Source organism: Tamandua tetradactyla, chromosome 17 (assembly GCF_023851605.1).
Source record: "Tamandua tetradactyla isolate mTamTet1 chromosome 17, mTamTet1.pri, whole genome shotgun sequence".
Lineage (NCBI taxonomy): Eukaryota > Metazoa > Chordata > Mammalia > Pilosa > Myrmecophagidae > Tamandua > Tamandua tetradactyla.
The window spans coordinates 69,247,183-69,319,271 of NC_135343.1; the positions used below are offsets into that span (position 1 = coordinate 69,247,183).

General features: G+C 39.1%; 1 long non-coding RNA gene across 2 annotated transcripts; it reads right to left on the bottom strand.

Annotated features, from left to right (window-relative positions):
• Positions 1 to 8,368: 8,368 nt before the first annotated feature.
• On the bottom strand, positions 8,369 to 53,777 carry LOC143661738 (uncharacterized). 2 transcript variants are annotated; one of them, XR_013164790.1, is made up of 3 exons: positions 53,667 to 53,777; positions 39,661 to 39,752; positions 8,369 to 8,456 (listed from the first exon to the last, which is right to left on the bottom strand). It is a non-coding gene; the product is annotated as an uncharacterized LOC143661738 (long non-coding RNA). The 2 variants fall into 2 exon arrangements; XR_013164791.1 differs by lacking the exon at positions 8,369 to 8,456 and adding an exon at positions 20,375 to 20,674.
• Between the last annotated feature and the right edge of the window lie 18,312 nt (positions 53,778 to 72,089).

Genomic DNA, 72,089 nt, shown 5'->3' on the forward strand with positions numbered 1-72,089 from the left:
TTAACTTCTCTGCAAAAGTATACAACTGGAAGTGATATGTGTCACTTTTAGGCCTGGCCAATAGAAACCTTTCCCACACTCCTTCATGCTCTTCCTCTCTTTTGACTGAGTGGCATGGATGCAGTCAAAGTGAACTTGGAGCCATGCAGTCAGGGTGACAAAGTATCCATCAGCCTGTGACCCCAAACGTCAGAAGAGCTGTCCCACTAGACCAAATGTCTTAGACTATTATATGATTAAGAGGGAAACCTTTTATTCTCTTAATCAATAGAAACTTGATGTCTATTTCTTATGTTTTATTAATATATTTAATTATTGTTGAATTATAACAGATATTCATATTTTCCTAAGCTCACACAAAATATTTACAAAAAATTGACTATGAACTAGCCATGAAATGTCTCACACAAACACAAGAGAATCAGTATCAGGTAGGCCTTGTCCTCTGATCATCAATAAAATGAGAATTTGGTAATGAAGAAATGGCTAAAGGAAAATATTACATTTGCAGACTATAAGAAATAAGTTTAAATAATGCACAGATTAAAATACTTAATAAAGATTAGATGTAAAATTATTAGGCTAAATAATAAAAACACCAATTAGTAAATCCTGTGAAGTGCAACCAAAGCAGTAATTAAAGGGACATTTATAGCCTTGAATGCATATATTAGAAAAGAAAAAAGACCAAAAATTAATGAGATAAATGTTCACCTTGAGAGGTTAGAGAAGCACAAAGTCTAAATCCAAAGAAGACAGTAAGAAGAAAATAAAATGATAGCATAGTAAGGAACTAGAAAACAAAGAAATAATAAATAGAATAAGAAAACTTGAGACTCATCTTATATGGCTAGAGTACAAGAGAGATTAGGACAAGTTCCATTGCCCATCTAATTCAATGTCAGTGAAGCTATTCCAAACAGATACATATTATTTAGAGTTGCTCATGCTAATCTCTATGTAACTTCCTTAATAGCTTTGTTAGGTTACTATACTATTTTCAATACTGTGGGCATCATCATGTTAATTATTTTAATTGTACACATTCTATCCAGCCAAATTCATTATAATAACTTATTGTTGAGTTAGAAGTTTCCAAGTGATATCTCATACATCTCTGGTCTTCTGATTCATCTGGCATCTTGCATTGTATTAAACTCTAGAAAGTACTGTGGGAGATAAAAAAAAAAATGATGCCAACCATCAAAGAACAAGACATAAATGCAGGAGAGACAATAAAATGTACTGATGATGATGATAAAGATAGCTGACACTCAGTACTTACCATGATTAAATCATTTACTTTTTACAAATACCCTACAAAGTGAGTACCATAATCTTCCCAATTCACTGATGAGCAAATTGAGGCATGGAGATATTAAGTAACTTGCCCAGGTTGTGAGCCAGTGAGTGGCAGAGCTGGAATTCGTATCTAGACAGTCTGGCTCTAGAGCCTGAGCTCAGCAGTATATTGGGGCTTAAAGAAGGCTTTCTCAAGCTGGTAAAAACTGAGTTGATAAATCAAGAAGGATAATTAAGAGTTGGCCAGGGAAAGAACAGAGAATGAGCTTAGGGGTCAGTTGGCACCCTACACAAAAGGGACACCACATTTATAGATAAAGAAAACAAACATATAAATAATCAAACCAAAACCGGCAATCCACGTCCATTTCATCCTTTGATTTTTATATTTCTGAGACTTCAGCAAAAAATATATATAGCATGTATAAATCTGTGTCCACAAATTATGTTGTACAAGAGAAACTTCTTTTAAATATTCTTTAAATCTTCTACTTGTTGTTCCTGAGGTCCATTGTGCCCCACTGACAGGAAATTCCATCTTTGTTATTATTCGGATCTCCTCTGTGTCTTTAGAGTCACAGATCCCAGGAGGCGGACGTGGCACCCACAAAAGCAGGGAAAGAGCTCTCTTGTCACTAGCCTACATGCCTGAGCCTGCAAGAACCCCAGGATTCCAAGAATTCTCTATTTCTGGGGAAAGAACTTGTCCATGCCCTGCTGCTTTGACAGAGAAAAAATATGGAGAGGGTGGTAAGTCAACGTGGAATTCTGTCATTATTTATGCACTTTAGAAAAGTCAAGTGATTTGTCCACTATCACAGCTAATCAGGGGGGTCCCAGGAATTAAATGCTGATCTTCGGAGAGTCCCCGGATAGCAGGGATAAACACTCATTGATGCCTTGAGCAGAGGGACCCATATTTTGCCTCCAGAAAGCTCACCAGAGCCCACCAAAGATGTGGGAAAAGCCCAAAGGGAAAGGCTATTGGGAGTTGGGGTCCCAGGCGAGAGACTGCCAGCATCAACAAGATTCTACTCCCTCAGGCACCATTTGAAAGGAATCTTCTTCTCAATTTAATTGTAATGACACATATGTTTGATAATTAAGTAAAATTATACTCATTTCCACTAGATCCTAAGCTTCTAGAATGATGTGCCTACCTAAAGTTCTAAAACTGTTCTTTATAAATAAATTCCTGGCATTTAAGGAGAATTGGATAATTTTCACAAACAAGGCCTCTCAAATTGCTAGTTGCCAAAACATTAAGAAAAATGTGTTAAGCTTGAAATCCATGTAACTTGTTCTTCCCTCAAAGCATGCAAATGTTCAAATGCCCTTTGAGCTAACCAACTATAAAAGTCATTTATGCTTGTTTCCATTGGGTGATGCTTTCAGACCTCAGATCAGTCTAAAATCTTGAGGTTTGGGCAAACTTTTATCTTCTTGGCAGAACCGTGGATAGAATCTGTTACTTTGTAGAAAGAATTTGGTATCTGGCTAACAGAAGTCACAGACTGCTCCTGGTTTTATTCCCCACTCTCAGGACAGTGTCTCCCCTGTGCCCACAATAAATGCTTGATGGGTAAATAATTAATTCTTGATTAGAAAGAACAAGCTTCTCACACTGGCTAGTTTGTGCTTCTTTTATTTCTCCTTCATCTACTTTTTCTCTTTATCAATTTCTCTCTTATTGTGCTGGTCTGAAAGGATGTATGTCCCCTAGAAAAGCCATGTTTTAATCTAAATCCCATTTCATAAAGGCAGAATAATCCGTATTCAATACTGTATGTTTGAAACTGTAATCAGATCATCTCCCTGGAGATGTGATTGAATCAACAGTGGTTGCTAAACTGGATTAGGTGATGACATGTCTCCACTCATTTGGGTGGGTCTTGAGGAGTTTCTGGAGTCGGATAAAAGAAGAAACATTTTGGAGAATGGAAGATTCGGAGAGAGCAGAGAATGCTGCAGCACCACGAAGCAGAGAGTCCCCGAGCCAGTGACCTTTGGAGATGAAGAAGGAAACACCTCCCTGGGAGCTTCATGAAACCGGAAGCCAGGAGAGAAAGCTAGCAGATGATGCCGTGTTCACCATGTGCCCTTCCAACTGAGAGAGAAGCCCTGACTGTGTTCGCCATGTGCCTTCTCACTTGAGAGAGAAACCCTGAACTTCATCGGCCTTCTTGAACCAAGGTATCTTTCCCTGGATGGACGCCTTTGATTGGACATTTCTATAGACTTGTTTTAATTGGGACATTTTCTCAGCCTTACAACTATAAACTAGCAACTTATTAAATTCCCCTTTTTAAAAGCCATTCTGTTTCTGGTATATTGCATTCCAGCAGCTAGAAAACTAAAACACTTGATTTTAAGCAGGTAGATGGATATCCATAAATATATTCATACTGAATTGAATGACTCAGTTTGCTTCCAAGTGACCTCTAAAATGTCCTTGCGGTGCTTCTAGCTAGCCCAGTTCTAAAGTGCACCAGACTCTGGTATGTTCCTCGCTGAACCCTGCCAGAGAGGCATTTCTCCAAAAAGAAGCTCCGTTTGCTCCCCCCATCCTACCACTCAGAGACAGCCACCCTGGGACCTCAGGCAAGAGCTGGTGGCTTCCTTCAGCCAGTGTCCGTTGCACATTGAGAAAACCCCCAAAATGCAAATGCTACAAAAATAATGTTCATCATCAGAAAAAAAAGGAAGGGGTAAAGAAATGACTCTTCCCCTTTCGGCCTCTTACTGTCAGCTAGAGATGGGAAGGAGTCTTCCATTACACAGGTAACTCCTGTCAGGATACGGACAGCCTCTGGGCTGTGCAAGGCAGCAAGTCTCCTCCACTGGGCGGACTTGCTGCTCGGCAGGTGAATGTGGCCTGAAATAAAGGTGTAAATTATCAGCACAGCACCGGGACTTGCCTTCAAACGCCCCTCCATTAACCTTATACCCTGCCCATGTCTACAGTCTCCATGTGGAAAAAAAAAAAAAGGTCTGGCAGCAGGTAACACAAATGTTTCACTGACTTTTGAATTAAGAAAGGAAAAAAAAATCCTCACTGTGGCACATAAAAGACATAGCAATTTAGGGTTTGGTTGTTTCTTGTGGAAGGTGAATGATTTTTTTTTCACCCCTCCACTATTTTTCCTTTTTAAAAAAATAATAATTGTTAAGTTTTTCAACATTGTGGCCTTAGGAGGTAATTTGCTAAATAAGACAAAATTAGCTGATTTTTTGGACCATTTAAAAGAACATTTCTTTTGAAAGCATATAAAATGTATTAAAGCAATCTTCGAAGTCTTTACCCCTGCTTGAGATTTTAATTTACTCCGAGCTAATAAATTATCCCCCCTCTCAGAAGCTATTGAAAAATTTCAGTTAAATCCTTTTTAAATTTTAATGTGTTCAATTGAATCTGAAGCAATTTAGACACACACACTCACAGCTTGGGGTGGTCAGCTCACCAAGGCAAGACTGAAAAGGGGTCAGATTAACGCGAACCCCTTTGCCCCCTGGGACTACCACGGGGCTTTCACGAATGCGATTTCCCCCCACACAAACAGGTCTGATTGTTGGATAATTACTTTTCCACAACAGCATTTAACAAATGTCCCTATTTGAAGGCCAAGACCATTTTCTCCCGGGCTGGAGGAAGCCGCAGTAAGGACCAGCGGCTACCTCAGCGCCAAGAGCAGGCAGCGCGGGGCTGGGAAGGGACGCGCGCAGGGGAGGGACGCGCGCAGGGGAGGCACGCGCGCTGGGGAGGCACGCGCGCGAGAAACCCGCGTGGCTCTAATACCAGACGGACCGCAGCGCCGCAGCGCTGGGTCACTTTGGTGGCAGCAAGCACAAAGGTTCACTTCATCTCAGGCAGGGTTCTGTGTTATCCCTGCACACTTATCAGAAATATTTTTTTCGGGCTATCAATTATTATATTTGAACATTGCATCCTGGCTCTGGGGAGCCCTTAGCAAGCTGTAGCAAAAATCAATCCAGTTTTACAACTTTTGCCTTGGCAGAGCTCCAGCTCTTTATCTGTGCTACCCGGTAATTTAAAGATGCCATATCTCTTTCAGTGGCACAGATCTATTCTCAAGTATGACATGTCCTTGATAATCACAATTTTTTTTTTTTGAGTTTTTTCTGGCTAGGCTGGGTAGGGTTAACTTCCATGGAGGTCGGGTGGCTACTACAGGAATTTACCATGGAAGTAACTCCAGCTTGTCAGTAATAGTAATTACAGCAGTGGTTAGTAATAGTCAATGTTCATAGTAATTCTCTTCGTTTCTTCTCCTTTCCATGCCTTCTGCCATACGCCACAGCAGCCACGCGAGTCCTTTTGTGTGACCAGGTAAGGAGAATCCATTGCATTTTAAAAAACACAAATTGGAAAGAGTCTGAGCCACGCTTGGACAGAGTTCCGGCCTGCAATATGGATGTGGGCGCGCGACCCTCTAGACGGCCCGTCTTTCGTTTCCACGGTGGGGAGATGGCACAGGGGACAAAAGCGTCACCGCTCTAGTTGGCTGGCTGCATACATGTGCCGATTAGGGCGCAGGCTATGTGGCAGGCACCATGAGACAAGGGTATGTATCAAAAACCAGGGTGGCATGATTTTGAGAGCATATGGTGTTGCTCAGGGGAAAGTTGAATACCTCTGGTAAGGTGGAAAGTTCGGGCAGCAGGGGCTGGCCTCGGAGATGCCTGAGTTGGTGTATGTGGTGAAGACGATTGGCAAACATCGAGCTTCAGAGCAGCTGTGAAGAAATAGGAATAGAAGAGGAAGACTTACTCAGAGTGGTATTTTGAATATACTTTTTGATGTGGGTGTACTTTAGAAGCCACCACCATCTCGATCTCTTTAGTGAATTCTCATGTTCAGATAAACTGGTGATCAGATAGGCCTGGTTTTCAGATTCTTTATTATGTATTTGTGGTTCAAAATGTGTTTTATCTGATTTCTCTTCATTTCTGGAAGTTCCCTCAGAGCACTTAGCCAGAGGCTGATAGGATCCTCTTCCTTTATTCGTACAAATCTCCGCAGAATGTTTAGGGAGCTACAGCTGCTGTGAAACCAAAATAGAACAGAAAGTTAAGTGAAAGATAAATGCTCAGAACCTGCAATTAAAAAAAACCCAGCAAATTAAAAACAGGACAATTCTTTCATCCATCCGTCATTCATTCATTCATCATTCATTTATTCCTCTTTTCTGGTTCTCAGTTATAATCTGTAGAGATAATGCCAGATATAAAACTAGAGTAAGCTCATATTTAGAACTTCCACTTTTCTTTGATCTACTAAGTTTTGGAGGGATTTAAGAAGATTTGGGGAAAGGTGCATTTCAAAGTGTTTTTTTGCATTTTCATTTTGAAATAGTTATAGATTCACAGGAATTTGCCCATATAGTACAGAGAGATCCCATGCAGCCTTTAGGCAGTTTCCCCCTCCCCTATGGTTTCACCTTATATAGTTATGTTAAATATCAAAACCAAGCCTTTTATATTGATAGATCATATGTGCATATTTCTGTCATTTTATTACCAGTGTATTCACGTAGCCACAACCACAATCCAACATACAGAGCTATCTCACCACTCAAAGATCTCTCTCCTGCTATTCTTTTATAGTCCTACTTTCCTCCCCAACCACTCCTAGACCCTAACAACCGTTAATCTGTTTTCTATCTCTGTAATTTTGTCATTGCAAAAATATAGCATAATGGAATCATACAGCATGTGACATTTTGACCTTGACTTTGTTCACTCAGCACAATGACCTTGAGATCTATGCAACCTGTTGTGTATATCAATAGAATGTCCCTTTTTATTGTTGAAAGTGTTTCATGGTATGGACTACCACACTTGGTTTAACCATCCACCTTTGGAAGGACATTTTGGTAATTTCCAATTCAGGGCTATTACTGATAAAACTGTATATGAGTAATCATATACAGGGTTTTGTATGAACATAAATTCTCATTCTTCTGGAATAAACACTTAGGAGTGCAATTGTTGGATCATATGGTATATATATATGTTTAGTTTTAAAATAGGCTGCCAATTTTCCAGAGTGACTATACTTTTAGATTCCCACCATCAATGTATGAGAGATCCAATTTCTCTGTTTCCTCACCAGCATTTGGTATTATTATTTTTTTATTTTATCTGTTTTAATAGGTATGTAGTGATATTACATCATGATCTTAATTTACATTTCTCTAATGGCTAATGATGTTGCACATCTTTTATGTGTTTGCCTTCTTTGCTAAAATGTCTCTTTATGATGTTATCCCATTTTCTGATTGGAATTTTTAATGTAGGATTTTAAGTTTACTTTATATATTCTAGATGCTAGTTCTTTGATGGATATTTAATTAACAAATATTTTCTCACAATCTGTAGTTTACTTTTTCATCCTCCTAGCCAGGTCTTTTTCAGAGTAAACATTTCTAGGTTGATGAATTCTAGTTTATCAATTTATCATTTTTTCTTTTATGGATTGTGACTTTGGAATCATGTCCAAGAACTCTTCACCAAGCCCTAGGTCCCAAAGATTTTTCTCCCATGTTTTATCCTAAAGCTTTTATAATTTTTAATTTACATTTAAATCTATATTGCACTTTGAGTTAATTTTCTGGGTTAGGTATAAGGTTTAAGTTAAGGTTCTCTTTTTTCTTCTCTTCTTGGCCTGTGGATACCTAGTTGCACCCCCAACTTCGCCATTTGTTGAAAATATTGTCATTCTTTAATTGAATTGTTTTTATACCTTTGAGACGATTTATTTTTGGTCTCTGTATTCTGTTCCATTGATATAACATCCATCTCTCCATCAATATCACCCAGCCTTGATCACTACAACTATTTAGATACTTAAAATCAAGTAGGCTCATTCCTCACACTTTATTTTCTCATTCCTCAGAATTATTTAGATATTCAAGTTCATTTGCCTTTCATATAAATTTTAGAATAATCTCCTCTGCATCTTCTCTATATCTATCATGCTGAGAATTGAATAAGAATTGCCAGAAATCTGTTTATCAATTTGGGAACAATTAATATCTTTACTTATTGAGTCATCCAATCCATGAACACAGAGTGCCTCTCCATTTATTTAGATCATCTGTGATTTCCTTTAATCAGTGTTTGTCATTTTCAGCCTACAAGACACACACATTTTGTTAGATGTACACCTGAGTATATCTCCTTCTATGTAAGTGATCATTAATCATATTGTATTTTTAATTTCAGTTTCCACGTGTCCATTTCTAGTCATTACCTAATAGTGCTGCCTAGAGCTTCCAGTACTATGTTGAATAGCAGTAGTAAAAGCAGCTACCCTTGTTTTCTTCCCACTCTCAGCAGGAAAGCATTCAACCTTTCATCATTAAGTGTGATGTATGCTGTATAATTGTTATAAATGTCACTTATCAAGATGAGTAAGTCTTTCTATTCCTATCTTGTTAGCAGTTTTTCTCTTACATATTACTGGATTTGTCAACGGCCTTTGAATTTTCTAAAATAATTGATATGATCATGTGATTTTCCTTCCGTTTATATATTGTTGAATTCTATTTGTTATTATTTTGCCACAGAATTCTGCAACTGGAGCCTCCTTTTTTTGTACAAACTGGGCATGTAGGTTTCTTTTGGAGAATGTTTCCAATTAGAAATTAAATCTCCTTAATTGGGCAATTCAGATGACCTTTTTCATATTGGGAAAGTTGTGGTCGTTTGTGATTTTGAGGAATTGATTATCTAAGTTGACAAATATATGTGTGTAGAGTTGTCTATTGTATTCCCTTCTTATCCTTTTGATGTCTGCATTTTCTGTGGTTGTTTCCCCTGTTTCATTCCTGGTGTTTGTCATTTATGTCTTCTCTCTTTATTTTTTGTCAGTCTTACTAAAGGTTTGTCAATTGTATTGATCTTTTTAAAGAACCAGCTTTGTTTAATTGATATTTTCTATTATTTTTGTTTTCGATTTCTACTTTTATCTTTATCATTTTTATAATTCTGCTTACTTTGGGCTTATTCTGCTCTTCTTCTTCTAGATTCTTGAGGTGAGAGCTTAGTCTATTGATTTGTTATTTTTCCAGTTTTCTAATGTAGTCTTCTTTCAATGCTATAAATTCCCTTCTCAACACTGCTTTAGTTATGTCCCACAAAATTTGAGTGTTGTGTTTTAATTTTCATTCAGTCCAATGTTTTTTGTTTGGTTTTTTTTTTTCACTTTTCTTGAGACTTTCTTGCAGTCAGAGGAGAATCTGCATGATTTAAATTCTTTAAATTTTTAAGTATTGTTTTATTGCTAAGAATATGGTATATATTGTGTATGTTCTGTGTGCATTTGAAAAGAATGTGTATTCTGCTTCTGTTGTGTGGAGTGTTCTTTAAATGTCAGTTAGGTTCTGTTGGTTGATGGTGTTGAGGTTTTCTACGTCCTTACTGATTTTGTATCTAAAGGTACTATGAATTATTGAGAGCAGATGTGGAAGCCCCCAACTCTAATGATTTCTACCAGTTTTTGCTTAATATATTTTGTAGCTCTGTTTTTTGATGCATATACATTTAATATTGCTATATCTTCCTGGTGGATTTTTCTTTAATGATTATATAACATCCCTCTCTCTTCTTGGTATATTTCTTTGCTCCTGCCTACCTTTGATTCAAGTTTACATGGCATATCTTTTTCCATCCTTTCAAAGCAACCTCCATATATCATTACATTTGATGTGAGTTTCTTATAAGCAGTGTGTAGTTGGCATGTTTTAGTCATCATGTCAACAGCTTTATCTTTTTGCATTTAGATCATATAAATTTAATGTATTTATTGATATATTAAAGCTAAGTCTGACATTTGATGGTCCGTTTTCTGTTTGTTCTCTCTGACTTTGTTTCTGCTTCTTGTGAATTCTGACCTTTTTTTAGAATTTAATTGTGATTTAACTACAGTTTTTTAGTATATCCCTTTGTATATATTTTTAGTAGTTATTTTAGGTATTACCACATATATATAATATAATTTAAATATGCATACATAATTTACACATATATATAAATTAAATATATGTATAAAAATTTTATAGATATGCATAATTTAACAAAGTCTAATAGTGTCAACATTTTACCCATTCAAGTTTGCAAATTTTATTTCCCTTTACTCTCCCCATTTAAAAGATAATTGTAACTTCCGGAGAAGATGGCGGCTTAGTAAGACGCGTGGATCTTAGTTTCTCCTCCATGACAGCTACTAGGGGAGTAGAAACGATACAGAACAGCTCCCAAAGCCACGACAAAGATAAAAAAGACAGCGTACCCCATCCTGGAACGGCTGGCTGCCTGAGAGAACCCGCTCTGGTGAGATTGCCGAGGGGCGCGGGCTTCACTGGGCGGGGCGACAAGCGGCCGGAGTCACTCCCTTCCCCCTTCCCAGGCCGGCTGGGAGAATTGGAGAGGCGGTTCCCTCAAACCGCGGCGGCTGGCGCCCACACCACACGTGGCCCCCCGGAAAACTGAGAGAATTGGATTGGAAATCCCCAGGCGGCAGAGAACGGTGACGGGGGGGTGCCCTTCCAAACCCGTGACTCCCCGGGAACGTGGACACTCCCGGGCGGGCCGCTGCGGCTGGCACCCTCCCGCTACCGGGCCGACTAGGAAATTCAGACGGGCGCTTTCCCGGGCTGCGGCGGCCAGCGACCCTCCCCGCGTTCGGAACCCGGGCCGGCTGGCACTCTTCCAAGCCGCTTCGGCTAGCGAACCTCCCAGATGGCGAGAGTTTTCCAAAGTTAAAGGACCCACAGCACCTTTTACTGGTGGGACCTGCAGACAAACGTGTGCCACGAGCGCCACCTACTGGGCAGGATAAGAAAAACAGAACCCAGAGATTTCACAGAAAAATCTTACAACCTTGTTGGGTCCGACACCCAGGGAAATCTGACTAAATGCCCAGACGCCAGCGGCAGAAGATAACTGTCCACGCTCAGAAGATTGAGAATATGGCCCAGTCAAAGGAACAAACCAATAGTTCAAATGAGATACGAGAGCTGAGACAACTAATGCTGAATATACGAACAGAAATGGAAAACCTCTTCAAAAATGAAATCGATAAATTGAGGGAGGACATGAAGAGGACATGGGCTGAACATAAAGAAGAAATAGAAAAACTGAAAAAACAAATCGCAGAACTTATGGAAGTGAAGGATAAAGTAGCAAACATAGAAAAAATAATGGATAGCTACAATGATAGATTTAAAGAGATAGAAGATAGAATTAGTGATTTGGAGGATGGAACATCTGAATTCCAAAAAGAAACAGAAACTATCGGGAAAAGAATGGAAAAATTTGAACAGGGTATCAGGGAACTCAAGGGCAATATGAAATGCACAAATATACGTGTTGTGGGTGTCCCAGAAGGAGAAGAGAAGGGAAAAGGAGGAGAAAAACTAATGGAAGAAATTATCACTGAAAATTTCCCAACTCTTATGAAAGACCTAAAATTACAGATCCAAGAAGTGCAGCGCACCCCAAAGAGATTAGACCCAAATAGGCGTTCTCCAAGACACTTACTAGTTAGAATGTCAGAGGTCAAAGAGAAAGAGAGGATCTTGAAAGCAGCAAGAGAAAAACAATCCATCACATACAAGGGAAACCCAATAAGACTATGTGTAGATTTCTCAGCAGAAACCATGGAAGGTAGAAGGCAGTGGGATGATATATTTAAATTACTAAAAGAGAAAAACTGCCAACCAAGACTTCTATATCTAGCAAAATTATCCTTCAAAAATGAGGGAGAAATTAAAACATTCTCAGACAAAAAGTCACTGAGAGAATTTGTGACCAAGAGACCAGCTCTGCAAGAAATACTAAAGGGAGCACTAGAGTCAGATACAAAAAGACAGAAGAGAGAGGTATGGAGAAGAGTGTAGAAAGAAGGAAAATCAGATATGATATATATAATACAAAAGGCAAAATGTTAGAGGAAAATATTATCCAAACAGTAATAACACTAAATGTCAATGAACTGAATTCCCCAATCAAAAGACATAGATTGGCAAAATGGATTAAAAAACAGGATCCTTCTATATGCGTCTACAGGAAACACATCTTAGACCCAAAGATAAACATAGGTTGAAAGTGAAAGGTTGGGAAAAGATATTTCATGCAAATAACAACCAGAAAAGAGCAGGAGTGGCTACACTAATATCCAACAAATTAGACTTCAAATGTAAAGCAGTTAAAAGAGACAAAGAAGGACACTATATACTAATAAAAGGAACAATTAAACAAGAAGACATAACAATCATAAATATTTACGCACCGAACCAGAATGCCCCAAAATACATGAGGAATACACTGCAAACACTGAAAAGGGAAATAGACTCATATACCATAACAGTTGGAGACTTCAATTCACCACTCTCATCAATGGACAGAACATCTAGACAGAGGATCAATAAAGAAATAGAGAATCTGAATATTACTATAAATGAGCTAGACTTAACAGACATTTATAGGACATTACATCCCACAACAGCAGGATACACCTTTTTCTCAAGTGCTCATGGATCATTCTCAAAGATAGACCATATGCTGAGTCACAAAGCAAGTCTTAACAAATTTTAAAAGATTGAAATCATACACAACACTTTCTCGGATCATAAAGGAATGAAGTTGGAAATCAATAAGAGGCGGAGTGCCAGAAAATTCACAAATACGTGGAGGCTCAACAACACACTCCTAAACAACGACTGGGTCAAAGAAGAAATTGCTAGAGAAATTAGCAAATACCTCAAGGCGAATGAAAATGAAAACACAACATACCAAAACTTATGGGACACAGCAAAGGCAGTACTAAGAGGGAAATTTATTGCCCTAAATGCCTATATCAGAAAAGAAGAAAAGGCAAAAATTCAGGAATTAACTATCCATTTGGAAGAACTGGAGAAAGAAGAGCAAACTAATCCCAAAGCAAGCAAAAGGAAAGAAATAACAAAGATTAGAGCAGAAATAAATGAAATTGAAAACATGAAAACAATAGAGAAAATCAATAAGGCCAGAAGTTGTTTCTATGACAAAATCAATAAGATTGATGGGCCCTTAGCAAGATTGACAAAAAGAAGAAGAGAGAGGATGCAAATAAATAAGATCAGAAATGGAAGAGGAGACATAACTACTGACCTCACAGAAATAAAGGAGGTAATAACAGGATACTATGAACAACTTTACGCTAATAAATACAACAATTTAGAGGAAATGGACGGGTTCCTGGAAAGACATGAACAACCAACTTTGACTCAAGAAGACATAGATGACCACAACAAACCAATCACAAGTAAAGAAATTGAATTAGTCATTCAAAAGCTTCCTAAAAAGAAAAGTCCAGGACCAGACGGCTTCACATCTGAATTCTATCAAACATTCCAGAAAGAATTAGTACCTACTCTCCTCAAACTCTTCATAAAAATCGAAGCGGAGGGAAAACTACCTAATTCATTCTACGAAGCCAACATCACCCTCATACCAAAACCAGGCAAAGATATTACCAAAAAAGAAAACTACAGGCCAATCTCTCTAATGAATATAGATGCAAAAATCCTCAATAAAATTCTAGCAAATCGTATCCAACAACACATTAAAAGAATTATACATCATGACCAAGTAGGATTCATCCCAGGTATGCAAGGATGGTTCAACATAAGAAAATCAATTAATGTAATACACCATATCAACAAATCAAATCAGAAAAATCACATGATCATCTCAATTGATGCAGAGAAGGCATTTGACAAGATTCAACATCCTTTCCTGTTGAAAACACTTCAAAGGATAGGAATACAAGGGAACTTCCTTAAAATGATAGAGGGAATATACGAAAAACCCACAGCTAATATCATCCTCAATGGGGAAAAATTGAAAACTTTCTTCCTAAGATCAAGAACAAGACAAGGATGTCCACTGTCACCACTATTATTCAACATTGTGTTGGAGGTTCTAGCCAGAGCAATTAGACAAGAAAAAGAAATACAAGGCATCAAAATAGGAAAGGAAGAAGTAAAACTATCACTGTTTGCAGATGATATGATACTATACGTCGAAAACCTGGAAAAATCCACAACAAAACTACTAGAGCTAATAAATGAGTACAGCAAAGTAGCAGGTTACAAGATCAACATTCAAAAATCTGTAGCATTTCTATACACAAGCAATGAACAAGCGGAGGGGGAAATCAAGAAACGAATCCCATTTACAATTGCAACTAAAAGAATAAAATACCTAGGAATAAATTTAACTAAAGAGACAAAAAACCTATATAAAGAAAACTACAAAAAACTGCTAAAAGAAATCACAGAAGACCTAAATAGATGGAAGGGCATACCGTGTTCATGGACTGGAAGACTAAATATAGTTAAGATGTCAATCCTACCTAAATTGATTTACAGATTCAATGCAATACCAATCAAAATCCCAACAACTTATTTTTCAGAAATAGAAAAACCAATAAGCAAATTTATCTGGAAGGGCAGGGTGCCCCGAATTGCTAAAAACATCTTGAGGAAAAAAAACGAAGCTGGAGGTCTTGCACTGCCTGACTTTAAGGCATATTATGAAGCCACAGTGGTCAAAACAGCATGGTATTGGCATAAAGATAGATATATCGACCAATGGAATCGAATAGAGTGCTCAGATATAGACCCTCTCATCTATGGACATTTGATCTTTGATAAGGCAGTCAAGCCAACTTACCTGGGACAGAACAGTCTCTTCAATAAATGGTGCCTAGAGAACTGGATATCCATATGCAAAAGAATGAAAGAAGACCCATATCTCACACCCTACACAAAAGTTAACTCAAAATGGATCAAAGATCTAAACATTAGGTCTAAGACCATAAAACAGTTAGAGGAAAATGTAGGGAGATATCTTATGAATCTTACAATTGGAGGCAGTTTTATGGACCTTAAACCTAAAGCAAGAGCACTGAAGAAGGAAATAAATAAATGGGAACTCCTCAAAATTAAACACTTTTGTGCATCAAAGAACTTCATCAAGAAAGTAGAAAGACAGCCTACACAATGGGAATCAATATTTGGAAACGACATATCAGATAAAGGTCTAGTATCCAGAATTTATAATGAGATTGTTCAACTCAACAACAAAAAGACAGCCAACCCAATTACAAAATGGGAAAAAGACTTGAATAGACACCTCTCAGAGGAGGAAATACAAATGGCCAAAAGGCACATGAAGAGATGCTCAATGTCCCTGGCCATTAGAGAAATGCAAATCAAAACCACAATGAGATATCATCTCACACCCACCAGAATGGCCATTATCAACAAAACAGAAAATGACAAGTGCTGGAGAGGATGCGGTGAAAGAGGCACACTTATCTACTGTTGGTGGGAATGTCAAATGGTGCAACCACTGTGGAAGGCAGTTTGGTGGTTCCTCAAAAAGCTGAATATAGAATTGCCATACGACCCAGCAATACCATTGCTGGGAATCTACTCAAAGGAATTAAGGGCAAAAACTCAAACGGACATTTGCACACCAATGTTTATAGCAGCATTATTTACAATTGCAAAGAGATGGAAACAGCCAAAATGTCCATCCACAGACGAGTGGCTAAACAAATTGTGGTATATACATACGATGGAATATTATGCAGCTTTAAGACAGGATAAAATTATGAAGCATGTAATAACATAGATGGACCTAGAGAACATTATGCTGAGTGAGTCTAGCCAAAAACTAAAAGACAAATACTGTATGGTCCCAATGATGTGAATCAACACTCGAGAATAAACTTGGAATATGTCATTGGTAACAGAGTTCAGCAGGAGTTAGAAACAGGGTAAGATGATGGGTAATTGGAGCTGATGGGATACAGACTGTGCAATAGGACTAGATACAAAAACTCAAAAATGGTCAGCACAATAATACCTAATTGTAAAGTAATCATGTTAAAACACTGAATGAAGCTGCATCCGAGCTATAGGTTTTTGTTTTGTTTTGTTTTGTTTTGTTTTGTTTTGTTCTTACTATTATTACTTTTTTTCTCTATATTAACATTCTATATCTTTTTCTGTTGTGTTGCTAGTTCTTCTAAACCGATGCAAATGTACTAAGAAACGATGATCATGCATCTATGTGATGATGTTAAGAATTACTGATTGCATATGTAGAATGGTATGATTTCTAAAAAAAAAAAAAAATGGACAGCACAATACTACCTAATTGTAATGTAATTATGTTAAAACACTGAATGAAGCTGCATCTGAGCTATAGTTTTTTTTTCTTATATATTTTTGTATTTTTTATTTTTATTTTATTTTTTCTCTATATTATCATTTTATTTCTTTTTCTGTTGTCTTGCTATTTCTTTTTCTAAATCGATGCATATGTACTAAGAAATGATGATCATACATCTATGTGATGATATTAAGAATTACTGATTGCATATGTAGAATGGAATGATTTCTAAATGTTGTGTTAGTTAATTTTTTTTAATTAATAATAAAAAAAGAGTTAAACAGAAAAAAAGGAATAAATAAATAAACAGTAGGGTCAGGAAACACGGAGCAGGAAGCAGTTTCCTCTCTCCATCCTGCCTTGGTCAAAAAAAAAAAAAAAAGATAATTGTATTAAGATGATTATATATAATAAATTATAATATTTTACATTATATATCATGTCATATTATATCATAACATATAAATTTCCGCTAAGAATTAACTTAAATTTTCCTTCACCTATCAAACATAATTGAGAAAACTTACAAGAAGAAGGACTTTTGTATTTGCCCATACTTCTGCTCTTTCCACATCTTTTCTTCCTTCTTGATGTTCCCCGATTCCTTCTCTCATCATTTTCTGATCTTCCTTTACGTATTCAATTACAATTCTCTTAGTTTTCCTTCATCCGTGAATGTCCTGAAGATATAGAATTCTGGGCTGATTATTCTCTCCTTTCAGCACTTGAAAAACAGCATGCCACTTCTTCTGGCCTCCATGGTTTCTGATGAGAAAGCCACATAGTTTAGAATTTCTGTTCTCTAAAGACAACACATCATCTATCTCTGGCTGCTTTTAAGATACTCTCTTTGATTTTAGTTTGCAGAAGTTTGGTTGTGATGGATTTCTTTGGGTTTATCCAGTTCGAGTTTCACACCACTTCTTGAATCTAAAGATTCATGTTCTTTTAATATCAAATTTGAGATATTTTCAACCAGTATTTCCTTGAACACTTTTTTAACATGGGCAGGCACCGGGAATCAAACCCAGATCCTCTGGCATGGCAGGCAAGCATTCTTGCCTGCTGAGCCACCGTGGCCTGCCCACCTTGAACACTTTTAGTCCATTATCTTTCTCTTCTTCTTCTGGGACTTGGCTGAAATGTGTGTTAGATCTTTCAGTAGAGTCCCACACATTCCTGAGTCTCATTTTGCAGATTCATTTTGCAATCTGTTTTCCCTCTGTTTTTCAACTTGGGTATATCTTTTGTTCTTTTTTCAGGATTACTGAGTCTTTCCTCTGTCCTCTTCATCTGCTGTTGAGTTCATCCATTGAGTTTCTATTTGTTATTATATATTTCAGTTTTAAAATGCCCTTTATTTCTTTATGTTTTCCATACATTTGCAGAGACTTTCTATTTTTCATTTGTTTCAAGCATGTTCGTACTTATTCATTGAAGCATTTTATGATGACTACTTTAAAACCCTTGTCAGTTTCTTCTAGTATCTATGTCATTTGTGTATTTGTGAATGTTGACTTTCTTTTCTTTTTCAGTCTGTGATCTTTTAGGTCTGGTTCTTGTTACAATGAATGATCTTAAATTGAAAACTGGGAATTTTGTATACTATAAAAATCTTCATCTTATTTAAAATTTGCATGTATCAGGGCTCCTCTGACACTGCCCTAGGGGATGAAGTGGGAGAGTGATCTCTTCACTGATTCCCCACTCTGCCTCCATTAGCACTGGAGGGGGAAGGACTCCCTTTTACTGTTGGTATGGGTGGGAATTGAGACTCCCCATTTGGCCCTGTTGATGACATCCAGGATGGGCAGGACAGGAGTGTCTCATTGCTACCTCTCACATGTCCTCCCCTGCCCTGCAAGTTGGGGGAGCTGGGGGAGAGGTGTTGGTCTCGTTACCACTGAGCAGTGGTGATATCCTGACTTTTCAGTAAGTCTCCTCGGGCAGCACTCCAGGGAGACAGGGAAGGGGAGTGCTCCTACTGCCATGTGGGGTATAAGCTGAAGGGTTCCCAAATGGGACGAAGGTGCCCTTGTTCCACTTGGCCTTGTCTGAGGCCACCCCGAGTGGTGAGGGGTGGAGCATCTCGTTGCAGCCTCGCAGGGGTGGAAGTCTGCATTCTCACTTGGCCTCTGCTGCCGGGACGGGGGTCCGGCCACCTTTGATTCGGTGGTGTTTATCTAGAGCAGAATACCTATTATCTAAAAGTTGTCTGTTTAGCAAAGAAGAACTGGTCCTTCTGCTGTTATTGGGGTTGGTATTTGGTCTGTACCCATTAGAGTTTCCAGACTGCAGGTTTCTCCAGCATCCAGTCTGGGATGATGAGGCCAAAAGAAAACCCAGGGGAATCACCGATACGTTGTCCTCAATTCCTGACGTCTCTAGCCCATCTGCTTCTCCACTTTGCAGAGTGCTGTGACATTTGGGCTTCACATGTAATGCCTAGGGTTTTTAGTTGCTCTTACCAGAAGGAGTAGGAAAAAGTAGGCCTATTCCATCCTCCTGAAAGTGGAAGCTTTTTAAATGCCTTTTAAAATTATTATTTAATAGAAACATGCATTTTTTTCTATGACAGTTCTAAGGCTGAATTTATTAATGGACAAATGAGTTATTTTTCAGGTATTGAACTTTACCACATAAGTAGCATTTGTGTTCATTAAAATTTGAAAGCAAATATAAACACCAAATAGTTCTGATGATAACTGCCTCATTTTAATATTTATGTGGAAGCTGCTACATCATAAATATTGAGTTATGTTATTATTGCTGTCTATCCTGGCATTTAATAAATGTAGAACTTGGCAAATATTACTACATCTATTCTTTATTTCTCTTTGAACTTAGGAATAAAAAATGTATTTCCTCATTAAAGTTTGAAAAATGTCTATTTTCTGAGTAGAAATTTTACAGATCCTATTTAACTCTCTCTCTCTACCACTACCAAAATATTCTCTCAAACTTGCGCTATATTCATCTTTTCACATGCCTTATAACTATGAAAAAAGCAATGAAATAAGGACTTGTTTCACACCTGCTCGTGGTTTTCTTTTTGATTATATGGAAAAGAGTAGCTAAAAGGAAAGGTTAGGGGGGAAATAAGGGTAAATCTGGGCAAAAGGGTTGATAAATGGTAAAAGAAGAAAAAGTAGGAGCCAAAAATAAAAATAAAAAGAGTGGAGAGAGAAGAGATCATCAAAAGTTTCCTGGAGGATTCAATTTAGTACTATGGCTGTGAGGCCATATTAGAACATCCCTTGATGTTGAGATCTAAAATTGCATGTATTAAGAATCCTCCAAATCTAAAGTTTCAAATGATGAATTCTTTCCTGCTAATAAAACTAGGTTAAACCCGGAGCACAGTTTGACTCAGTTTAGATGATCATCATAATATATTTGCAAATCCAAGATCTTAAATGCTCACAATTCTAACCCTCTCAAGTGCAGAGGGATCATGTCTCTCTTTGGACACTTGGCACATTCTCTGGTGCATGTCAAGCCATAAGTACATGCTGAAAGAACAAAATCTTCAGGAGGAACTCTATCCTTAATGACATCTTGGGATGAGCATTTTCTGAAAGGCTTAATCTTTTTGAGCTTTAGGGAGACAATACACACCTACGTAGGCATGTACACACATATGTGGAAAATATTATTGACCACGTATATATTCAAATGTAGTTTTTCTAACCAAGAATACTATGTCAATTGCTGATTGAATCAGGAGTAATATTTCAAACCTTCTTCACGTAAGTAGGTCAGAGCTTGGCAGTGGTAATTTCTGAGAAGTGGAGGGATAGTAAAACATTTCAAACACCACAACTGTTTAATAGAGGCCACCTGGAATACAATCTTGAGGAGAATTCAAGGCAAGAACCAAGAAAAGAGTATCAGGGGAAGGACAAGGGAAACCATGGGATGCTGTAACAGGGCGTAAATCTGAAGTCTTTGGAATAAGGAGAGCTGTGACTTGCAGAGCATGCTATCAGGCACAGCAGGCAGATTGTGAAGGCAGCAGAATGTGGTTGAAAAGTAGGGCTCTGAAGACTTAAATCTGGACTCTGCCATTAGCTGATTGTGTGGCTTTGGGCAATACCTAACCTCCTCGTGCTTCAGTCTCCTCCTGCATAAAGGAAAATGACGTCAATGAGAGCAGCTACCATTGTTGTGAGGATAAGATGATTTCACTTTATAAAACTCTGGGGCGGGCCACGGTGACTCAGTGGATAGAGTTCTCGCCTGGCATGCCAGAGACCCAGGTTCGATTCCCAGCGTCTGCCCATGAAAAACAAAACAAAACAACAAAACTCTGGAATATAAATCTTACATAAATAAATAATGATCAATAATTTGAGTCATTCCCTAAAATATTCATCATGTAGAAAATACTACTACTCCAGAAAGGAGAGAGAACAGTGAACAAAGCAGCGTGGCATAGCTTGCTCCCCCAGGACACGTGCCTCACCAAACCACACGCCACTACCATTCTCAAGAGCATCTGCTTATAAAGGGGCAAACCAAAAGAAGTTGGGGGATCAGACTATCAAGGACCACGTATGGCAGGCTGCTGAGTCTCTGGCAGTCTACAGATGGGTTCTGCCAGTGGGAGAAGAGGGATGCCCTGTACATCCCCATTCAGTGTTCCAGGGGAGCTTGTGAGGAGCACAGGACTAACTATACAGCACAAACTCCCCTCTGCCCTGATTCTTCTGGGCTCCCCTATATCAGGACTACCTGTCATCCCTGCAACTGTGAGGTAGAGGATGGTGAGGCCTCATCACCTCCCTGTGTTGAGAGCTATAGACAGTTTTCGGCTTTTGTTCCTTCCAGTGTTAAACACCAAAACTAACATCATAAATGCAAAAAAAAAAAACCTCATTAGACAGAGCATGGTGCCAACAAGTCCAAGACTGAGTCTTTGGTTCACAAATGTTTATAGAGACCCAGGCCCTGGGTCCTCCACTCTATATTCAGAATAAGTTTCCTCCTGGGGAGAGGGGATGTACAGATGATATCATAAAAAAGCATTAAAACTCCCCTCCACTCTCTCATGAGACCCTGCTGAAACTCTGTTTTTTGTCCTAAACCCTTATAGGCTGCCCCTTGTACTTCCCTCTCTTTTTGCAAAACACTGACTTCCATTTTCTGGATGGCCACCACTGGAGAAGATCTCCTGTTCGAAAGTCCCAATAAGAGCCATACCTAACTCTCTGGATAGCATATTGTTTGGTCTCAGGGCTGCGCCGACCTGAGTTCTTTAAGAGCTGAGTTGGAACAAGTGTTATGCTCACTTTACACGTAAGAAAATAAGAGACTAGGATAATGTCAAGTTTCAAAGAATGATGAACTTGCACACAACATTCAATGGCCCTTTTTCAGCCTTTTCGAAGTTGAGGCAGTGGTGGAAAGTGTGTTCAACTAGAATTGGGAGCCCCAGGTTCCAGGCAGCTCAGTGGGAGATGAATTGGGTGATTCTGCGCAAGACACAGACGCTCTCAGACCCTTAGTTCCTTGACCTATAAGTGGATAGGTTGGATTGCCAGGTGGTAGACAGCCTGCGGACCCTCCTCCGGGTGCTCAGCCACCATTACGTCTTAAATGAAATCTGACTGCTAAGGGAAGGATCTGCAATATTCAGTAAAGCACCCTCACCACTCGGACCACCACAACCTATCATCTCATCCCCTACCCCTTCCCACTTGGGTCACCTGCCCAGCCTCTGAAGACATATGAGTTTGCTACTTCTGCATGGGCTGAATTCCTCCAAATTTCACATTTCATCAGACTCACCCCAAATGGCATACTTTTTTCAAGCTTTGTATGAAGAATTCATTTGCAGTTTTCAGATCTTGAAATACTCACTTTATTCTGAATGGAGCACCTGAAATAATTTAATGTCCAGAGTCTTTTCAAACACTTAGCTCTCTGAGCTCATTCATCAAATGCTCAGCTCTTTTTAAGATCCATGTAAATTGTCCCAAGTCTTCTAACAGACATCAAGAAACTGGGTTAGATAAAAGTAGGCTTAAAAGGAGTGTGGACATTTGACCTTGAGTTATGAAACTGGCCCAAAACCACACACCCTCAGGTGTCAAGTACACTGCTGAGTTCTCTGTGGGTATGGGGGAAATGTTTTGGGGATGGTCATACTGTTGTGTTCAGTCAGATGAATTGGGTCTGTAGCATTCATAAATGAACCTAAAGAGTGTCCCCGTGTAGGTATTCTAGAAATCTCTTTGCAAGGTGACTATGTAAACGGGCAGAAATGGAGTCAGCTCTCAGATCACACTTCCCATTTCCTTTCCCCTTTCTCCTCCGTCCCTTCAATAAATGAGACAAACTTTGTTCACTGGGCAGAGAAAGTGTTCAGCCGGAGTCGAGCACCACGTCTGAAGGATATCATGTTCCTAGACCATCATCTCAGCGCCAGGCTCTCAGGCTCACTGAGCTCTCTCCCGGGAGTGGGCTGCACTCGAGGCGGAAGGTATGGCTGCAGGAAGCGGTCCGGTCGTCCCGTCTCGCCCCTGGCACCCGCCTGCCACATCTGGAATGCTCTCAGCGGGGTGGCACTCCATGTTTGTGTTTTGACTAGTTCTTGATGTGGTGTTCTATGTGCAGGAGATGCAGATGAGGGCACTTAGCACTTCAAAGTCCTCAAGGCCTTTTTCTTAAACTTGGGGCTCTAAGAGAAATGGTGGGAGAAAAATAAACAACCAGGGCCAGGCACGGGGAGGCTTGGCTGGAGCCCTGGGCATCCTAGAGGAGAAGGCAGCCGGCGAGCACGCCCGAGCAAGGGGCTAGTGCTGGACTGGGGCCAGGCATATCAGCTGTCGCCCTAAGAAAGGAAGTGTTTGAGAAGAAGAGAAAAGAGGTGATGGTGAGGGCGGCACTAAGGGGAAGAGGGGACCCGGGTCGAGGGGCCGAGGTGGTCTCGTCTCGTCCTTGGTGTTGGCGAGGTTCTTGAGCTCTGAACTACCGCGTGCCTCCTGCGCTCCATCTTTCACTCTGTTCCTCAGACAGCATCCCCTTTCTGCGTTTAGCTTTGTCCTTCAAAGGCAGGCACACAGCAGGCGCGCTCTGTGATCTACCTCTCGGGTAGCTTGATCCCCTTAAAGAGAAGGTAGCACGGTGACCTGATTTCAGGGGATAGGTGGCCTTTGAGAAAGAAAATATTTAAACAATAACCATGCTGGATTTGTGCTGCCAGTTAAAAGGCAAGGAGTCTTTTCAAAAAAACTCTTTGTAAAGAAACCCTTCGTATACATGGACCGAACTGTACAACACCAAATATATGTATCAAAACAAAAGAAAGCATAAAAATTCAAATATCTCCAGTGTCAGAGAGCTGTAGGTTTGGCCATCCAGAGAATTGACCAAGTTGCTTAATTTTTAATCTGAACATTTGATATCACGAATAAAAAGCATAAAGCAAACTATAGGAAATTCATATATTTGATTGCACAGTTCATTTTTCCCATTGATTTTTTTATATATACAAACTTAGGCAAAGAAAGGATATATTATTGTAGACGTTCTGGAAAATTTTGGTTATTTTTGTCTTCAGGAAAACAAAGCTCTAGGGAAATTTTCAATTTTTTTTTTTTTACTCAGGAAGATGTATATTAAGTTTCTATCTGAAAGTTAAAAGATCGGTCTGGAATACAAAAGATACATTACTTGTGTTCAAAAAAAAAATTCCAACCATAATAAAAATAATGAACAGGACAACTGATACTACCCTTTAACAAGCTTTAAGAACATCGTGGAGGATACTAGCAGTAAAAATTACCTATTTAACTTTCCAAAATATATATTAAAAGTAAGAAATCATTATCATTATCAAGTAATATTTTGTTTAATTCCCATGTTACCTTTTTCCTTAATAGTTAACTTACGTGTTAAACAAATGTATTATTGGCATTAAAAAAGACTTCAAAAGATTTCGATTATAACAAACACTAAATCCTACCTAAGACTTAGCAATGAAATATATGGGGGCATTTGTTAATGACAAGAATGTCATTCTTAACTGAATTTCCAGGATTCTGCTATCACAGTGTCACCGTCAAACTTTTAAGAAACTCATTCCATGCATTCAAATTTCTGCACTAAAGGGGAAAATTACTTAAAGGTACAGATCCAATTAAATGGAAGGAAAAGTGAAGTTTGGATGATCCATTATATTGCTGATCAAATTTTCCACCCAAAAAACCCACCTGTTTTAAAAATTTAACAAGTATGTAGACATTGAAAAATCACCCTGTCCTATTCCTCATATCCGGAGTTATAATTTTACATACTCCTTCCATATGGTGGGAGCCATAAGTTTTCTTCTCTCATTTTGCCCAATTTGTTTTACCATAAGAGAATGCCCATTTGCTTTACACAGAACAACCCATGGTAAGCAATTCATTGTAACCACAGACTTTTCTTTTATTAAGAAGCATTTTCCTGCCTACTCCCCACAACTAGACCTGCCCGTCAGCAATCCTTAAGGAAGAGAGAACCTAAGTGGATGGAGGTAGGGAGAGAAGAAATGGCAAACCCCAATACCGTGTGCCAGTCGCTATGCACCTGCTAATGAGGCTGACATGTTTGGACGAAGCAACCCAATTTGCATTTGTCACCAGAGTGAGACATTAGCAGTGTGAATATTGAGAGGGACAGATGTGCCCAGCAGGGCTGCCGTCTCAGACAGCCTGCTGCGCCACCAGCACCACAGCGGCTGCCAGCCCAAGGGACGCCACCTTCCTCCAAGCCCCACTGCTACCGACAGACACAGCCACAGAGCAGAGAGACATATGTCCTTCCACAAGACCCTCGGATCCTGGCTCATAGACGAGGACAAATTGGCTGCTGCTCCAGTGTATGTTGAATTCGCAATCCTTAAGGACTGTATGCTATCTTTTAAGTTCGATGCCCACTCATCTTTTCTAATTCCAAACCTCCCCCCTACCCCGGCCTTCCAGGGTGCTGCAGAGATGCAAAGATTTTGCCACACTTAACTCTTTTCTGAGTTGGTGTGTGCTGCTGCATCAGTGCCACCCAATTCTCATCTTCCTTCTCTTCCAAATCTCTGGGGGAAAAAAAGTAGCAACCTTATTGAGTACTAAAGCAGTTAAGGCTATTCCCTGATAGATGGAAATCACTTTGGTATTGTATCTTATTTTTTTTTTCCCACAGGTTTATTTTCATTTTAAGATGAGAATTTTACAGTAGCCTAAATTGGAATTCCTAACCTGCAGCATTTTTTATGCAACCTCATGTTTTAGCACAGGGCTCAGTAAACACTTTCCGTAAAGGGCCAAGCAGGCGTTGTTAGGCTTTGTGACTTTGCACCCCGCCACACAGGTCTCCAGGGCCCATGCAGATATGGCCACAGACAACACAAATAAAACTTTATCTACAAAAGCAACTGTGGGAGTGGTTCAACGGCGGCGGCTCAGTGGCAGAATCCTTGCCTGCCATGCCAGAGACCTGGGTTCATTTCTCAGAGCCTGCCCACATCAAAAAAAAAAATGAAAATTTAAATAAAATAAAATTTAAATTAAAAAAGGAAAAAAGCAAGTGTGGGCCGGATTTCTTCCCACAGACAGTGGTTGCTGATCCCAGGCTTAAGCCAGGCTCACCCGGAGACCAAATGCACTGTGTTCAGAATTTAGTCCTGCTTTGGAGACACAGCTGATGCACACCATAGTGTAGGAAGGAAGCGGCATGGAAACCAGAGACCCCGGGTCTGACCTCGCCTCCTTTCGCTCACAGCTTTACAAAGTCACTCGCCTTCTCTAAATGTACAATATGAGGACATGGCCTTCTCTCAGCTACTGGCTTGCTGTCAGGATTAAATGAGTTGACGTTTGCAAAGCTTGCTGCAGTGTAGCCATCAGTAAACACTCAGCAAATGTAAATTCCTCCAAATGATCTGCAGGATTTTTCAGTCTTCGTGCACCCTAAAACTTTCCATTCTCCACACCCTCCTGGTTCTTTACCTCCCACTCCATTCCAGTCGCTTCCTTTCTTCTTCTCTAGACAGCTCCAGGAGGGCTCTCAGAACCTTGGCTTCAGCTCTTCTCTCTCTCCTTGGTTGCTGGCAGTGACTCACTACCCCACTTTCAACCACTATTTCTGAACTGAAAATTCCCAAATGGCTTCTCTCTTGGCTCAAACCATTTTCAGAAAGCTGCCCCCATGGTCTACCTACTGCTGGGCAGCCCCATCGGAATATCCCCCAATAACTGGTCAACTTTACAGGTTCATGGCCCAGTTGATTATCCAGAACCCTGCTTCTTCATGTTTAATTTCTGTTATTAGCATCCCATCCCACCAAGGGCACGAGCGGCCGTATTTGCTATCTCCCGACACCCAAACCGTTGCCAAACTTGCAGATTCATCCTAAGAACCTTGTCCTAGGTTCACCTCGGACACCTCCTCATTATCACCTTAGCCTGGCATTCAAGGCCCTTCTCGTGAGACTTCAACCCACCCTTCCAGCTTTTTGTCCTGTTCCTCCTGCTGAAACCTATTCTCCTGCCAAAGAAGGCTGAATTTCATTCGAAAATACGTGCTCTGCTTCCTGGATCCTCCACAGCCTGTGCCCACCCCCCACCCCCATGCTATTCCCTCTACCTGGAATGCCAGTCCCAGGCGCATCTTTAAAAATCCCCAAAGATCATTCAGACTTTACCATCTTGCCAGATTCTTTCTGCAGTGATATAGCCCTCCTCTAAGTCCTGCTCCTTATGTATGCATCACTACTTGGGCACTTACCAAATCCTGTCTTTTGATTCCGTAATTTTTTTTTCCTTTTCACGCATGTGACTAGCTCCTTGGAGGCAAGGACTTAGCTCATTCATAACTGTGTCCCTGAATCTCCTGGAAGGTGCCTTGCAAACAGCAGAGCATGGAATGAGATGTGCTTTCTCAGTGGCTGTGGGTTCCCTGGACCCAGGGTTAATAGGGACGACATACTGAAGGAAACTTCTCGAGAAGAGAGGGCAGCTATGCCAGCAGTGGCACACCTGGGATCAAATCCCAGCTCTGTCATGTAAAGCTGGCAAATCCCTGGCAAGTTCATTTTCCCCTCTGCACCTTTCCTAGCTCCCCTATAAAATAGGGCAACAGGAGCATCTACTCTCAGCCCAAAGGCTGTACTTAAGGCCTGTCTCCCAGCACCCAGTTGTTCTCTGCCCCACTCACGCTTTCCACCACTGCTGGGCTTGTGACCCTCAAGAACTAGAAAGAAGAGGCAATCACGCACGAATGTTGATAAGCTTTGGATTCCCAGACCAGACTATACTGCCATGACATGTGTTTACTCCAGAGGGACAGATCAAGCCCGGAGCTGGATCTCCCTGACCCTCAAAAAAGGATTTAAAGGATTTTATTCCATTCTCTGAACAAGGTTTTGTAGAAACTACAGGTTCAGATTCCTGCCACTAAGGGACACAGAAGAGTGGAAACCACGAAAGGCCAAGTGCTCCCAAAGCAGCCAGACCCCTCTGATCTCTAGGCAACCGGAGGTCCTGGTACGTGCTGCCTCTAGAAGCCCCTGGCAGCTGCCTCGCGGGGACAGTGAGGACCATGCCACGGATGTGACTGGCCAGGCATAGAGCCTGGCACAGAGGAGCACAGTGCCCGGGGCACTGGTATGTCATCACATTCAAGAACCGGTCAGAAAATCCCAGAACTCAGCACTGTGGGTTTGACTCACATTCCCAGCAAAACGAGTGGGGAAAATGTCTGCCTTGAATCCCAGTCTTAGGACTGGTAGCCCCAGTTGGAAACCATCAGGGAAAAGAACTGTGTCCAAAGAAATCGGAAAGAAAGCTTTGTTCTATGTAGCTTTTCGCTAGGTGAAAATATTTGATGAACAAAAATAATTAGTTGTCTCCGGAGGAATTTCCTCAAGCGAGCAGAGCGGTGCTCTCGGACTGCAGTCCTGAGACGTGCCCTGGGCCACTGGACACATTACTTGCTTTGCTTAACCTCTTTACTGTGTAAGAAGAGTTGAAATTTGCCTTGTAAAAATTGAAAGGGAGGCAGAGAGGAGGAACCTGGGAGGTCGAAGTGAGCCCTCTGACATTATTTCTTCCACTGGAACACACTTTGCCTACAAATCTGGAAGGTTACAAATGAAAGAGCCACATTTTCAGAAGCAGAAAAAAATTTATTTGAGGGAATTAAATTTAAAAAAAGGAGATAATCAGGCTCCATCAAGTCATCTCTATGCAGCTAAAAGCTAGTTAACTCAAACAAGTGCTATTTTTTTGGTGACTGGTAAGCAATCATAAGGCAAGAAATTAAGCATTCACTGACCACCAATTCTGGCTGGAAACTATTTAGAATATGGATGAAATTAAACCCTTGTCCAAAAAGAAAAATTGATCTAATCAGAGAACCAGGACTACACAACAGATAAAGAGCAAAGCATAAATAAACCCCCTCCAAATACTCAGCAAATATCAGGAGGTGAATTAAATTTTTGAGTTTCTATGTAGGGAAGTCCCTGAAGATTTAAAAGGAGAGAGTGGAGAGATATTAGCCACCCGGGAGGGCGGAGGTGTGGACGTGACGTTTCTGGAGAGCTCTTCCAGCTTGATGGGTGGAGGGCTCGGGAGGCTGGGAGGGTCCCTGACAGCTGGACTCTGCTTAACTCCAATGTGTTAAAATTTAGCTTTAGTAAAATGAAAAACTAGTAAATGTTCATGCTCAACAGTGAGATTTTCATATTAAAAATCTGATACATAGAATACATAGAATTTAAAATCCGTTGAGTGCATTTAAAATGTGATCCAATTTACAAAAATTTGAGAACATATCCTTTAGGTAATGCCCTCTATTGGTGAGTATAAGTTACAGATACTAGTTCTGCTATTTTTAACAAAGATGTAAAAACCTACATAGGGCAAATAATTTTCCCTCTTGTGCTGTCTTGTTGTGTTTGTATTACGTGAAAGGACAACTGAATAAACTGGGCTTTCTTAAGCATAAATGCAAATGTTGGAGATTCTCACTTAACCGTATATTCATTTGTCATTGCTATTCTGCATAGCAATGACAAATGAGGGAAAAGAAAGCAGTGAAAGAAATCAATGTCTACTTCTTGCTGTAATTTCTTTCAGAGTAACTGGGGAAAGAAGCTGATGGTTTGCGTGGTCTTCCTTCTAACTCCTTTCTTTTCTTCCAAAACATCCAATGAAAAACTCTAAGCTAAAAATAATTGTAGATTGCTCACAAAAAAGGGATCATTCCTTTCCATTGGCTTCAGACGACAACCTGCCCAAGCTCCCGACAGCTCCCTGGAGAATAATTCAAGCAGGGGTGGCTGCCCGAGACATGCCTATGATTTTGTCCAAATAGAAATGGTGAGGTGCGTGATCATTTAACAACCTCCATTCCTGCAAGAATCCCATGTTTTCACCTCCAGATCACAGTCTTTGTTTGTCAACACCATTTCATGACTTAAAAAGATTAACTCGATAATGGTTCCATCACCTCTGTTTGTCTGCCTCCAATAGGCAAACTGCATATTCCAGGCTTTTTATCATATTCCAAAAAATTCTAGTTGGAATTAAGCAAAACTCATCTTTACTGAATGCATGTGGATCCCCAATGAAATGAGTACTTAGTCTCACAGTGGAAGTTTTCAGAAGGCCAAGAATTTTGCAAAATAATAATTCACGGGGTTTTTTTGTGCCAACACTGACCATTAAACCTGAAAAAAAGGAAATCTGGCTAGTTTGGAAGCTTGATCAAATATTGCTTGGAGATGTATAGTCTCTCCACGTGAGAATTTGAGTACGAACTGCGAAGGAGGTTAGGGACAAAGGTTCTAGGTAGGGAGCTAGACCCTAAGAGGTTGAATTCCAGGCATCCACGTTATCGGCATGCTCTCCATTCAGGGTCCAGTGCTGCAAATACAACCCCTATCTGATATTACCAGGCAGTGTGTGTGTGTGTGTGTGTGTGTGTGTGTGTGTGTGTATGATCTGTGTGTATTTACATATGTAAATTCACCTATTATTTTAGTGTTTTCCACTTAAGATTATATGACGTGTTTTAGCAACCTTGACTCCTTTTGGGAAGTGAGAAGCTGTGGCTCCAGCTGAGTCACACATAGCAGTGCCAGTAAAACAGAAGCACTGGCCCAGGGGCAGCCTCCTGCAAAAACGCCTGAGGGATGGAAGGTGGCATTTATTTTATTTGGCATATGCATTAGTACTCACAAGTAAACTTAAATGCTTTATTTGAAGATGTCAATTGATTTGGGGGCAATTTTCTCTTTGGCAATTGCTGGCTTATAGGTGAGTCACTGAAAGTCAGTGCTCTGAGAGGAAAACACCGCTGGCCTGAGATGCACATATGTTAAGGATGAAAAATGAATTCTGCCCCTTTCCGATGTTATCTAACATTCATACAGCGTTGGTCTCAAACCTGAATACCACCCTTTGGGTTTCAATTCCATAGTTTCTTGCTAAATTTTCTAATTTCCAGAGTGGGATGCATGTTAAACAGGATTCATCAGTGACGCTTTGTTGCGTTAAATATAAATGGGTTGGGAGCTCAGGGTTACATCGCTCTATAAATCACTACACATGGTAAAAAATAAATAAATAAAAATAATTTAAAAAAAGAAGAATGTTTTAAAAGTTTATGAGCAAAGCAGCTGGAAAAATAATGGAAGACATTTAATATTTACCTTTTCTCCTCATTAGCAGTGAGTTTTTAGGATTCAATAATGATTAAAGCGTATCTTTTTGCCAACTGAAAACAGTGACTTTATGAAAAGACATATTCAAAAATGTACATAAGATATTTCCACGGCATTTTGAAATACTCTTTAATTTTGGGTTTGTATTTGTTTAGAAAGCAAACAAAGCCCCAGTATCATTTCCACATTGAATGTATGAAAGTAACCTCTTGCACAGTATTGATTACATTTTGATCCTTGGCAGGTTTAGTGATTTTTCATAAACCAAGGAAGCAAAGATTTGGGCATACTAGTCCCCTCATTAAAACTGGGTTAGAATAGGGTGACACACATCATCAAAACACATTTTCAGTTAAGAGTCCACGTAGACCGTGGAGTGAAGCCAAGTCTTTCCTTTCCTGCATCAGAGTAAGCACATCGAGCAGAAGGAAATCTGGGAATGTGGAAAACCTAAGCCTTTTCACGGCCTATTTTTGTTCTTTCTTACTTTGTTTTGTTTTTAATTTCATGTAAAGACAACTGCTTCAAAAGGTGAGGCACAACACCAAAAACAGATCTGATGTTCTCACCTGGATTCCGTGCATACAGATGGGTACCTAAACCCCTGTTTTCAAGCACAAAAGGGCAATTTCAAAATATGCCTCCATGAGTCTATTTACAGACGCTAACTTGCCCACCCTGTTTTGCCTAAGCATTTTGTCCTCTCTGAGCTTACAGAGTAACGGACCTTGACTCTCAATCTCGATTTCCAACCCTCCGAAAATGCCCAGCAGTGAGTGTTTCTGGCACTTTTCTCTTGCCTGTTTTCTCTGGCAGATCAAGACTGTTAGCTGGTAAGTTTGAAAAATGGCATCTTCTGGCCCAACAGGAAACTGAGGCAGGGGTAGCTATCACACAATGCTAGCTCTCATAGATGCCTGGAAATTTGTTTGGACCAGCTTAATTGGACATGCTTCAGGAAATAGTTCTTTCATCATCAACTGGCAGACATGTTACCACAGCTGAAACTATGCCAGTGAACAGGCCTGGGAACTAACTGAGTCATCTAAGGTCAAGCTGAATTTGAACTGCTTTATGTGACAGGCCTTCAATTTGCATAGTGTTCTCGTCCTGTATTGGTGTTTAGTTAGATGGATGCAAAATGTTGTAACCCAGCACCATATATTTTTAAAACCTATTTCAAGACTAGTTTAGCTGAATTTTTACTCCAAATTCCATGCTTTTTCTTCTTAAATTAGCAGAATAACTCTTCTTCAGGTCTGGTGTCTATTCACAGATAGCATATCTAACTGGTCACTAAAGCATGATTCTTTACTATTACATTATCAATCAGTCTCAAGACTAAACTTGCATATTACCCAACTTTGGACTCTGACTCCGTGCCCCAGATCTTTTAATTAAATTAAACTATATTTAATTTTATAATTGCATATACAATATTAAATACTCTAGTGCAGGAGTCCCTTCCTCATGTAAAATAATTTTAAATAATGTACCTCTATCATTTCATCTAAGAGCCTTTTATATATTAAATAATTCAGTACAGTATCATTGTTAGAAGATGCCAACTGAAAAAGCAGATTGTTTGTAGTAGCTAGGATAAAGCATTTGATCACCTGAACACCTTGATGACAAACCAGATTAAGACTTTTTGTCATTTAATATTTAATATTGTTCATTTTCAAGCAAAAGCTCAGAATTCTTATAATCCTCAAAAAAAAATCCAGCTGCTCCTGTACTTCTCATCTAAAACTTGAAAGTTTTCTTCTTCTATCTCTATGACATCATTATGTCCCATCATCCTAACGTTTTGCACTCATGTTGCCCCTTTTACCGAAGGACTTTGTAAACATTATCCCATTAATCCTCACAATGCCCCCTTTAAACAAATCCAACACTAGCCATGTATGATGAAGAACTATTATAAATAATCAACATCAAACACCTTCTTGTCGAGATAAGTGAAAAAGTACATTTTGCAGCACAGAACTCTTGATTTTATTGTTTATTCATATACCCACTAATTTGCAAAGTTCTATAGTCCACAATGGGTTTCCCCATCATTAGTGCTAATTAGTGGGATTCTACTGTACTAATAAATCAACATTATCCAAACACGGTGTGTAGAGATAGGAGTTACAATGCATTCCTGCATACGAATTTTTAAAAATTAGGTAGTTGTTCACTACTGCAGGTCTGATTTTCGCTGATAAGATTTTGATGTAGAGCCTGTTCTGAGGCTGATTTTTCTAGAGAGAGCATGCATGTTTTCAGTGAAGATGTACTCATTCTAAGTCAGCTGTATCCAGTAGAAGGAGCACAGCTGGGGCTGCAGCATCTGGTGCATTGAGGTAGGAGCTGAGGGCAAAACTTGTGCAAAGTCACCGAGTTGGTGTGAACTCCCAATCAGAACACAGGTGTTCTGACGGGCACACAAAGCATCTTCTTTCAACACATCATACTGGCCACCCATGTCCAAAGTGTGTATGTGCAACCCCAGGAAAGGGTTATTTTTCCTATGCCCTGAAATATCCATAATGCCTCTCCAGGCCCATTCATTCCCCAGTCTGGCCACCCAACAGTCCCCATTTTGTTAACTTTGTACTATCTGCCCCTTTTGTTGTGCAGTTGTGAACTATGTGCTTCCTTTTCCTATAAAATTGTACGTGTCTTTTTTTTCTCATAAGAATTCAGTGGATTAAATTAGACTTTGTGGCTGGTTTGTACCTCAGCTCTCCTAAGGCATTTATCTCACTGAGGGTTCATTTATTGAACAGCATACTTTTCTTTCAGCCTCACATCATCATTTAATTACAATGGACAAAAATGATTTTATTTTCTGGGCCATTCGGCGGACGGAAGGTTATACAGTCGCTGACCCATCTCTGTACAGTTGTTTCTCAACTCTTTCAAAAGCCCAGGTCTCTGGTTGGCCAGTAATGGCCCACAGCCAGTAATGCAAATGCTTCTTGACTGTGCAGGCATTTTACAATAAATAGCAGTTAACAGTAACCATGAGAGACCAGGATTTCTCTGCGCCTTGCTGATGAGGGGATGGGTGTCGAAGAGAAGTTCCTCGATCACAGTAATAGTGAATCATCCAGTGTCACAGAGACAACCAAAGGGTCCGTTGGTCTTCCCCTCTGTAGGATCTTTCTAAAAATATAGACAGTTCTCCCTTTAAAAATGGGAGAGGACCTTTCCTAGGTATCTTCGAAGGTTCTTTTAACTTCTACAGCTCTTTTGTTCCCTCACTAGTCTCTCTGAATCATACAGTTTTTCCCAAATGTTTGTGATTTTGTTATTAAATGTACATTTATACGTATGAATGAATGGTCAATGCATCTATGCATACTGCATTGGAAAAGAAATTGGGTATAATTTTAGTATCCCCATGCTATCCTTAGCATCCTTAGAATACTCAAAATTTTACTAATAAACACATTGGCTTCCTTTACTACTCTGTAACCTAAGATGGAAAAACTGGTTTCTGTTAAAGCTGGATGGATTAACAAAGACTGGATGATTGCATTTGGACAAGCACCCTGAAGTTTGGCTGCTTATTCAAATCATGTGCATATTTCTGTAGCCTGCAGAATTGGTCTGGAGTAACGGGTTAGCCTGGAAACGTTATGGACCTTGAAATGCCTTTACATCTTCTGTTATTTGTATCAGATTAAATGATAAACTTAGTCACATGAGAAAGTGTTGGAGCCAAGTGGGAGGAAAGAATGATAAAAAGGTGGCCATCTGTGATTTCAAATTAAGCATATCATACTGGCTATACCATACATCATTTTTTTATCATGAGGGAAATGTAATGTTTCTCCAACTGTTGAATAAGAGGTCAGGACTGGTTTGAAGATGAAAGGCATTGATTTGAGAGAGGGTCTGCATTGGTTTTAAGTTCTTATCTGAAACCTTAACAGTGAGTTTCCACTGAAAACCACCTATGGCGTGTCTGTACAGGGGCCCACATGAAGGATAAGCCACTTGCACTGTTGGGTCTTGGTTCCTACATCTGTACTTCGCAGTACTTAACATATTCCTCTTTAAAAGGAGTATTTTCATAAATGAGAAAAGAATAGAAAACAACATGAAAAAGAGATTATTTTACTGTACCTAGTCTATATTTTTTAAAGTCATTCTGTAAGATGTATTTAACTGTAGACTTAGCCCTTATTTGTGGAGATAATGGCCAATGCAATGGGAAAAATAATTTCCTTAACTTTTGTCACTGTGCTACTTTTAGACCTGCACTTCATTTGATATAACTGAAGTGACAATCATATCATTAGCTATCACTTATAAGTTGTACCGTAATAAGCAATAGGCTGTAGAAAACACATTTTCTTAAAAATGAACACAAAAGTAAAGCAGGATGTCATGGTGAATAATCAGCACTAAATTTTCCCAGATGACTCTTGTGTATTCTAAAAATTAGTATTGACTTCACCTGCTACTTGAACAACAACAAAAAAATGCAGACAGCTGGTTGCAGAGATTCGGGACATAATTACAATTAGTAATTACTATGTTGTTTCTAAACAGGAAGTTCATGAGGAAGATCTTAGGATGCTAAAAGTGTTTAGCTACAAGATTCTTTTCAACATTTTTAGTCGTGAAAAGAGTCATTGATGGATTGTCTTATGAAAACCAAAGCTGTGCATTGCATTGCAAAGGAAGACATAACTCCTGTTCCAAATTTCCTGAAGAAGAGCGCAAAGAAAAAGCATTGTCAATAGAAAAACACGTGAATGGCTGTGCAGAGGAGCCTGAATTTCAAAAAGGTGAACATTTTGCATTTCTTGAGACCATCTTTTCCATTACATGTGTTGTATGACTCGCTGGATGCATGTCAACCCTGATAGCCCATCACACCAAAAATATCCCAAGTAAATCCTTAACAAGGCATCCCTATCACTGGGCTGGTGACAACATTGCTCATGCAGTGGGTATTCCAGTGGAGAGTACTAGGTTTCAGTGCGCTGAGCGAGGGCAGTGGTTCTCAATCAGGGTCAGTGTTGTCCCCCAGCGGATATGTGGCAATGTCTGGAGATATTTGGGTTTGTAATGACTGGAGGTGGGGTGGGGTACTGGCACCCGCCCAGACTGGTAGAGCTCAGGGATCTGCTAAACCCCCGCTGATGTACAGGGCTATCCCACACAATGAAGCATTAATTATCTGGCCCAAGATATCGAGTGCCAAGTTCAGGAAACCCTGACCAAGGGAGAACCAGCACAGTTACCAGTGTCTGGTAACATACTACTCAGGCGTCAATAGTCTAAAAATCTACTGCCTGGACTCTAGAAGATAACATTCTGAACATTTCATCAGTGTGAGAGTCTCCTGGGTAACTCTGATTGCTCCTTATAGGAAGGTGCAGCTGGATGGAAACTCGCCTGAAGCAGAAACCCCTTTTGTCTCTCCCTATTCATCATCATCATCATTACTTTTTTACTTTGGTTAGCAGATGTTTCTTTAGTGCTCTGACATCCTTTTTAATTTGCACATTTATTAATTTGGCTGGCTGAAAGCAGAGTTCTTTACCTGCTGAATCCTCCCTGCACCTCCGTACTACAGCAGGCACAGAAGGAATTGCCTTGGCCTGACATCCATGGCGAGGATGCATTTTTAATCTGTAGCATCTTTAAATGGGATCATTTGATGACCAGGGCAATTTTGGCTTTTCCTCTATCTCACATTCCAAGTGAATGTGATTGCTCCCGAGTCCATTTACGTGTTCACTCTAAGGGGAATTGTTTGGATTCTAACATGTCCCCTCACAACATTCTATTTATAGCTGTGACAAAGAAGTAAGCAATTAATCAGACATCCCTTCTAACAATACTGACCTGCCAGCGTCCAAATGCTTTAATTAAAATCACAGCACAATATATGCCAAGAGTAACTGCCTAGCAATGTCTCCACAAGGCAAGAGGCTGCTTTCCCCCAAGCCCTGAAGCAAATACATATTATGGCCAGCCCTGGCGCAGGATGTTTAATGAGAACGAGAGGAATTCTCTCCAGGGACTATCTGTGCTCACTGCTGCTCACCTACAGAAGTAGATTTCCATATCATGCTCATTCAGAAGCTTTAGCATAAAAGGATGCGACCCAATAGAGAGATTTCCTTGCTCCTTTCATTCTTCTTTCCTTCTTTTTTTTCTTTTCCTTTTTCCTTCTTTCTTTCTTCTTTCCTTTTTTTTTTTTTTTGTCTTGGAAAGTTACACAAACGAGGAGAAACCGTGTTACACCCAGCAGTGTAAGGCTTCATTCACTTCTGCTGCCTCAAAAATAAAATGTCAGTGCAACTTTGCGATTTAAACAATTTAAATATCAGTAAGCACAGAAAAAAGCTGGATTTTTTTTCCTTGCAATGTTAACTCGCCCTTGTGACAGGTTTTAGCCTCTTGATATTCATGCCTGCTCCCCAGTTGTTCTGACTTTCTTGTACTCAGTAATGCCAAGATTTTAAAATCAATAAAGGTACATCACATTTATAGAGTAAGATGATGGAGGGTTTGGAGAAATTGTCATATATTCATTTTTTACTATAGTTACACTTATTTTTTTTCTAGGTTGACGTATAATTTCATTGAAACATGTCAGCATTCTCTGACATGTACACAAAACTCATTATTCTCTTCTTGCATTATTAGAACTGCCATATTTATCAATTGCCTTTATCTTAACTTTTAATATGGACACTAGATGACTTTTCAACATCAGCCATGCTAACTTAAAATGCTTCTAACTATTCCTGCCCCATCACCATTGTCACCCGTCTCTAAGTTGCATATTATTTTCTCTTTTGTTTCTAACTAAAATTCCATAACAGGTCCTTCGTGAAAAGTATTTTTGCAGAGTTAGTCTTAGTCCTAACGTCCTGCTGCGGAAGCAAACCGTATTAATGCTGATCTCACCGCCACCAGAGTTTCCTGTTGCTGGCAGAAGTGCCTGGCCTGTGCCTTTTTCTAGGAATGGAAATCCTTAATGCCAGTATCCAGGCGTCCCCAAGCTGCCCTCAAAACTCTGACCTCTGTGGTTTCACCTATGAAGTGTTTTCCTAGCTTCTCTTTCTTTCCACATGTTGTGTGGGGGCATCTATGAGAAAACTTCCTCTATGTCCCAGGCCCTCCGAAGGGACAACTCTCTTTATTCCTCTCCGCCCAGCCTCCCACCCTCTCTCAGGACCCTGGTCTTCCTTTCACTTCAGGAAGCCCAAAGCCTTCAGCCTCACTTTGTTTATCCACGCTCCCCCAGGGCTCTGCAGATGGCGAGCTTCCTTCTCCACTCAACAGCCCATTACCCCCTCTCCTTTTCATATCCTGCCCCTTTCAAGTCTGTGTTTTTTTCCATTTGAAGGACATTGATACTTCCCACAATGGTTTTTAAGTTGGACATATGAAACGTAAAACTATCCTTCATTTCCCTCGTCCCTCTCTTTATTTCTCTTTTATGTTTATTAAAATAATCACACACTCACACACATGCACAAATGCAATTCCTGAGATGAGCTGAGATGAGCTCGGGTTCATCATTCCCAGCCCTCCTATCTCAAGAGGAGAGTATGACAACTTTTAATTATATTGGCCTATCACATAAAATAATTTGCTATCTCAATTGAGAAGATATGCATCTGGTTAGTAGGAGTCAAATATAATTTCGTTATTTTCTTAAAGGAATTAAGACTATTATAAAGACTGCTTGACAGAGAGAAATAATTTCCTTATCCAAAGTTGGATTTCTCTCTCACCCTTTCCATGATCTCTTCTTAATTCTCTTTAGCCTAAATCTGTTTCTTCAAATGTTATCTAGAGGTAGGCATTCCCAAACTGTGCTCTAGGGAACCCTAGTCCTATGGATCAAGCATTGGGTTAAACGGATTTCTCTCCCAATTATTTGCTTTTATTATTAAAGGTAATAGAAGGGATGTGAATATTTGTCAGACATCTCCTAGAGCCAGGGGCTGTATTCAAGCATTCATCTGACGCTTAATACTTATAGCAATCTTATGAGAAAGGTATTATTACCAGAGTTGTTAATGTGCAAATCTCAGATAGGAAATTATATATTAATTTAAAAATATTTAGGATATGGTTTTTCACCCTCACATTTTAATAAGGAAAAAAAAAACACATTCAAATTCCTCTTTGAGTCTTTACCACCATTAGATGAACCATTTTTTCTTCACCTAAAAACAGGCTGGCAGTGCACATTACCTCTATTTCCATAGACTTTGTTGGAAATACAGCATTTTAATCCATTAGCGCAAGCCACAGGACAGGAGGGCAATCATATGTTTCATCCATCCTTTAGGAGGATTGTATGAAATACAATTTTAAAGTTCTTTAGCTTATGAGGGCACAGAAAGCCTTGATTTTCATTCGCTTACCTCTGTAAGTAACCGAAGTCAGAACTGGGTGATGTTTTCCCCAAATGTCACACTGTTGGGAGAAAAAAGAGGGGTGTGGATCAAGAGCGTACCTAGGAGAAGAAAAAAACAAAAGAGATAATGAAGTTTCAGTATAAGGCCTTTCTTCTGAGGGATACTTTGGTGGTGACGGAGGGGAGAAAGGAAGAAGGGATTTCACCTTATATCCCTGCACATGTGGTAATAGATTTGAACAATGTAGCACCATGGCTTAATTGATACAGGGTCAGCACCCACCTTTGCCTCACTAGAGATAAGGCAATGCCCATGTTTTCCCAAGGCATGAGAAGGGAAGGCATGAAGAAAAACAAGAGAAACTGATGGTAAGTTTTGGGGCAGGAGGAGAAATGAAACGAAGTTCCTTTGTGTTGTCAGAGTAAAGAATAAACTCTTCAAGGCCAAGGGCATGTCTGTCATTCCTAAATCATCCAGAGTAGGGGCAGGATCTGCAAACTAAGGCTGGAGAACAAATCCCACCCACCGTCTGTTTTGGTAAATAAAGTTTTACTGGAACATAGCGCCCTACGGCTGCTTTTGCACTACCACAGTGCAGTGGCGTATTTGTAACAGAGATAGTGTGACCCCCACACACACTATAAAAAATGTAAAAAATATTTACTATCTGGTCCTTTACTGAAAAGTTGGCTGACCCCTGGCCAGTGCAAAAGCAGGACACAGAAATCTCTTTTCTGCATAAACACATGTCACAACCCCTGCTGCCACCATCTCCATGGCACTCTTGTCACAACCACCCAGATTCGGTCAGCAGTGGGTTTTTTTAGGTCCTATTAACATTTGTGCAATAATTCTCGCTTCTCCCTGTCTTAATCAGGATGACTATTGAGAAAATTAGCTTTGAAATGACTGTGGTTATCCTCAGAAAAACAGTCTACATTAATCTAGATAAAACCAGGTTTGACCTAAAGGAGATATTTTAAGCAAAAACGTCTGGAAGTTCCTTAGTCTGGAAGACGATATAACACCCTGGTTTTAGAGCCAGGCACACCGGAGACGCAGAAGCTACTGAGTCAGCGTGATGCCGAGATAAAGAGCATCTGCTCGCTGAGACCACTTGTTTTTGTGAAGAGCTGGCATGGAGGAGCAGCAAAGCACACCAACCCAAAAATGTGGCTAAAAGCAATTCAATATTTTTCACAATTCTGAAGGTTTTCCAAGGGTCTGCTGGTGGCGCCCAAGCTCCCTCGGTGCCCTCAGCATCCGCGGTCGGCCAAGGGCCACCTCAGATGGCACAGCTGGACCACTTTCTCCACGGCATCCCATTGTGGTGTGGCTGCTTCATGTGTTCATCAGGCTTCCACTTGGGTCACATTTGCTGAAACCAGGTAGGCTAGTGTAAGACCCACAGCCACACCCTGAGTGAATGTGGAGGCAACCGAGACCCCACCTCCCCGTAGGGGGAAGGACAAAGTATCTGTGGCCATAGACCAGTCACCACCTTTGTTCAGGATGATGCTTACAGAAAGACAGTGTGGGGTTTCCCAACCTGTGTTGGTTCTCAGTCCACTGAACCATACCACATCTCAAATCCTTTAATATGCAGTGTTGTAATATGCTAACTTTATCTCTCTACTGGTGCCAGGCACTGTGCTATACCCTGTTAGGAACTAGTATTGCTGTAGTAGTTCTACTCTCACCTTACAGATGAAGATGCTGAGGCACAGGACGGCTGGATAGGTAGGGGGCCAGGTGGTCCATCCCCGGCTCCAGACTGCAACCTGTTACAACCCAACAGGGTCTTGGTGAGCTTGACAAATGCTTGCTTGCCTGAGGGTCCTCTGCAATGAGAGCTGTCAGCCACACAGCTGTGTTGACTTCAGGCCTTGAGATCTGCCCGGCCCTGGATTTTCAGACCTACCAAGACTTGTCTAGGAAGCCAGTTCCCTGTTCACCCTCACCTGTAGGGCCCAGGACCAGGGTGGCTTCTTCTCTTCAGAGGTTCTCAGTAGGCCCTTAAGACAAAGGGATGGATCCAACAGATGCAAACTAAATGTGAACCTGCACAATCTAGTCTCCTGTCAGACAAAGGGACCCCGAGTGACCCCAATAAGCAATTGTCCCTGGTCCCACTTTGCTCAGGTTTTTCCCAGTCTGAGCACTGAGATTGCCCCCAGGGAAACACCTCCATCCTGGGTAAACCGAGACGGCTGCTCATCCTTGTTACTAGATTATACCTGGGAGTGTCAGAAGACATTTGTTCACTGGCTGGTTGAGTGACAGATGGGAGAGGACCAACCTGACTGTTTTCATTCACCACTCTATCTTCACAGCTTAGCATAGCACCTGGAACACAGTAGGGACTCAAGAAATTCTTGATGAATAAATGAATGTAAACAAATTAATGAATGAATCTAGCTCAGAGGAGACAGCCTGATTCCTGCACTGGAGAGAGTGGTCCAGAGTAGGTGAGTCCTTGGAAACTCAAGAATGCAGCCCGGCCTCTGCCCTGAGAATGCAGGGATGAGCCTTCTTGCCTTTGAAAACAAGGAGGAATGGATGGGGTCACTTATGCAAATGACTACTGAATGGCTGAGTCAAGTAACTTAGAATCACAGAAAATCTCCTTGGAATTACAAATTAGTGAAATTCTGAACCAATATTTTTATGAATCAAGAATAATCACCTTTTACATAATTGAACTTCTTTAATTTTTTAACTTCCTGGATTATTACATAAAGAGAACACATAAGTGGTCAGCTGTTTTAGCCTCCACTGAGCTATGAGTAAGTGAAAAGAGGGTCTTGGCTGCAGGCGAAGAGCAGTGCAATCCGTGATTAAGAGTAGGCATGCTAAAATAGAACATGCTGGAATTTCAGTTCCAGCTCTCCCAGCCCGGTGACATTGACACACCTGAGGAAGGGACTCTAATTGTTGCCCCCATTTCATGAAGGGGAGACTGAGGTGCATATGTCACCAGCAGTATGAGTACTAGAGCTGGGGTTTGAACACAACCAGCCTGGTTCCAGAGTCTGTGACCTGGACCCCACTGAGACATTTTCGCATTGTAAATCTTACTTCCTTGACTCCAGCGTTTGTCACCTGTGGAGCGCTGGGAAACTAGGTGAAATAGAGGACTCTACTAGGAAAGCAAAGAGCTGCAGTGCTACTCAGACTTTGTGACACCATTTTGGCCTCCAAAAAGGGTCCTTTTGCTTCTTTCCAGGTTCCAACCATCTTCTAAGAGGGTTAAGGTTCTGGATAAATAGCCTGATTGGCTTGGGAAAATGATTAACTTTTCCCTTTAAAAATCAACATATTTTACCCAAGGGAAGTTTTGCAATATCTTACCTCTCTATAAGGCTGATCATTTTTCTAATAACTACCTGGGTGTTTTTTTTTCCCAATCATAACTAGAGAAGACATGAGTCCCACTCTAAGATAATAGGAATGGTTCAGGCTCTGCTCTCATTAATATAATGATTCCATAACACAATGACAGATAAAAGAACTTTCTTTTTATTCTACTCAAGGCTGGTTTTACATAAAAATAGACCATAACTCAGAGTCTGTAATGTCTATGGAAAGGTTAGACTCGTTACCATCCAAATAGGCTGAGCTAATAAAAATTATATTTGTTACAATCCAAATAGATTAGCCGGCCTTAAGGGCTTAGCTATGTATTACACTTTTCAATTTTCTTATAATTAAATTAACATAAAATAGTCTTCACAAATAAATGACTGTTTCAGAAATAGTTAAGCTCTGTTTAAGAAAAATAGCTATTCTATTTACATGTGCAGCAGCTCAGGTAGACCTGGAAAGCGGAAAGAGGCACATCTCAGTAGAGTGGACATTAGATCAAAAGACTAGCAGGAAAAATTCCTTATTTTTTATTATTTTCTGTCCTGGCAATGCCGCAGGCACCCCCGCAGAGACCAAGAACAAACTCAGGCCTTTCTGGCACCCTGCCTCTGGATTAGGGGCCACTGGAAGCCCCTCCTGCCCTGCGTTGGTGCTTTCAGCCAGCAGCCAGCAGGCACGATGGGGGGACCTCATCCCAGCACGGGGGTTCCTGCTCGTCTGGAAGCTCATTAGCAAAGGTTCTGCTGCTATTTTTTTTTTTAGCTCTGCCTCCCTTTTCTCCTCCTGAAGCCTGACCTGTAGGTATTTGCCTTCCAGTTTCCAATCCTGTTAGAAGCTTGCGTCTGTTTTTAAAATCCTTCATTCAGAACTTTAACGGTTTTGTTCAGGTGCCATTTTTTAACCCTTCCCACAAGCACTCGGCGCATTGACTCAGCTAAGGAGATTTCAGTCTCCCAGCTGAAGATGGTCTCACAGAACAGATGAGGCCTGAAATCGGCTGGGGAGTCCTTAATTGTTGCCATCCTCCTAAAGCTGATTAGTTTCAGAAAGCGACTTTTTGTTTTAGTCTATGAAGGTCCTAAGGAGAGATAAAAAATAAAGTGTAATGAGGTACGTAGCTGTTATTCCAAGCAATCCAAGCTTGAGTTTCCTCAGTTCTAAAAGTCAAATTCACAAGCGAATCCCCTAGAAGTGGGCCCGGCAGTGGCAGAAAGCTTAGACACCTTTTCTCTGCATCATGTCATCACCCACGCATCTCCTGAGTATTTAGAAATGGGGAGATAGAGGTCTCAGAGCTAGTGGGAGATGAAACAGACTTTCCAAATCCACACAAAAAAAGGACAACCTCTGGAGGAGGTGGGAAACCAGGAACACATGTGGGAAAGCACGTAGAGAGAATATTAGTGAAAACCCCAGGCATGAAAGAGAAGGACCCGTCACTGCCAAATATGCACAGAAGGGATTTTATACGTAGCCTGAATCTTTAACTATGGGCTGGTGGTCATCAATCTTGAGAGCTCCTTTTTGGGCTCATGGCTTCAATTACGTCAATAACAAAATATGATCCAATAGGGCTACGCGATGATGCAAAGTGAATGCTCACACCAGCAGCCCTTTGTACAGAATTGTGATTGTCTCCTTGAAAATCAATAGAACTTAGGCAATATTTTGATTATGTTGGGACATACTGTGCAGGCTCTTCAAATCTCTGTGCCCCCTGCTGCTGCCTTTTGGGCAATTCAGTCTTCATTAGCACCTCCACGAGAGGACCAGCAAGAAAAATAGAGATAAGAGTTAGATGAGTTAATTTTGCTGCACGTCAGCAGCTTTTGTGGAAGGTTTGATGAGGAAGAAGGTCAAAAGTAATGGCTGAAATTAACGGTGGAGCTCACTTATTTATGGCACCATATTCTCCATCAAAAGATATGGGCAAGACCTGGCTCTACATTGAAAAAGAGAGAAATACTTTCATTCAAAGTGGTCTGGTGATTATAAACAAAGAACAAAGTGTTCTGGTGAGGCAAATAGATGAGAAACATTATCATTTGTATTTTAGGGCTTTGCCTCCCTTTTAGTGAAGTTATACTTATACAATGAACGTTATTTTGAAATGCCCCATTGTTTTGTCATATCTACTCTGGTGCTCTGACTTTGGGAGCTCTAAAACATACAGCTGCCAGATACCATTTCCAAGAAATTCTGATTTATCCATGATAGTTTGGCTGGGGTTTTTTTGCTGTTGTCGGTGGTGGTTTTATTGTTTTTTTTAAAAAGGTCATCAGGGGATTCTCATACGCTGCAAAGTTTGAGAATCACTAAAGATCTGTGCATCTAGAACGCAGCATTTTAAAGAGGTCACATAGCTCATGGGAGATAAAGCAGAATTTCCAAATCCAGGGTTAAAAAAAAAAGGACAAGCATTGGTGAATCACTGAGGATCACCTTGTATGTAGAAGACAGCATTTTAGGGTTTAAAATTCACCCTACCTGAGTGGGGCAGGTACAGGGCCACCGTTGAGAGCAGGGACCCAACTGACAAGGCTGCTAGTGATTTAAAAATAACCCCCTGCCTGGGACACTGGGACAATAAGTGAGAGAGAAGAATTAGTTTGGAGCCCACATGCCAAGTACTAAGCTACTCCTGATGGATTCCAAAGCAGAGAACAAATTACTGCAACGTATAATGTGTACTTCCTAATGACAAGTTCAGAGGCCTCACAACAGGGAATTGGATGGCTTAGCAGAAAATGCACAGATCCTGAAGAGCAAGCCATGTTCCAGTCCCCACTCCAATCGACTCTCAGGGCCTCATTTGGGTCATCTCTAAAATGGGTTAATGCCTACCTCTTGGGGCGCTGGAGAGGGTAATAAGAATAAATTGGTGCATGGAGTGGGCACACAGGGGGCCCTCAGCCTGCACTAACTGTCCTCTCTCTCTCTCTCTCTCACACACACACACACACACACACACACACACACAAGCATGGGCATATGCATGTGAATGCACATATACACACTTGAACATGAGCTCTTATCAGCCTAAAACGTCTGAGGAACCATTTCAGCAGAGATGATCATCCCTGCCAAAACCACTCCTTTCTACCTGTAAGGCCACTAAAAATTTCTTCCTCAGTGTTCTCAGAGAGAAACAGCTATGTCAAGAGTGAAGACGAAGGTTTCTGTGGCTCCAAGCAGCAGCAGAGCGCTCCCCATAGGGCTCTCCACACTTGGCACCTGGAGCCCTTGGAGTCCACACCTGGGAAGATGCCCTCACCTGGGAAGGTGCCCACACCTGGGAAGACACCCTCACCTGGGAAGATGCCCACACCTCTGAAGGTCCCATACCTGGGAAGACGTCCTCATCTGGGAAGGTGCCCTCACCTGGAAAGGCGCTCTCACCTGGGAAGGCGCCCACACCTAGGAAGACGTCCTCACCTGGGAAGGCACCCTCACCTGAGAAGGCGCCCACACCTGGGAAGGCACCCACACCTGGGAAGGCACCTACACCTCCAGGACACTCAGAAGGCAAAGCCACAAGGAGCTCTCTTGGGTCAGCTTCCAGCTGGCACCCAGGGAGACCCTTCCTTACTGCCACCATTTTTCCCTTCTCGGCTTTTCCATCGCTAGCCTGTGTCGTCCTTTCAGCACCTGCAGGGTTGGCTGACAGCTCCCTGTTTAAGCATGTATCAGTTCATCCTACTGATCAAAAGCTAAATGACTTGTGCTTCTCTTGGCACTTTCTTTTCTCTTCCCCTCTCCCTCTCTCTCTCTCACCTGTTTTTAACTGGAGTGGCAATTCTCGGTTTCACCAGAGATCAAGCTCTCTGGAGAATTCTGGATTAAGGTCTTCTTTCCATCTGCAGAGCTGATATCCGTGTGCCCACCCCATTGTATTATAAATGCCCAGAGCTCATCTGGGAAACTTACTGTGTTTCCAGAGGCCTGGGCCACACTTAAAACAAACCTTGTCACAGACAGGCTATGATGAAAACACTCACTTACATATTAATAAACATTTGGAGCCTTCTATTTTAGATCCGAAAATGAGGATGAAATTCTCCCCACACACTTGTGACATTGTACTGAGAATGCTTGGTTAAAAATCAATTGTCAGAGTTGAAAAGTACCCTTGGAGACCATGCAGCTCAGGCACCACTACCTGGGGAGTCACATCAAAATCACCTGAGGAGGTTTTTCAAAATGGTCAAGAGAATCTGATTCACAATTCAACTTGAATTGTAAAAGAATTAAAATATTGCCTGTTTATGCAATATTTTGCTATCACTCTTTTGGTGGATGGGGAAAGGAGGTTATTTTTATCATTCTCATTTTCTATGAAGTAAATAAGCACACATCATTCATGAACAATCATGCTGCCTTTCGCTTTTACTTTGGCATATGAATTTTCAACACCCTCCCAATTTTCCATGAAGTAAAGGAGGTAGAAAGTGGGAAAATCATGGAGGCTTATATACGAACAAAGGAAAACCAATGAGGTAGACATATTTGATCTTTTTTTTTTCCTTTTCTTTGATACAGACCCTATAACATTTCCTCTCCTGCCACTTCAATTGTTCATTCATGTCATTTCTTTGCTTCATTTGCCTTTCTCATCTTATAGATTTTTCTCCTTTACTTCTTTTGGTCCCTTTTCCTTCTCGCCTTCCCATTCCTCGACTTAAATTCTCCGAGATACAAATTAAAACGATTTCACCATACATCTGACGCTTGGCATTTCATAATGTAAGACAGGGCTCCAAAGTTTAGAGCACACACCAAAGTGGCTATTGTCCCTAATTCCTCTCTGTACCACCCCACACAAAGGGTGGTTCAGTGATTCTCAAACTTCTTCGGACGTTAAAAAAAAAATCCCCTTGGAGAGATTACCAGAAATTACACTTCCCAGGCTTTTCTCCTGATTAGTAAGTAGAGTGACGGATCCAAAATAATGTTTACCAAGAACACAAAGTGATTACAGTACAGAGAGTCTAAGGAATATACAGCAAGGAACACTGGTGTGGAGACGAGAACCCAAATTGGTGATTCAGACCTTGGGGTTGCATTCGGAGCTACCAGCTCTGAGCTCCAGATGTTTTCTTTGGTCGAATGGGAATTGGCATCACACTACCTCCGGGCTTAGGCCTGAGTTAGGGACTAGATGAGAGAATGCGCAGAGCTTCCTGCACCACCTGGCATGTGGTATGCAGTCATGTTAGCAGCCTTAGTTTAACTAATGCTAATCAATTCTACTTGGATTATCAAAAACCAAACAGTTGCTTGTGATACGGGTTATTTTAAGAGAAAATAAACGTCTTCTGGAAATTAAACTTTTGCCTTGACATTAATGTTGTTTCTCATAATGCCAGGCTCCCGGCCGTGAGCACTTCAGACAACGGCCAGAGCTGCCTTGGGAGGCCCCAGCCTCCGTTGTCACGTGTTTCCATTTGGCCTTAGTGTGCAGCAAGGATCATTTTGGAAAAGACAATGAATTTGAATTCCCCATTTCCAACCTTCTTAGCAAAAGAAATGAACTAAATAAAATGGCTTCAGTTCATCTCATCAGCCTCATCTCCCAGCCTTCCTATGAAAGTTAGGTTCCATGCATACTGAACTTCAGAAAATTCCCCAAGTAGACTGATGCCATGTTATCCATGCTTGACATCTTTGCTTGCATCACCTTCCATCCTCAAAAGTCCTTCCACCAGCTCCCCTGATGCACAATGCCCCTCCCCCAAAATGCCTCTTGCAGGAATGAGTCGTAGCTTTTTCCCTACAATTTTATGTAACTCTTTTTTTTTTTTCACATTTCTTCCTGTACTGCTTCTTTATAAAAAATTCTCATACCCATTTCACCCACTGGATCTGGCACTCTTCAAACATGAACTGTGTCTTCAGCATCCCTGAATTTCCAACACCTCATCCCAAGTATGAAAAGCAGTAGGTCCTCAGTGACATATAAACAAGCCCCAGGCAACTGATTTGTTAGCATAGAAAATGAAAAACATATGGGAGAAAACCTAAAAATTATACCTGGACATCTAATCTATAAAACAATGACCTGGTGTCTCTCCTTTCATGGTGTCATCCAAATCTTCTCCTCCTTCTACTCCTTGTCCAAATGCAGGAATGTTTAATCCCTCTGTAAATGCAGGTTAACTCCCCTCAATTTAACATTATAGTGTGAGGAGAATCTAATTGTTCCACGCTTCAGATGAAGCAAGGTAGGTACAGCCTCCTGGAATTTTTCTAGGCCTAAAAATGTCCTCGTAATGTAAAATTGCAGTGCCAAGGGTATTGCCTAGCCCATAATAGGAACCCAGTGCATATTTATTAAAGGAATAACCATGCGTTTTTGTCGCTTATTAGTGTCCTTTCAAACAACAGTCATTAGTTAAATGGTGTTGTCTGGGAATTGTTGCAAATACATATTGTTTCAAAATACAAATGACTTGCCCTTGTGGTTTGTTTTATTCTTACCCACCCTCTTGTCCTGAAAATTGCAAGTAGGCAGGACACTGAACTTCTACTCACTCAGTTCTTTTGTAGGGAAAAGCAAAATTTTGTAACCTTAAACCAACAAAGTCACACAATGAAATCAACAATCAGTCAGAGGAAGATGTTCAAGTGAAGAGGTTAATGAGAGAATTATTCAGAACGATTCCATTTCCCTGAGAGCAAGGTAATGGAGCCAAGACAGTCCAGGAAGGGGGCAGGGTAGAAACTGCTAATTCTCCATGCTGTAACAACCATATTTAAAACTTCAGGGTTGGAAGGCACTTTAGAAATCATTGCCCAGCTCTCACCCTTCACAGAGGAAGATCATTCCGTAAAGTTCAAAGAAGTGAAGAGACTTGCTAAAGGTCACAGCACTTGGAAAAGGCAGTGTGTTCTCAATGCTTCTACTCCACAGTGCTAAAACCTCCAGCCCCAAGTCTTGCCATTTCCTGTTTGCTGTGTTCTCAGAACATAGAAAAGTCAATAAATACTTCTTAAATGAACAAGCATAGATGGCCCCCTTCATTTTGACTTATGCCCAGTGACAATAAATAGAAGCTTGATCCAATGGCTCCCTCTACTAGGCAGAAACAAAGAAAACTGGAGAGCCCATCTTTGGTTTCTCCATGTACCCTAACACTGTGTCTCATACAGAGAAGGCAGACATTAAATATAGAGTTCATTAATAACTAGTCTGCTAGTTGGTGCTTACACTAAGCGCTTTACATATATTAACTCATTTAATTCCCACAAAAATTTAATGAGGTAGGTTATATTATCAGCAGCATTTTAAGGATAAGTGAATTATGGCAAGATAATTTATTAATTTATTCAACACTTGTTAATGCATAAGTGAATGAATTTATGACTAAGTCAAAGTATCTGAAGAATGCTCTGAGTTTTATGCTTAGCTATTGACTAGTCCATAGGTTAGCAGGTGTGCTGGTTTGAAAAGAGGTATGCCCCCTAGAAAAGCCATGGGTTAATCAAAATCCCATTTCATAAAGGTAGAACAATCCCTATTCAATACTGTATGTTTGAAACCGTAATCAGATCATCTCCCTGGATGATGTGATTTAGTCAAGAGTGGTTGCTAAACTGGATTAGGTGACATGTCTCCACCCATTTGGGTGGGTCTTGATTGGTTTATTGGAGTCCTATAAAAGAGGAAGCGTAGTTTGGAGAATGGAGATTCAGAGAGAGAGCAGAGAATGTTGCAGCACCATGAAGCAGAGAGTCCACCAGCCAGAGACTTTTGGAGGTGAAGAAGGAAAACGCCTCCCAGGGAGCTTCATGAAACAGGAAGCCAGGAAAGAAAGCTAGCAGATGATGCCGTGTTTGCCATGTGCCCTTCCAGCCAAGAGAGAAGCCCTGACTGTGTTCGCCATGTGCCTTCTCACTTGAGAGAAAAGCCCTGAACTTCATTGGCCTTCTTGAACCAAGGTATCTTTCCCTGGATGAATGCATTAGATTGGACATTTCTACAGACTTGCTTTAATTGGGACATTTTCTCGGCCTTAGAACTGTACTAGCAACTTATTAAATTCCCCTTGTTAAAAGCCATTCCGTTTCTGGTATATTGCATTCTGGCAGCTAGCAAACTAGAACAGCAGGTGTGCTAGGGTGGGGGGAATGGGGAATTAGTGCATAATGGGTATAGGGTTTCTGTTTGGGGTGATGGGGAAAGTTCCGATGGGTGGCGGATGGTGGTAAGGGCAACACAATATTGAGTATGAGATTAATCCCACTGAAATGTAGGCTTGGGAGTGGTTGAGATAGGAAAGTCCATGTTATAGATATGATCCCTTAATTTAAGAGAGACAGAGAGAAGTGAGAGAGATTAAAGAGACAAAAATACAGAAATGCAATACATGATCCTGGACTTGACCTAATAATGGAGGAGAAAATGCCCCAAAAGTCATTAATGTGACACATGAAAAACTGGACTATAGCCTGGAAGCTTGATATCAATGAAAAATGTCTTGGACATGATAACTATACATAAGAGAATTACCTAAGAGAATATCCTTGTTCCTAAGAAATGTACATGGATGGAAATATTAAGTATTCATAGAGCATGATGCATTACCTATTCTCAAATGTTTAGAAAATTGATAGCAGATTTTTATTATTTTTATTTTTATATTACTGTAATTTTCTATGTTATTCTAGTATATTCTAGTCTAGTTAGTGATTTAATACCTATCAAGACCCACAAAACAGATTTCATGAGCCATTAATAGGTCGTAATCAGCTGTTTGAAAGCACACTGTTTTATATGAAAGACTAACCTAATAAGTAAATTTTTCTTCTGCCTTCAGCTTGGGAAGTTCAGCATTATCAAGATGTCATAATACATTTACATTTAAAAGCTTTTGGAATTTAAAAAAATAGCAATGCCTTGTTGTTAACCTGGAATAAAAGAGACTTACAGATTTCAGAAGTTTAGGACCTGGAAACTCATGTAATTTTTACTGTCGTATCACAGTGTCTTGGTTTGCTAAAGCTGCTGGTATGCAATATACCAGAAATGGGATCGTTTTTATTAAGGGGATTTATTAAGTTACAACTTTACAGTTCCAAGGCCATAAAAATGTCCAAACTAAGGCATCCAGGGAAAGATGCCTTGACTCAAGAAAGGCCGATGGGTCCAGCACGCCTCTATCAGTTGGGAAGGCACGTGGTTGGCGTCTGCTTGTCCTTGTTTCCAGTTCAGTTGCTTCCAGCTTTTGGTTCACATGGCTAGCTCTCTAAATGTACGTGGGTCTCATTAGCTTCTCTAGGGCAAAACTCTGGGTTTCATCTCTTAGCTTAGCATCTCCCAGGGCAGGAGAGTTCTTCTCTTAAGGTTCTGACTATTTCTGTGTGTCCTAAATAACTTCACACCTGGGCTATTTCTGTATTGATCTCCAAACGTCTCTGTTGACACTACAAGCATCTCTAAACATCTGTATCTATGGCGGCTCGGAGCTCTTTCCCTCTCTATGAGCTCTCTTAAAATTCTCCAGTGAACTAATTAAGACCCACTTAGATCGGGTAGAGTCAGATATTCATCTAATCAAAAGGTCACACTCAAAATTGTGTGTCACATCTCCATGGAAACAATCTAATTAAGAGATCCACCCTACAATACTGCATCAAGATTAGAGGAACACGGCTTTTCTGGAGTACATAACAGTTTCAAACTAGCACACACAGTATATTTCCTTAAATTGGATGTGACCTTCTTAAGAGGAACACATTTCCTTGCTAACAGAAGCAACTCAGATCACACATCTGCTTGTGGTTCTTTAGGTCCTAAATTGTGAAACCCAAACGCATCCCAAAGTTTTGAGGTTTTAATTCAGTTTCTTCTTGTGAATTTCCAGTATGCAATCACCCCATTTTCTTGACACATTATCTATTATGTAATGAACTTCCTCAGAGTATACGATCCAAAGCTGATGTTGTCATAATTTGGTTTGATATATTCCGTCAGAGGCAGCTGTATGGCCTGATGATTTGCATCTTTCAATGCTTTGGTGAGAAAAGTAAAACATCAAGGAATGAATTAAAATTTTGGTATGGTGAGTTTAGGAAGGAAAAAATGGCTAATACATTAAAAAACAATGATAAAAATATCATTTTGAAGCATTATATGTACAGGGAAGGCTTCAAAACTACCTTTTGATCCTTTTTAATGTATATCTATATTGTTTATGATATATATAACATATGCTCTGTTTATTTGTATGTAATGCCATAGAAAAAGAAAAGAGTGCATACCCAGTTGAATTGAAATGTTTTTTCCAGAAAATATTCAGATTTTATTTATAGGTGTTATTGAGCTATGAAAACCAAAAGGACACAAATAAGTGTACTACTATAGTGGTAAAAAGCCATGGTAGTTAACTTTTTAAAATATCCTTTTGATAAGAGTTTTCTTTCCTCAGGAGATCCCTTGTCCTTCCCCTTTCTAAAGAAATCTTTCAATAAGTCATGCCAAGAGACGATTCTAAAAAATAACCCAAAAATCGTTTGCATATAGCACCGGGACACTTTTTCAGGGCAATATTTCTAAAAGCCGATCAAATTACTGCCCTCCCTCAGGAGCTTGAAGTGGGTCCAGAAACCCATTGTATGGATGCTCATATCGCAAAGAGATTACCTACCTGCACTTCATCAAGGCTTTAGTCCAGTGATTCTCAAACTTTACGTGCATATGGATCTCCGGAAGGGACTGTTAACGCAGCCTGCCAGGCCCCACGCCCGGCAGTTCCGCCTCAGTAGACATGGGGCGGAGCCTGAGAGTCTGAGCTTGGAACGTGCTCCCTGGTGATTGGCTGCGGCTGATTTGGGCCCCACCTTGAGGACCGCTGCTCCAGTCGCGTGTTGTGGAATTAGGACCCTGGGGCTGAACCCCAAGATTTCTTTTCAGGTATGAGCTGGTGAGCTGGTGATCAAAATGGACTGAAAGCCAAAGAACACCAACAAAAATGATCTGCAAATGAATGCAAGGAACGCATCATGAACGCAGGACCCTGCCCCCACTGAGCTAAAACATGTAGAATTTTCAATGATGGCCAAAGTTCTCCAGGTTTATCTTTTAAGAAAGGAGAAGACCATTTTATCAGATTTAAATAATGACTGCATAAATAAGTGGACTAGACCTCTGTTCGGCCTTTCAGTAAATAGCCGACATCTCATAGTACCAGACTGGGAAGGAGCAGGCGGGGCTAGTCTGTGGATGGCGAGAGCAGACTGTAATTTAACGAGGTAGGATAAGGATTTTGGAGCACAAATGTAGTGGGAAGGTTAAAGGAAAAAAAAGTTAGGCCAAATAATTGAGAGAAGCGGTGCTGTTGGTAACTGTGGCTCTGACATGGTTTGTCTACTGACCGTTTGTCAACGGAGCCGCGGGAAGTGCGCAGCAGCAGATTGTTTCAAGAGCAAAAAGACTTTATTAAAATGCAAAGAAAAATAAGCAGAGATGATTTAGGGAGCATTATGCATTTATTGAACAAACACTGCCAAAGACATTTCAGCAAACTGTGTGTTTAAAAAGTAATAAATAGCTATTGTGCTTACTTCATAAACTTGTCAGACTGTCTTCATTTTATTTTCCTGAACAAACTGAATTTCTGTACTGCTCATCCCCAGCCAGTTAATAAATACATCACCCTAAAAAGTGCTGTGGTATTAAATTTACAGCAGATAAAATATGGATGAAGTTGCTGTGCCTCAGGTACGTCAAGTGTGATTTAATATCTCACACTCCTCTTATGAGGAGTAAAAGATTACTCCGCTGCTTCAACCGCCAGAGAGCGACCTTTGCCCCAAAGTAACAGCCACTCAGCAAATAGTGCCAAATGAAGACGGAGAATAACATATAGATTTGCCATAAGAAAAAATTGATCTAAATCCATATATCAAATCTGCTGATGGGAGCTCTAGAGGAATGCCTCATAATCTTTAGTATGCAATTGCAGAAACTTTGGACGAAAAGGAGACTTTCCTGAAAGTATATGGAACGTTTTGGTTTCTTTGGGCATCATCATCATCAGCAGCAGCAGCAGCAGCAGCAGCATTATTATTAGCCTTTTGTATCTTTGGAATAAAATCTCCATGGAAGAAAATGCTCTTTGACTTAATGTCTCAATGTCTTAGTGGTAGGTATTTTCTCTCAGTAGGAACTATAAGCTCTCTGAGCATTTCAGAGATCTGGAGAATTTTATAAACGGAGGCATTGTTCCCCAGGGAAATTTCTCAACAATCTGATTTAATTTATATATTTTTTTAAAGTTCTGTCTAAAATGGTTTAAAAAAAAAAAAGGTCTCCAAGGAAAACATTTGTTAGCACAGAAAATAAATTCTCATGATTAACATTTTGCCATGCAAAAAGGCCGGTGTCTGAGGATTCTCTGCGCTTCAAAGTAGATGAGGAATGAGTTTTAAAACAAGAGTAAAAAAGAAGCAAATTGCTGCTGAGCTATTTTTACTTCAAATATATAAAAGTAGAGTTGGTGACTGCTATGTATAAATCTTCAAAGCGTGCACTGCCAAGGGTCTTCCTCTAAAGACTGCTGTGGAAAAAAAAAATAAACTTCAGCAATTAAAACGGATTTTTCCTTTCACCATGGAAGTGAGGAGAGTGGCCCAGTGTCCCCGGCTCTGTGGTGTTCCAGAGAGCAGTGTGGCTTTGCTAATTAAAAAAAAAAATCTCAAGCTCTGGGCCTTGGCAAATAAAAGCTTTTGTCGCCTCCTCCAAATTGTGACTACTCCACCGGTTTGAGGTGTTTTTTTTTGTTTGTTTATTTGTTTTTCACTGGGCACTTTTGTGCTCAATTGGCAATTGGTTTTACTGAGCCAGAGGGGACTGGGGACAAGGCTGTTTATTTCAAATTTCTTCAATGGTGAATAGCAAGGCATTGGCACCTACAGATAGGTTTGCACAAAAGCTAGGATTCTTAAAATAAATGAATGGGAGAAATATTCCGTAAATGGTGAGAGAGGGGAGTGAGAATGTATGTGTGTGTGTGTGTGTGTGTGTGTGCTAGTGTGTGTGAGGGGTGAGCTTGCTGGCATTTGAAATGGAAGCTCTCCTATTAGAAATGAAAACTCTCTTTGAAGGAGATTAGCAGGACAGGCCAGCACCCTTTCCCAGGCTGACTCCGATGACCTCATTGGAATAGTTGTTCACCTCTACACCTTCTTAAGCGAGCACTTTCCCCATTCCAGTTGCACAGTGGATTGGCCAAGGCAGGGTGACATTTTCTTGAGTGACAGATGTGCCTGCTGCGGAGGCTCCACTGCCTCTCCTGACTTCCTTGCCATCAGCTGCTCTTGGAGGAGCTGATACAGGTCCCTTTGTTAGTCTCTGTGGGGAAGGGAGCCAGGTCGGGATGGTTTGGAGGAGGTAGAAGGAAACAGACAGTGATGGGAGAGAGGGAGAGAGTGACATACTCTTTATGCTCAGACTATTTTCTTTTTAGGACGCACATGTGCATATATGTGAACATTTCAGAGAGGAGCACTAGAGTTAACCGACAAGGATTTAGAGGTTATGTAGGGACAAGGAAGGATTTAACAGCCCACAGCTTCAAACCCCCTGAAAACCTCTCATGGGCGTCTCTTTCCCATACTAGTAAGATTCTACAGACCAGAGAAGGGTTTGGTCAAGAGAAAAATAATGTCCCAATTTTTCCAAATGGCTAATTTCCCTTCATAATGCCACCATTTAGTTTTTATCCTTTATTTCCCTCCCACCCTCAGCTTATAGATCATTCTGTCATCTGCTTTTCAATATGGAGTATGTTCCTTAAAAAAATAAAAATCCGGGGAAATGATGTTCCCAGGGGATTGCTGACCTTGCCAATATCTGAGCCTAACCTGAGGAGGTGGCAAAGGGAGTCTCTTCAATTATGACCCTTTCATTTTGGTTTAATACATGTCAAAAAGATTTACAGATAAGCAATATTGACTTGAATGCTGGACTGTATTTGAAAAGTCAGCTTTTGGTAAGATAAACTTGACTAACAGGAAATGATCCAGGACAATTCATTAGCATTTCAAAACAACTAGTAAATGGCCATTTATTTCCTAATTTTTTAAAAGCTAACAGTGCTATTAATTATCCCTTTTTATGAATCCTGTCAAGGAGTGTTTACTTGCAATAAATTAATATTACACTGCTGGGGACATAGCATCCCTGCATAGTGTAACATTTTGGCCTTTAGCAGGACACAATGTAAATCTCCACAATTCTCTCCTGACAAGTTCATTTGGAAGCATCACCCAAAATTTTGCATCTCCTGGTGCTTTGAGTGGTCTGCACCCCATTTAGTCTCTGCCTTCCCTCTCAACCCACACGACTACTAGTAAGCCAATCTTAGACCAAATATCAGTTGCAACAAATTGTTTCTTTAGTTAAATTTAGCTTAGTTAATTTGTTTGTTTTTAATTCAAATTGAAACCCAGGTCACATCTTGGTGCATTTTTTAACAGGCATTTTTAGAACGTTTTTAGATTCTTCCTGGCGTATTTTTCTTGTTATCTTTACATTTATTTTCTTTGTTTAGAGAAAGTCACTGAAAATATTTGGAAATCATAAATCATGGATTTGGAGCTGCATGGTTTAGAATATACAGTGACTGAAGCAATGATGAAGGGAGGAAATGCCACTCAGAATTGTATTGATGCAATGATTATGAATAAATTTATCTTAAATGTTAAAAAAAAGACAGAAATAAATATCATTAGTACTTATGAAGGAACTAGATAAATCTTATAGATGAACTTGCTGTGTCAAAAGGAAAATATATTTTTTCAGAGTTTACTATGGGCACACACACACACACATATATATATATGCAGTTGCCTCTCTAAAAGGCTGTACAAACTAACACTATTTGGATCCATTTAGGAAAGATGGTCCATTTCCTTAAACATGGAAACTACTTATTTTTTTCTTTTTTTTAAATCTATGATAAATTGAATCTTGTTTGCATTTAGAATTAGTTGATTTCTACCATTAGAAATTTTTGACGTACAATTTTTCTCTGGTGAGTATTTCATGACCTTATCCCATTTGTATTGAGATGTGCATCTTTTTTTCTTATTAATATAGCAAAACTATTTTCTGTATTAAGGTTGCTAACCTTTGTGACTTTTGTTTCATGAAACTTCTCCCAGTTCATTTGTCTCAACTAGTTTTTAAAAATTACTTGGCTTTGTTTGTTTGTTTATGATCTAGAAAACGAAGACGGGGGCTGCTTATTTTTTTTATTTTAATGGGGTAAAGTATATTAGTTTTTCCTTTACAGTCTCTGCTTCCAGTGCAAAGCTAAGGAAGCCTTTCTCAACCACCCCAATATGATATTTTCACCAACAATTTCTTCTAATATTTCTGTTCCAATAATCTGACTATTTTTGTGCCTGTGCCATACTATTTGCAGCTTTCTATTATATTTAAATATCTGTTAAAGGTAATCTTCCTTCATTTCTCTTCTATTTTGAAAATATCCCTCCTATTCTGGAGTTTTCAGTCTGACAAGCTGTTTCTTTAGAATAACTTTTGTTAGATTCCGAATTCAGATTGAGGTTTCCATTGAGATTTTATTAAATGTATTTTTTTAGTTTGGGAAAAGTTAATATGTTTTCATTACTGAATCTTCCCATACGAGAATACAGAAATCTCTTTATGTATGGACACCCTTCAATCCTGTCATTCAGTAGAGTTCGTTTGTCATGAAGGTTTAGTACTTTTCTTTCCAAGCATGTTCTTCGATATACACATTTGCTATTCCTCCTATAAATAGGATCTTTATACCATTTTAATATGTATTAGATCTTTATACCATTTTAATACTTATTATCATTATAAGAGAAAATTATTACTTTTTACATTTATGTTCTTACCAGCCAAATATTCCTGATAGCTGTTTTGTTGATTCCTTTTTATTTTACAGGTCAGTAGTCATATTACCTACAAATAATAATTTCACTTCTCCTTTCCCAATATGCATATGCCATATTTTGACTTCTCACCTAATTGCATCGGCTGATGTTTTCTGAAAAATAAATAACAATGATAATGCTGAGTATTTTTGAGTTCTCCTGCATTTGAAGAACTACACCCACTGAATCAAGATAGAACATGTATCTTGTTTTTTGATTTGATATATTGTGTCCATTTTGCTACAGGTTATTTTAAGAACAGATGCTGGATTTTACATGCTGATACATTGGCTCTCATGAAATATTGCTTCTTTTTCTGTAGATATAATGAATTATGCTAATATATTTCAAGACATTTTGTACAAAGATTTGGTATCAGGGTTATACTATCTTGTTAAAAAAAAGTAATAAAATTTGCCTTATTTTTAAATTCTATACAACAGTTTATATAACATCAGAATTAATTTTTCCTCAAAGTTTTAAAGAGACGCATCTGGGTCAAACACCAACTTTTCCCATTTTTCCCACAGTTTTGATCTATTTAGTTTTCCTATATCTAACTAAATAAATTTTATAATTTATATCCTTATTACAGAATTTAAATTATACTAATATAGAGTTGAACAAAGTTTTCCCTTATAAGTCCTTACTTCTTGTTATATATTGTTTATTCCAGATAAACCAATTACCGAGTTTATTTTTAATACTATTTTTTAATCTACAGAGATTTTTTTCTAACATCTTTATTGAATTTTTATCATTTATTTATTTATACATTTGCATTTTGCATTTATATAAAGACATTGAAAACTGTGAGGTTTTATCTGAGTATAGTTATAGCGATGTATCGGTATAAAATAATTTTATCATAATTATTCATTTGAAAGTTTAAAAAATCAGGAAGTCGATTTTTTACAAATTTCATTGTACTGTCGTCAGAGATTATAAAATGTACTATTCTCTTTTAGGTTCGATGTTCATTTTTACTTATTTTTTCTTTATTCACATGTTATATATTTTTGGTAAGTTCTTTGTGTGGAAAACGTAAACAAATAGTATAATGATATTCCCCTCTACTATCGTATTTTTTTCATTTCTTCTGCTATTGCTAATTGCTTTTGCTTCATATGTTTCAGTGTCGTGTTATATGATACGCAAAGATTCAAAATTAACAGATTTATTTTGTCTCATACTATATGTAGAGCTTTGGTAAACCTTTGTCCATCTTTTACTTCAATCTTATATTTTATTCTTTCAGTTTAGGACTATCTCTTGTAAGAAACAAATAGTTAAACTTTTTAACTTTCACCTGAAATCTTATTCTTGTTAAAATGTGAATTCTTGTAATTATTATTAATACCATGCCTTCGCATTAGTATTAATACATGACAGATATGTTTGGCAATATATGCTATCACATCATATATTGGATTTATAGGTTTTTAATGTTTTTGTGCTTTGGGAGGCTTTTTTGCATTTTTCTAATTCGTCAGTATTTTCTTTCATTTCTTCCTCTCATATTTTCGGATCTAGGCATCCTATATTTAGTCATGGACATACACATTTTTTTAAATCCATCTCTGTTTCTAAGATGATCCACAGAAAAATAAAATGAAAGCTATTCACCTCACCAATGAACTTCCTACCTCCCACAGATTCCTCCACATATTTTTTTGCTCTGGGATTTTTATTCTGACTTATTATGATTCTATTATTATATCTCGTTTCTTTCAAGAATTGGTATTCTTTCTATCACCTCAGTTATACCTAGTATTCCTTAACACTTTGTTTATAACAGTGTTACACTCACACTGTTCTTTTACATTGTGGGTTCTACATTTGGTAGTTTGAAAATGTATTATTTGTTTATGTCTCAGTTGGCTTTATTATAGCTTTAGGTGTTATTTCCAGGAACTAAACATTATTAATTTACTTCCTTTTAGGTTATTCATACAACCAATAATGTCGCTCTGTTGCTTTCATAGAAAACAGAGTCTGGTGGGTATAGAATTTGGGGGTCGTATCAATTTTCCCAAAAAGCTCTAGAGACAATGCCCCATTTTCCTCTAGCATCTAATTTATGTAGAACACTATAGCTAGCCTGGGTTTGTTCCTATTTTTTCAAGCTGCTTTTATTATCATATTTGATGTTTTTCCCCGCCTGAGTGATTTTTGTACCATCAAAATTCGAATGTTTCAACAAGATATTTGTAGAGATTGGTGTTTGCTCAGTTCTCAATGAGCTTTTTAATCACGATGTTTCAGAAATTTCTTCAGCTAACAAAGAATTCCTTTAAACACTGAGCTTCAAACTGTTTCAGAAACTGTAGGGTTGAGAAGAGAAGTCTCAAGGACTAGAATGGCTGATGAGAAGACAAGGAGGACCTATGCTAGGCTCTTATAAATAAGTAAAATAAAATCACAGTTCCACTTTTATTATTTGATCTCTTTTTAGGTTTTATCTACTGTTTCTTTGGGGAAAGAAAGTCTGCCAATGAAAAAATTATTTACACTCACTTTCTTATGATACTCTGAATGCTTCTCTTCACTCAGCTTTCTTTTAGGGCACCCTTTTTACACATAGTTTGGCCCTTCATGGTCTTACCTCCATTTGCAACTTTTTTAATAGTTTGCTTTCTTATGTTTGTGCTTTACTTCTGTACTCTGAGAAATTGTCTTCAATTCATCTTCCCTCAACGGTTCGATTTACTGCAATGCCAGTTTTCTTCTAAAATCATATGTCTTGCCATGACATATTTTTTTCTTAAATTATTTTTTCTTACATGCATTCTGTGTCTCAATGACAACACTTTTTGTTTCAATGTTACCTTATTATCTCTCCTTTCACTTCCTACTTCGTAGAGACTCTCATTTTAAAATTACTATTGCTATCCAAATTTTACTTCTGTTTCATGAATCTTTCTTTAAAAATTTTTTTTTTACCTAAAGTCATTTCTTGGATGCTCTGGTTACCTTATTTTTTATGTTATAGAATATGTTTTAAAATCTGATTACTCATCTTTAAATAAGGAATATTTATTATTATTCTCATGGTTTCTATAGTTCAGTATAGGTAGGTTCTACTTGGGTCTCCTTGTGGCATAGAATTAATAGAATTTCCCTCCTACAATTTAAATTAAGGACTAATAAAAGATGTATTTCTATTAACAGTTAAGGCATTTATCAGTTGGCAGCTGTAGGAAGGGAGCTTTGGCTGTCGCTTCTGACGATGCAGAAAGAGCTTGCCTGCCACAGTGTTCATCACTCACACTAACATGACCTCACTAGTAGATTGCAACCTGTAGTTTGGAAATACTGACTTATAAAATAGAAGTCACAGAATTTGGTAATCGACTGGATATGAGAAATACAAAGAAAGAAGAAGTTAAAGTTAGCCTCAGGATATCTAGCTGGGGCATCTGAATGGAGGATGATGTCATTAACCCAAATAAGAATAGATAAGTAAGGGAAAAGATGCATCTCATTTTATTGGCATAGTAAACGGTTATTTCATATACACTGAATCTGAAATTGCATTGAGAGTTGCAAATAAAGGTTTAGAGACCAGGAGAGAGAAGGAACTCTGAAGAAACAGATCTTGGAGTCCTCAGTGAAAGAGAAATGGGAGCAGGGGCAGGCAAAGGTGGCTCAGTGGCAGAATTCTTGCCTGCTGTGCCAGAGACCTGGGTTCGATTCCCAGAGCCTGCCCATGTGGAAAGGAAAAAGGAGAGAGAGAGAAGTGAGATCAGATAAATTCACTGGTGTGAGCAGTTAAGAGGTGCCTTAGTCTGCTAGGGCTGCTAGAACAAGCACCACGATTAGTTGACTTAAACAGTAGGGATTTTATGCTGTCACAGTTTTGGAGGCTGGAGGTCTAAGGTCGAGATGCTGGCAGGATCACCCTTCTCTGAAATCTCTAGTATTCTGAGGGTGGCTTGTGACATCCTCAGTCTCTACATCCATCACACAGCAACCTGTGCTCTTCTATCTTCCATGGACTCTTTCTGTGCTCTATCTCTTCTGATTTACTTAGCGATGATGCCTTCTCAAGATATGCCCCAAACAAATTGGCTATGACCTTAAAAAAAAAAAAAAAGATTCAGGTTAAACACTAACTATACCATACCAGCAAAATAGCCATGGCAAAATACACAGGAAAAGAAAACATACTTTTAAAAACAATCAGGATATATTCCAGAGTAATTTGGGCAGAGAATAAAAAATGATTTGTGAAGTCCCCTGGAGAACTGGGGAGAAAGGAGGAAATATTAAACTTCTCCTCTGGGAAATTCCTGATATTCTCCCAACCAGTGAGGACAACCAATTCAATAGGATGGGCCCTCCCTCTTGGGGTTCACTCCTATGAAACTTATTCCTGCAAAGGAGAAACTAAGCTTACTTATAATTATGCCTAAGAGTCACCCCCAGAGAGCTTCTTTTGTTGCTCAGATGAGGTCTCTCTCCAAGCCAACTCGGCAGGTGAATTCACTCCACCCTAAGTGGGACATGACTCCCAGGGGTGTAAATCTCCCTGGCAACATGGGACATGACTCCTGGCAATGAGCTGGGACCCAGCATGAAGGGATTCAGAAAGCTTTCTTGACCAAGAGGGGAAAGAGAGAAAGGAGACAAAGTTTCAGTGGATGAGAGATTTCAAACAGAACTGAGAGGTTATCCTGGAGCTTATTCTAATGTATTATATGGATGTCTCTTTTTAGTTTGTGGTGTTTTGGGGTGGCTGGGGGAAGTACTTGAGTCTGTCAAGCTGTGTTCCAGTAGCCTTGATTCTTGAAGAAAACTGCATAACTATATAGTTTTTACAATGTGACTGTGTGGTTGTGAAAGCCTTTGTCTGATGTTCCTTTTTTCCAGGGTACAGGCAGATGACTAAAATGAAATAAGAATAAAAAAATAACTAACGGGGAGGAAAAAGGTAAAAGCTGGGTAGATTGAAGTATTGTGGGTCAATGGGAGGGGGGGTAGAGGGTATAGGATATATGAGTTCTTTTTTTATTTTTATTTTTTTCTGGAGTGATGAAAATATTCTAAAATTGATCATGGTACTGAATACACAACTATGTGATAATATTGTGAGCCACTGATTGTATAATAAGGTTGGACTGTATGTGGGTGGATATGTCTCAATAAAAATATTTTAAAAATAAAAAATAAAAATAAATACAGTGATAACATTAAAGAATCTAAAGGCTGGAAGGGAAAGGATGCAGGCTTTGTCAGGTTTACTCGAAGCCAGTGACTCACATTCTTTTGTTGTTGCTGCTGCTTGATTTAAAAAAATATTAATTCAGCCTACAAAATTTCTGTTTGGGGTGATGAAAATGTTTTGGTAATGATGGTGGTGATGATTACAACTACAGTGTAAATGTAATTAATGCCGCTGAATTGTCTACTTAAAATGGTAGAAATGGCATTTTTTTACCATAATAAAAAATAAATTAAAAAAGATAATCAGAATCTTCCAAAGTTATCTATTAATGCCAAACTAGAAAACTCTGTATTTTATAGAAAGCACCAAAGCAAAAACTTCCAATTTTGAGACTTCTATTCCCCCTTCACTGTCAATTATCTGTTGTATATGACATGATAAAAATTATACAAATAAAAAACTCAAATAGATGTCAAAGAAATATCCAGTTTAGGGTGTTGAAAACTATAATAATGATTATTACTAAAAAAATATAAGAACACTGAAGAATAATCTAATAAGCATTATTAAACATGACATACCATTTCCTTAGTAGAGAAAAATCTACAGAACCTTTAAGTATAGTGACTATATGTCCTGCTTAATGCCTGATTTTACAGACTAGTTATTTATGGTGCATCCTTCTACTCATTAAATGATAAATTCTACTATTGCCCCACCTTTACATCATCTAATAGTACAATAAAATGATTCTTTAATTTGCAACGTATAGCTACTGATTCCTCTTTCTCATCACTAAATCTCACCTTTACTTCTTACACTTTACCTTCTGCAACTCTCCAATCCAATTAATTGCTCTCTGTATTTGTCAGGGGTCTCTAGATATATATATATATACATTCAAAGAGATTTTATTATAAGGAATTGACTCATATAACTGTGGGGGCTGACAAATTTAAATGCTGTAGGGCAGGCTGCAAACTGGAAACTCCAGTGCTGAAGTCCTCAGTCCAAACTCCCCAGGAAATGTTGGCTGGCTAGAGATTCTGGCAAGAGTCGATGTTGATGCTGAAGCAGAAATTATTGTGACCTCTCAGGCCTTCAGTTCTGGCTTTAATAATTCCAACTGATTGCATGAGGAGACTCCTCATATGCTAAGGCCAATCTCTTCTGTTGACTGTAGATGTAATCAGCTGATTGTAAATACAAATCCCATCTATGGAATATCATCACAGGAATAAGCAGGTCAGTGTTTTACCAAGTAACTGGATGCCATAAACTAGCTAAATTGACACGTGGAATTAATCATCATAGGTGAGATGATCAAAGATGGGATCCTGGGAAAGCAGAGCCATTGAGAAGTTTGAGAAGATGGGCATAAAGGTAAAAGGAGAAGTAGAATTGGGCATGGGTACTAATAATTACAGTAACTAGTATTTATAAAGCAATTACTTTGTGCTGGGAACAGTGTTAAATCCTTTAAACTCATTATCTCATTTAAACCTCTCAACATAAGAGCTAGTTATGTATCACTATTCCTATTTTGAAAATGAGAAAATGGAGGTTCAGAAAACCTAGGGGATAGTCCCCAGTCACACAGCAAGGTAGCAGAGAAGTCAGTATTCAAGCGATTTTAACCTTACTTTGGAACTGTTAGATTGAAGCAAGAAAGTTTTACATGCTTTCGGCAGAAACAGAAGCCAATCTCAGGATATAAACTGTTCAGTGTACATCATGAGCCATACTGGAGTGAGGTGGAGTAGAAGTTGGAAAGCAGACCCTGGGGCAAGGATTTTAAGACAAGCAGTTTATTCGGGAGGTACAAAAATCTTGAATCAGGGAAGAGAAGGAAGCCAATAAATTATGCAGCAACAACCCCCCCGCCACCAATATAGGCAAATGAAGCTTAGCACAGTAGGAACACTTTGGAAAATGAAGTGCCTCAAAGTTATTCCAACAGAGGAGTGAGGAGCTGGACTATTTATGCATCCATTCCGGTCAGCTGTTGTTTAAGGGCTACTCCAGTGGATTTTAATGCGCTCAACTTCTGGGCAAAGAAGCATATGACCTGGAGAAAGCACCAGTGAAAGAGACGCAAATGCTGACAATGGAAGCCAACATTTATACTCCAAAGTCACAAAACATGTGAGAGGGACTGTCACTGACAATCCCAGTCTTCTGACAGTCTTTTCTGTTACAGAAAGTAGACTACCAAGTAAGTTGACTGGAGTAACAAAGATAAGGGAAAGCCATTAAGGTCTGTTGATACAGAACTTCAGTATAAAAGCAACAGAAGTTCACACTCTTGACTATCCCCAGAAAGGTTTTTAAAAGAACCCAGCAATATCACTACTTGGTATACACCCAGAAGAGCTGAAAGCGCTTCACTGACACAAACAGACATTTGCACACTGATGTTCATAGCAGCATTATTCACAATTGAAGAAAGATGGAAACAAACCAAATGCCAATCAATAGACAAATGGATCAACAAAACATGGTGTATACATATATGATGGAATATTATGCAGCAGTAAGACGAAATGACATCCTGAAGCACATGACAAAATGGATAAGCCTTGAGGACATAAAAGTACTGAAAGGAGAAGAGAAAGAGTGCAAGGCAGAAAAGTCTTTGAAGAAAAAATACCAGAAACTTGCCCAAACTTGCCAAGACACATAAGCCTACAGATTCAAGAAGGTTAGTGAACTTCAAAACAAGATAAAATCAATAAATCCACAGAAAGACAAATTATAATTAAATTTCTGAAAACTAAAAACAAAGAAAAATATGGAAATCAGCCAGAAAGAATGACACTTTAACTGTAGGGGGGAAAAGTCATTAAAGTGAAAACATATTTTTCACTAGAAACCATAGAAGCCAGAAAGAAAATGTGTAATATTCTCAAGTACAGATAAAACGAACTTGTCAACTCAGTATCCTATACCCAGCAAATACACTTCAGGAATGAAGGCGAAATCCAAATATCTCAAATGAAAGAAAACTAAGAGAATTTGTCACCAGCTTGACATCTTATGAAATAATGGCTAAAGGAATATCTCTGAACAGAAAGGAAAAGATAAAAGGAGGACCCTTGAAAGATCAAGAAGGAATGAAAATATATGGCTAACCAAATACAGTTAACTAAAACAGGTTTTCCTTCTTGTGAGTTTTCTAAATAATGTTTGACAGATGAGGCAAAGATTATAATACCACATTTAATGTGGTAACAAGTGTGTAGAGATGAAGTATTTAAGAAGACTATATTCTAAATGGGGGAATAAAGGGACTTAAAATAAAATTCTGTGCTTGACTTGCACTGGCAAGATGACAAGAGCAGCAGTATGTGATAAGTTATGTATGTATAATGCAATACCTAAAGTACCCACCAAAAAAAGCTATAGAAAGAGATACATTACAAAATACTTTAAATGAATCACATTTTTAAAATATTCAAGTAACCCAAATTTAATGGCTCAAAATCAGCAGAGATGAATTGTCTTATGGTTCTGGAGGCCGAGAGTCTTACATCAATTCTGCAGGCTACAGTGAAGATGTCACCAGAGCATTTCTCTCTCTCTCTCTCTCTCTCTCTCTCTCATCTATCTATCTATCTATCTATCTATCTATCTATCTATCTATCTATATTTATCTATCTTTCTCTCTCGCTGTCTGGGAACACTTGAGAAGAATCCATTTCCTTCCTTTTTCCAACTTCTACAGCTGAGTTCCTGGGACCATGATCCCTTATCCCACCTTCAAAGCCAACATAATGGGATCTTCAAATTTCTGCTTCCATCACATCTCATTCTCTCTGTCAAATTACTCTCTGCCTTCCTCTTACAACAACAATTGTAGTCACATTTAGGTCCAAGGTAATTCAGGATAATCTTCCCATTTAAGGACCTCAATTTAATCACAACTATAAGGTTCCTTTTGCTATGTAAAGTAAATCTCAGGGTTCCATTGATTAGGATGTGGACATCTTAGGAGACATTTTTCAACCTTCCACACTCCATTGTATGACGTCTACAATAACCTCACTTCACATATAGGCAGGTTGAAAGTAAAATGATGGAAAACTATATATCATGTAAATATCAAAAGAAAGTAAAGGTAGATATAGTAGCACCAAATAAAGGAGATTTCAGAGGAAGGAAAATTATAAGAGACAGAGAGGGACATTACATCAGTCCACCCCAAAGACGTAGAACTCCAAATGTGTAGCATCAAACAAAATAGCTACAAATATATGTGAAGCAACAACTGATAGAACTGAAAATAGAAATAGAAAAACCCACAGTAATCATTAGAGATTTCAGCATCCTTTTCTCAACAGTCAATGGAACAACTAGGCAGAAAATCAGCAAGAATATAGAAGAATTCATTAAAACCACAAACCAACACAATGCATCGACACTTATAAAACACTCCACCCCATCCAACAACCACAGACTACACATTATTTTCAAGTGCCCATGGAATAGAAAATATGCCATGGGATAAAACATATTCTGGGTAATGGAGCAAACCTCAACAGATTTAAAATGATCAAAATCAAACAGTATGTACATTCCCTGTTCAAACACAATGGAATCAAATGCAAATCAATACCAAAAAAGGAGAAAAATCTTCAACTATCTGGAAACTAAACATTATACTTTTAAGTAATTCATGGTTCAAAGAGGAAGTATCCAGGAAAATGAAAACTACATTGAATGAATTGAAAATAAAATATAGAAAAGTTTTGGGATGAAATTAAAGTAGTTTTGAAAGAGAAATTTATAAAACTAATTGCGATCATTAGAAAAGAGGAAATATCTCAGATCAAGAATCTGAGCTCCCACTCAAGAACCTAGAAAAAGAAGAGCAAAATAAACCTGAATCATGGAGGAGGAAGAAATGCTAAAGAGCGGAAAACAATTAAATTGAAAACAGAAAAAAAGAGACAGACTCAATTAAACAAAAGCCTGGTTCTTTGAAAAGATCATACAATGGACAAGCCTCTAGCAAGAGTGACAAAGACAAAAAAAAGACATACATAACCAATATTAAGGATGTCATAAGGGAATATCACTAAAGAAACTGCAGATATTAATGGATAATAATAGAATACTGTGAACAACTCTATTCACTTAATTTGACAACTTATAGGAAATGGGCATATTCCTCAAAAAACACCAAATCCCACAACTTACTTGTACGAAAAAAAATCTGCAGTATTATAACTACTAGGCAAATTGAATTTTTAATTTAAAAAATGCCTAAGGAAGAAAGCTCTAGGCCCAGAGCATTTTACTGGATAATTCTACAAAAAAAGAAAAATTAACACTATTTACCCACAATCAATTCCAGAAGATAGAATTGTACAAATATTTCCAATTCATTTATGAAGCTAGCATTACTCTGATACCAAAGTCAGACAAAAACAGTACAAGAAAAGAAAACTAGAGACCACTTATCACTCATGAATGTAAATGCAATAATACTTTTAAAATATTAACAAATAGCATTCATTAATATATAAAAGGAATTATACAACATGAGAAAGTGGGTTTATTGCAGGGATGCAACCCTAATTCAGTATTTAAAAACCAATTGATGTAATTTACCATATTAATACGGTGAATAAGAAAAGTTAGATGATCACATCAACTAATTCAGAAAAAAAGCCTTTGACAAATTTCAACATCCATTCATGGTATTTTTTAAAACCTCTCATAATATATAAGAATAGATAGATATTCCTTAACTTGATTAAGAGCATCTACAAAAACACTATAGTTATGATGATACTTAATTGTGAAAGACTGAATGCTTCCCCTAAGATTGGGAACACGGCAAACTATTCAACATAACTGCTGGAAGATCTAGCCAGTGCAATAAAGCATGAAAAGGAAAAAACAGGCATATAGATAGAGTGAAGGATTAAAACAATCCCTATATGCAGATGAGATCATTATCAATATAGACTATCCCAAGGGATCTACTAAAAATTCCTAAAAATAATAAGAGAGTTTTGCAAGGTTTCAGGATACAAGCTAAACATACAACAATCAATTGCATTTCTATCGACTAGTAATAAACTGAAATTTAAGATACAAAACCGTTTATGAATGTTCAAAAAGCGAAATATGTGCAAACCTACCAAAACACATGTAGGTCTTCTATAGTTAAAACTACAAACACTGATGAAAGAAATCAAAGAAGTTTTAAAGAAAAGAAGAGACATACCATGTTCATAGATTGAAAAACTCAACATAGTAAAGGTGACAATTCTCTCCAATATGATATACAGCTTTAAAACTCATTTCCTATTAAAATCTCAGCAAGATTTTCTATACGTATGGACAAGGTTTTTATAAAGTTCATACCAAAAAGGAAAAGGAACTGGAATAGCTAAAAAAGTTTTGAAAAAAAAAAGAATAAAGTGGAAGGAACCAGTTTACTCAATATCAAGACTTATCTAGCTACCATAATAAAGACTGTGAAGTACCAGTGGATGGATAAATACATAGATCAATGAAACAGAATAGAGACTGACAAATATACCCACGCAAATGTGCTCAACTAATTTTTACAAAGGTGCAAAAACAATTCAATGGAGAAATCATGACCTTATCAAAAAGGTGCTGGAACAATGGAACATCCATAGCCAAAAAAAAAAGCCTTGATTTAATTCTCCCAACTTATATAAAAATTAATTCAAAATGGGTCAGAGTAAAACACAAAGCTATAAAACTTTTTAAAACTAGGAGAAAAAGCTTGACATTCTAAGGCTCTTTAAAATGTTTTTAGACTTGACAATAAAAGCGCAGTCTATAAAATGAAAAATTGATAAATTGAATTCCATCAAACATTGTTCTATCAAAGACTTTTTGAAAGGATGAAAAGACATGCTACAGAGTGACAGAAAATATTTGCAAATGACATATCTGGCAAATGTGTGTGTGGGTGTGTGTGAGTGTGCGTGTGTGCATGTGGAGAGAGAGAGCATATATATATATACTCTCAAACCTCAACAGTAAAGAAAGAAACAGCTAGTCAGAACATGAGCAAGTGACATGAAGAGACTTTACCAAAGAAAGTTCATTGCCAAAATGGCAAAAAACACATTAAAATATTTTCTACATTATTAGTCATTAGAGAAAGGCAAATTAAAACCACAATGAAATACCACTGCTTACCTATCAAAACAACTAAAGCAAATAGTGTAACACCAAAAAGATGCACGGAAACTAGATCACTAATACATTGCTTCTAGGAAGTGCTTTCAGCCATTCCTGAAAATCATTTGGCAGTTTTTTTTTTAAACTAAAAATGTAACCCAGCTGGCTATTGTACTCTTGGGAATTAATACCAAACAAATGAAGGCTATATTCATGCAAAAACATGTCCAAGAATTTTGTAGCAACTATATTCGTAATTGCTAAAAACCACAAGCAACCGCAATGTCCTTCAACAAGTGAATAGTTAAGAAAACTGTAGTGCATCCATACCCATGGAACACTACTCAACAATAAAAGAAATGAACTATATATTCATGCAACAATCTAGATGAATCTCCAGAGGATTATGCTGACTGAAAAAAAAGTCAATCTGAAAAGGCTGCATCATTCCACTTACATAACATTTTAAAACCACAATATTATATTGTAGAAATAAGTGGTTTCCAAGTGATAAGGAGGGGTTGGAGGTGAAAGGGAAGTGAGTGAGACTCTAAAAGGGAACATGAGGGCAGTGCAGTGGTGACTGGTGGTTCAGTGGCAGAAGTCTCGCCTGCCATGCTGGAGACCTGGGTTCAATTTCTGGTGCCTACCCATGGGGAAAAGGTGTAGGATATGTGAGGGATACTTCTGGTGCTCAGAATGTTCCACTGTATGATGGTGCAATGCCAGTACCTGGTTATGATATTGTATTATTGTTACTCAACGTGCTATCAAAGGGAGAATCTGGATACAAGCTATACCT